The sequence below is a fragment of the Colobus angolensis genome, unplaced genomic scaffold, assembly GCF_000951035.1.
Source record: "Colobus angolensis palliatus isolate OR3802 unplaced genomic scaffold, Cang.pa_1.0 Scaffold119, whole genome shotgun sequence".
Classification (NCBI taxonomy): Eukaryota; Metazoa; Chordata; class Mammalia; order Primates; family Cercopithecidae; genus Colobus; species Colobus angolensis.
The window spans coordinates 1,507,297-1,577,158 of NW_012113030.1; the positions used below are offsets into that span (position 1 = coordinate 1,507,297).

Sequence of the window (69,862 nt, forward strand, 5' to 3'; positions counted from 1 at the left end):
ACAGAAAGGAGCGCCTTTCCTGAAATTCCTGGAAGCTCTAGTTTGTTAATATCTAAAGGTAGATAAAATGACTTACCAGAAAAAGTAAATTAGTTTCTCAAAACTACTAAAACTCTTCAAACCTAGAGATCTACTTAAGTATTTTCTGTGGTTCCCTATTTTTGGTAAAGATGTTAAAATCCTATTAAAAGCCAAATGCCAACTGCTGTAGAATTATGCAGAAAAAAACAGTGAAAAGAAATTAGCAATGGATGTGGTGAAACCGAAAAAGACTGGAGTTCATGACACCCTATACCCAAAGGTACACTCCAGATTTATTACAGCTACACTGCGGTTGTTTCTAAGTTCCAGGATCCCGGACCTTGGTTAGGGTGTGTGGCTCTGCCTGGTGGTCTACCCTATGTCCACATTGTCTCTCTGAACCTGCCTAATCTTCCCTTGCCCCCTTGCTGAACAATGCTCTGCATGTGGCATTGTCTCCAGGACAGATCATATGTCTGCGGGGCAGGAGGTTCACCTTTCTTCCCTGCCACACACTGCTCTTCATTCTTACTTTGGAGGGCTAAGATAGCACTCACTGGGGCTTGAGGGGAGGGAGCTGAAAATGTCCCAAATGAGTGGAAAATTGAAAGTCTGTGTGGCTTTTATTGGTATTGGATCAATTGGTCTAGATCTAACTGGAAAATGTTTTACTGTAGGGTGAATTTTACAAAATTATGAACATTTAGCTTTAAAATAAACGGCATTGATTAGTCCAGTGATTAGAACTATGTGCAAAGATGGTATCAGACTAATACAATCCCCCTATCAGGAAAGACACAGAAACATAGATGGCAATGGCTTTCACATTCTTTGTTTAAATGTAAACAATTAGATTCCCCCAACAAGTGTTTAGCTGCAAGTTGCATTAACCCAAAGCAACAAGGAAGAGTTTCAAGGAGTAAAAACAAAGAACAGTTTTAAGGAGTATTACTAGGAATGTATCTTCCTTCTACAGCAGAAAAACTAGATGTTGCGGGGGGAGTGGGGGGAAGTCCTCCTATAGATTGCTAACGAATGCCTCCCCCAACCACCCAGGAAGGAGTTGATGATGGAAAGAATTAAAAATTGTGACCATTTGAACGGCTCTACTGGTTGGATCTGTCTTTTCCAAAGGGACTGATCTTTCTAGGACTTCTGTCTGCGTGAGAGGTCCCACCCACCCTGCTACCATTTTAAGGGGACCTGTGAAAGGCTCCTTATTTTGCTTCCCTCCCACTCCCCCCATTATGCCACCACTGTGTGCTAGTGCTTGAAATTAATCAAGGGCCCCTTCTGGGAAAGGGATTCCGCTTTGAGAGAAAAGGAACTGAACACTTCTCTGCCTTCCGCGCTCCTCGCCCTGCCAGCCCCTGCTCCCCAAAGCTCCCCAGACAAAGCCCCAGGACTCCCAACTCCCGCGGAAGCTGCAAGGAGCCGCAGACCTGCCCTTGCCAGACAGCTGCTGTTTGAACCCAGTTCTGACCGTAAAATCAAAAGTGGGTCCGAGGGAAGCAGTAAACACTGTGCAATGAGCCTTTTGAAGGCAGCTGATGCCTCATTTGGGGTGACATGTTGTGGCTGATGAGTGTGGATGATGTGGGGTTTTCGATAAGTGCCTCATCAGTATCCTCATCATGCTCGTGTTGCTCCGCCGCGGCGTGTGCCCTGACTTGATTGTAATTGCCCGAATCTGCTCCCGCTGCTCAGGCGCGCACAGTAATATGCAATAAAACAGCAAGAAGTGAATGTTAACCATCTGAGTTCTGACACGGCGGCTCTGCAGTTCAAGATCTCCATTAAGACCGAAAAAAAAAAAAAAAGGAATCAGAAAATTCCCAGGGTCTCCTTTTATGATCCAAGGGAAAGTCCAGAAATTAAGGAGCTGTTTAGTCTTCTTAAGTCCTCACAGGTAGAAACTAACAGGTAGTTTGCTAGTGTTTATTTATTTATTATTATTATTATTTTATTTTTTACATCCCAGGTGTCGCTGCCCTTGCTGCTTAACTCTAATAGCAGGCACCGCTGCAGCCCTTGCCCAGGTGTGGAGGGTGGTGCGGGTCTTCAGGGGAGGCAGAGACCCTCCTCGCCCCAGTCTGCCAATGTCCTCCGTAAGCCTTCGGTTGTTTCAGGTGCTAAGTGTCTAAGATCCAACTTTTCAGCGAACTCAAAGAGGCAGACACCTGAAGCATTGCTTCATCAAATCACTCACTGCTTACTGGCTTGGTTTTCAACTTCGCTAACATGCAGAGTGACCTAAATGGTCTCTTCCGTTCTTTCCACAATGACTACACACCTACGGAGGCCTCCTTCTATACTTTGAAATTAAATCTGCCGGTGTCAGGGACATCGGGAGAACCAACTCCTGGAAAGTGAGCTGGTCCCCAGGACTGTGTATTTAGTCTTCAACTGTAAGAAAAGAAAGCCTGTCTGGGAAAGGAGACCTGAGGTGAGCATAGAGTGAGCACCTTTCCTTTCTCAGGTGAAATATTTTAAATGAAGGCGGAGGGAAGAGAGTGCAGCTTTTTTTTTTTTTAAGTAAGGTAATTTTTTTTAGTAAAGTTAGACTTTGTACGGCCCAGATTTCAGTATAGATCTGATGATAAATATGCACACTTGAAAATCTAATTTCCATATTATAAACCTACTTTTTTTAGCCTTATCCTCTCTTTTTTCCCTAGAATGAGCCATAATTGCTTATCCTTTTGTAGGTAACAGTTACTATCCAACCCACTGTCTACTTAGGAGCATTTCTTAAAGCATCTCAAAGAAAATACCATATTCTTTGCGGTTTCCTGTTAATTGAGTTCTTTGGGAGCCAGTGGCGGTGGTAACTTCAGAATGAGATTTTAATTACATATGGAAACCTTTACCATTGTTTTTCATTTTAAAGAAAATAGGGTTTGCGCAGAAGTATTCTTTTTTTTCTCTCCCCATTTCTAGTAGCAATATCTTTTCAGAACTTTACAAATGCTGTTTGGACTCTGGGTTTTCTTCTTGCTTAAAAGCCTCACATCTAAAACTAATCAATTCAGCCTGCACTCCCACTTGGAAGCTCCTATACAGATGGAGTCTCATTAACTGTTTGAATATCTGTATCAGTAACTGTTCAAGAGAAACAATTCCAGCCCACATGGATAATTCATGGAACCCTTCACAGGAAAAGACCATCTCTTTTTATTTATTTTTTATTTTTTTTAGATGGAGTCTCACTCTATTGCCCAGGCTGGAGTACAATGGTGCGATCTCGGCTCACTGCAACCTTCTCCTGGGTTCAAGCAATTCTCCTGCCTCAGCCTCCCGAGTAGCTGGGATTACAGGCATGAGCCACCACGCCCAGCTAATTTTTGTATTTTTAGTAGAGATGGGGTTTCAACATGTCGGCCAGGCTGGTCTTGACCTCCTGGCCTTAAGAGATCCTCCCACCTCAGCCTCCCAAAGTGCTGGGATTACAGGCCTGAACCACTGCACCCAGCCAAGACTATCTCTTATAGTAACCACCTGGTCTTGCTTAGCAAACCGGTCAGGTTAAGCTTCCTCCTTCCTGGGCTAGTCCTTCCTAAAAGCAGCCAGAAAACTCGTCTTCATATGCAGTGAGTGACTGTACGTAACTGCCTCCCTACTACTGCTGCAGGCCACCAAGTCTTGCCTAAACTCCTGGTAGGTTCAACTTGAATCTTGGGTAGACACAAGAAGAGAATGAAATTACCCTGTTGCTGCTACCCTCAATAATGCCATAGGAGGCAGCCTTTCTCTTCACCCCAAGGACCTGACTCTCTTTGATAACGATGTCCTTATCCATCATGTGTTATAAGGCAAGATTTACTCCTGAGTGTTTGGATCAAATTCCCATGTGGGGTTATCCCATTCCAGCTTTAAAAATTGCCCCTTGCAAATTCAGGTAGAGAAAGCCTTTCCACTAAGCAGGTGTGCAGTGTTAGCAGCACGATGCTTTCACACAGCTGTTGCTTTTTATCCAAGAAGCGGCTGCATTTCAGAGGTGGGTGCTTCCAGAATAGAGTTCTGGCTCTTCTAATTAACTTGACATTATATTGCAGTTTATAGAATATGTTCCCTTAACAGGTGACATACAAGTGAAAGATTTTTAATATCTTAAAGACAGACACATTAAATGAATACAATTTTAAAACAGTTTTTAAAAGGCTCAAACAATAATAATTGTATCAGAGAAGCAAAAATGGATAATTTCAGTGAAAGTGTGAGGACCCTAAATCAGTGTGCTGTAAGTGTGCACTCTGGGAGGAAAGATATTAAACCAGGAAATATTATTAAATGCAGCCAGGACCCTAGCAAATTTCTTCTCAGAAAATGATGTTTGTGTCTTCTTTTTAAAATCAAAAATTGATTTTAAAGAATGTACAAAGGAGTAATAAGTAATTTAAAAAATACATTGGTACACAGTAGATTTTTATGATTCTGTCCTTAACTAATGTCAATCCACTTTATATGCTAGCCTAGAGAATTGATAAATTGAAAAGAAAGGTACACAGAGCTTTTTAGTTACAGGATATGTACTTTTATATTAATTTGGGTATTTGCATGTGCACACACATACAGCGTATGTTCACATAAATTTGAAGTAAAGATTTGCAAAAGTTTGTTCCCAAAAATAGTTTTCTATTGTAATAAGAAAAAATATGAAAGGAGGAAAATTAATTCTGAAATACCAAGTGCTTTCGTTAAAAGGCAAGTTTAATCAGTAAGAGTGCATGTCGGCTTTTATTTTTTTATTTTTATTTTTATTTTTTGCATAAGTCAGCTTTTAGATAGTGCGTCTTAGCAAACCTGATTGAATTCAGGCTTATAAGTTCTGACTGTGAATTCTGCACAAGTTGAAGGATGTGCAAAAACTGCAACATCAACAGTTCATTTCAAAAAGATTCCAGAAAGAAAGAAAGAAAAAAAAACCTCCAAACCAAAAAGCAACCCTGTGGTAACATTTCAGCATTAAAAGCTAGGGTTGCCATGGGCACCAGAGAGAAGCTCAGTATAAGGACTGCTGCCTGAGGTTACTGGTGGGGGATGGGCATGCCTAGGATGCACAATACATGGGGCAGCATCATCAGCTGAATGGTAGTGTCTTCATTCTATGGGGCCCCAACAAATGCCCCATACTATTGTACTATTGCTGGTCAGTGGAAGACAATGAGTCTATACGCTTGTGATCCGGTGAAGTGAGAAATAACCAATGCCCTAGAATTTATAGAGTGATAAACTCAAGTTCCTTGGCCAGGCGATATGAGCAGGGTTGGAGAGTCAGTTGGTGAGCCCATGTAGCTGCACAGGTCCTAGTCCTTTTCCTGTATGCTGTACCTTAGGGAAGTTATTGGCCATACATCCTTTGAGGATGCAGGTTAGCTTGGGTCAGAATGAACTGTAAGATGCAAATACAACCCAAAATTTGGTGAGCTCAATTTGGTAAGCTCAAAACCAGCAAAAGAGTCAGGAAGGACTCCTTCCAGAGTCAAATCTCAAATTTGGGATTATTCAGGTAAAGCTCTAGAGTTGCCTTCATATCGCCAAATAAATCACCCCTCCTGATGGAGGTCCAGCTTTCCCGACAACCTGAACAGACTTTTGGATCAGAAATAATATGTGTCCTCAGTCAGAAACACAACCCCTGGGTTAATAAGAGCAATCCAACTTATGACTTCTTATATCCTTTTTCATGATTAAAGGTTCTATTCCATAATCACTAAAGAGGGAGCTTTAATGATTAATGGTAAATTGAGAGTAAAAAGTCTGCTAGTCTATTAGTGTCACAAGGAGAGTGTCTTAAAGACAATGAAAATGGTGGCTCTTACTGGTACAGCAGAGAAAATGTGCAAATATCCAACTGTCAATGAATAAGACATTCCCATCTTTCCTAAACTTGGGACAAAAGATATGAGCAAAGATCTGAATTTTATTCCTCTCTTTTAGCCAATAAGGAGAATTTTAAAGAAAAAGAAATTCATGGAATAAACTAGAAGCGTGCCTCAAGACAGACAAAGGGAATGCAAAATTAAATTCTTGATGTGAAAGGGAAGGCACAATGAAGCCTTCTGGATGAGATACCTTTGGAGAAAATTTCAATCTCACTGTTTCTTTTCTTTCATGCTTGCTTTATTTTTTTCACAGATATGCTCTGTGGAAAGCCTGAAAGCCTTTTTATTATTTCTTATTTTCTTTTTCTTTTTACTATGTGGTATACATTCATTTTTTTTCACTTTCTTCCCAATGTTGAAGCAGTTCCCATTTTCTAGTTTTGTTTCTGACACCTAGCTGTGACCAACAATACCTTCCATTGAATCCTTTATTTCATCTGCTCAGTTTCTCTTATTTCCTCCATCTCTCCTTTTCCTTCACCTCCTCCTTACCTCTTATTAACCCTCACAGTCCCCAGTATATTGTGATTCTCATAAAGATATATTTCTTTCTTTTCCCAAGCCTAACCTACTTTTCTACATAAACTCAAGTTTATATCCACGATTCTAACTAAATTCATGAACTCAGTCTTTTTAGCAAACAGGAAACTCATATTAATTTGTTATATAGCATATAATTTGGCTTTGTTTTGAGGGCATTTGAAACAAGCTATTTTCTTTTTTTCTTTCTTTTTGGAACAAGCTATTTTCTTTAGGAGAATGAAACATATTTTAGTCTAAGCATAGAACAGCACCACCAACAGCTTTCTAATACATTGACTTGCTAAGTCACTGACTTCTTAGGGTCTCGAACACAAGAATAGGACATGATTTAAATGTTAATGATATTCTTTGTCATTTTTTCATATGGCTTTTCTTGTGGAGGAGTGGTACATATTCCAGTGAGTGGCATTTATGTAAAGAAAACAGATCTTTAGGGAGTTAAGTATATGAGAAATGAACTAAAATTTAAAGTTGCATGATAATTTCAGTATCTTGAGCTTCTAGGCACGTGGCAATGACATTTGAATGCATCCATAATTTTTCACCATAAAAATCCCAAATTTATGAATAAGTTATTTATAATACCCTCCCTATTTCAGAATATTTGCTGTATTTTTCCTCATGGTTGTATTTTGACACTATATTTCTTTGTATTAGGCCCTGAAACACAAGGGAAAAAATGGTCTTCTTGAAAACAAGGAATCATATTTGCCTGTGGATATGGAAGATGTAAGCTTTTCTTTAGATAATACAGTCAAGTGTGCTTATTTATCAGAAAAGAAAGTCTTCCTTTGTATATACCGAGAAAGTAATTTTTTAAAACTCATGCTTTGACTAAACATTCAGAGCTTACACTATACTGGAGTCTCTGTACGTTAAGGAACTTATCAGAAAATTGATGAATGTAGCAAAATATTTTGTATGAATCAACAATAGAATTTTTTACAAACATAATCAGTTTGGAAATTTCTTTATTTTTTTTTTTTGGTGGTCTTTTCCACTTCGGAAATAAGGCTTCGGGAAAGCACTTTTAATTTTCTTCTCTTTAAAGAAACACTTCACTTTTTCTTTATTTTTTTCTGAGACATGGTCTCTGTCACCCAGGCTGGAGTGCAGTGGTGTCATCTCACAGCTCAGTGCAGCCTACGTCCCAGGCTCGGGCAATCGTCCCAGCTTTCAGCATCCCAAGTAGCTGGGACTACAGGTGCATGCCACCACACCTGGCTAATTTTTGTGTTTTTTGTAGGGATATGTTTTTGCCATGTTGCCCAGGGCTTACAATTCACTTTTAATGCAGCAAAATCTTTACTATTTTAAAAATGTATAGAAGTAAGGCGATGAGTGAGTATAAAAAACTTGGGAAAAACTTTTGGATGTTTGTGACAATATAATCATTCATTCCACATAATATACCTTAGGTCATTACATACAGCAAATTTAAAATAAATGAAATTATATTGAGAAAAAGACTATAATCAGGATTAAATTGAAATGTAACATATTTAAGAATCCTTAGAAACTATTTGATGTAATTTTAAAAAATATTTTGAAAGTTATTGTGTTTTCCAAATTCAGAACATGCATTAATTCAACAGGCTCATGTAGTAATAAAAATCATGGAATAGAGAATTGTTGTTCTTCACATTATCCTGAAGTAGCCACAAAACTGAAAATCAAATCAAGCATCCAAAACGTGTTCATGCACTAAAGATGATTTTTGATACGTGTCATTTTCAATGTCAAAATGCATGCTCTTAAAACATTTATTGGATAGTTACAACAAACGATCTTTTTATTTAGAAACAGTTTCTCTTTGGAGTGTTTTTTATTTTCTTAGTTGTCACTCGCAGCATTAACTAGCATTTTCCACCAGTTGGACTTAAACAATAATGTTTTTGTTTACACTGTGTTCTAGGAGAGAATTTTAGCATAAATGAATTACAAAGCCTGTGAATTTGGGACATGGTTTTTCCTTTATTCATGAAAGCCGAGGTATTATACCAGTAAAATATACTTTCAGGATTGCTGAGGATATCACATTCTTTTAATAGACAACAGTAATTTTCTCCAACTACATTATCTGTGTCAGTCTAATAATTACATGCTATCAGTTTTGTGTCATTTCCTCTGGGATTCCCTGTCTGCCATGCACCACTTTTAACTGTTTCACTTTATTCAGCATACTGTCTAATTGCCATATCAAAGGTTTACTTGAACTCATTTTTGAGTATAATGCATTTGACCACAAAATCATGCATTTGCAGTTGAGTATGCATTTCCATCAAACTTATAGCTTTAAATTTCACGTAGGAGAAAAGCCTCATATTTTAATGCAGGTTTTGAATGCAGATTTACTACAAAATAAGTGAATAATAATGCCAGGTTATTTTGGAAAGTGTTCTTTTATGCAATCACTGCATTCAATACAATCACAAAATGGCTGCCCAACAGGTGGTCTTTTCAGAGTGTTAAGCCACAACAATCGGAACAAAAACGACACCAGAATCTAATGTTCTCAGAATTTAAAAAGCTGTGCACTTTCTTTTGTTAATTTTCAGATTTAGCCATGTTCATTATTGTTGAGCCCAAATGCAGGACATTCTTTTTTGACATTTTGCCCTAAATAGACACTGACCGAGGCTGACTCTCCAACTAGCTGTTTTGTCACAGGCAAGCGGAAACTAGTCATGAACAATGAGGGTGCATTCTTGGTTCTTAAATGGCTAAGGAACGAACCAGTTTTGACATGCTGCAAATCTGGCAAAGTCTGGGTTAACAAAAGTATGTTTGACAAAAGATGAAGTTTCTTTTCCTATATTTTCCCCAAAAGTAAGTATTTAATTATGTCCTAACACATTTTCTATTTTTTGCCTAGAGGATTAGATGCCTTAGTGACAAGCTCATTCACTCTCTGAGGTTATCATGGGGCATTATGGACCATACCATTCAAATACCACCTTTGGAAGAAACTATTCTTTAAGCAATAATTATTCGTTTAAGGGGAAAAGGTTTAAAAAATATATAACTTTTTGTAGTGTTACCATTACATTAGAGTACTAGCACTTTATAAGCTAACATTGTTTAAGAAGCTATCAGAAAATTGATGAATGTAGCAATGTATTTTTCTAAGCAAAGATCAGGCTACATTAAGTATAAGAGGAAAAACATTTCAAAGACCTTGAATTTATAAATAGATGAATAAAAGAAGGAAACAAAGAAAGTAACTTTTATGCAGTACTTAAATGTGGGACTTAAAGTATACTTTAGAGTTAGTTGTTAAATGCCGTATCCATCATTGTAAAACCTGTCACCTTTTAAATTGAGGTTTTAAAAATATCAGTATGTACAGACATGGCATCATTTATATTTCTGTAAGTTAAATAGCCCTTTACTTATGGAAAGAGTCCATTAATTGGTCTTTGTGAGAAGGGTGTAAATACAGATTTTATGATAAGAATAATTTGAAGTAATGTATATAAAATAAATTCCTGTTCATCTGCAATAAATATGTAGGCAAGTTAAAATAACTGAAGTGGCTTTGTCTCGATGACATCATAGAAAGAGAGATGCAATAAAAATTTGCATTTAAGGGTTTTATTAAAAATGCAATTTAGGGAATGGCATGGGCTGCTCTAAATTCAGCTGTCACCCGTACCTTCTGCATCAGAAGTGCTCTTCAAAGAACACTGATGTTCAGAATGGTGAATCTGAGGCATTTGGAATTCTGGCTTCACAATAATCAAAAGTAAAATTGCATTATATGTGGTAGAGTTTTTAAAAACCTTTTTATATGACTGTGTCTTAAGCCTTGATACTCAGTAATGTGCGTTTTATAAGTGGAACTTTCAGTTTCCAAGACACATAGTCTTTAAAAAACAGAGTTTATTGTGATGCTCATAGCTTTTATTAGACTGGCCTAGACAACTTTCATTCTTCAAGAATTCTAAACCCTTTTTGTTTAGAGAGTTTCAGCCTAATCACCTAAAATTCTATCTGATTTTTAAAGTAAACCTAAGTTTCCCCATGTAAATTTGGATTGGCCTCAAAGAAAATCTAGTAAGAAAGAACCAGGAGGGTAATGGCTAGGTCAGGAAATAGCGTACACCATGCTATTCACTTCCACGCATATTCCATTGGCCAGAACTCAGTTACATGGTTCCTCTCAAGCTGCAAGGGCATCTGGGAAGTGTAGTCTTCCCTTTTGTCCAGAGGAAAAAAAGTACTGGTGAGACCTTAACAGATTCAACCACAGTGAGGTCAAATATTAGAGGTCATTTGCTTTTCCTCTCACTTAGGCATACCCACTTCCAAGCTGGACTTACCTGGGCACACATCTTAAGTGTCTTTGTGACATCTCTGGTTTGTGTCACAGGCTGAGTTGATCATTAGCACTTGGGGGAAAAAATTAAAATAATTTTCCAGTGCTTCCAAAGCATTTTAACTGATCAGGATTTTAAGGAAACAGCTTTAATTAGCTTCTGGTGACATAAAGAAAATAATGTATCTCTATTTGTCTGTTAAACAATGGCACTTAAATTTGTTTAGATCTATGCAAGTGTCAAATCTAAACACAGAACAAAATATAATTTTGTGTAGTGAATTATAATCACAATCTATTCCTTGAAAAAAAAAAAACAGAATCAATGCTATCAGTGTGCTATTTGAGTAGACAATGGCTCTCTCTGGGTTCTCAAATGTGTATCTATCTATTTACTTATTTTTAGCAGATGATTGTTTTTTTAATCCTCTGGTTCAAAAGTGTGAGGAGAGATATAAGTCTTCAATGTAAATGTTAACATCTAGTAGCATTGGAGATGACTGTCTTTCTAGTATGCTCTTGGAGAGTTTGCATTATGTTGTAAAACCGGAAAATGGTGCCATAATTAATTTGGGTAACTAGTCCAGCCACACAGACAGAAGCAATTCACCTGCACTTATGAAACTGATTGGTAGAGAGTATCTATTTTGCTGCTGAGACCAAATAAATTTTTCATGATATTGTTATGCTAAGTTGAACATCATACCTTTTATATTCTCCCTATTTGGCCTTGAATAAACATTAGTACAATAATAATCTAAATGGTTTGCAAGTGTCATGAGCAGTTACCCATCTGCTTTGGACAGATTTATACAAATCAATTACATGGACATAAAAGCCAAACAAATAGAGGCAAATCAACAGAAATGAAATGGATGAACTCTTAAGTTTTGTTCATCCTATGTAACCCCTTCAGTAACCAAAGATGGATAAATTATACTCATTAACCTGGAAAAATTAGATGATTTGTACATAATACATTTGAAACCTATCTATTCCTACTTATGATGAGTGTTTTGTCCATGATACAGTACAGTTTAATTGAAGATCTACAAAAGGGGTTGTTTTGATATGGTTTCTTTCTTCCCAAAGAGATTATTCCATGAAATTAGCTTGTATTTGTTTTCCACTCTGTAACCCACCGAAAAACTCCAATTGCTCAGTTATGCTTAGGTAAAAGTGAACATTGGCTGTCAGGAAGGAAGTGTATACATATTTAGTTTTAAGATGATTTCTTAGAACTAACTGAACCTGTGGACAGGGGCTTACCCTGAGAGAGACCAAAGGAAACACTGTTTAAGTTTTCCATTGGGCATTTGTCAAGAAAGTCTTATCAAATTATGTATTATTGCCATGAAAAATTTATCAGTGAAGAGATAGTGCATGTTGTGGAAAAGGTAAGCAAAATCAGAAGCATCTAGCTTTGTAGGGGATGTTCTTATTCCATAAAAGTATGACTTAATGGGATTACTGTTTTAACCATGAGACTGTTAGGGAGATCATTGCTGGGAAACCCCAAGGGAGGAGTTCTCTGTTCTCTGTTTTCTCCGGTCCTGGTTTTCTGTTTCTGTTAAGTGGAGATACTTTAGTATCACTATGTGTTGGCTGTCTCCTTCCTTGTTAAGGAAGCCTCTGGTTTACAGGATCTGGGCTGAAAATCCCAGTGGTCACCCTCTCAAGAGTTCCTTTGGAGAAAACAAAACAGAAAAGAAATGCTTTGGAGGAAGCCATTTTTCTGCTCCCAGTTCTCCAAACTGAGATGATGCATGGAGAAACAGTCTTGTATTACAGAAAGACAGTATTATGAGTATTATGAGAGTACATCGATAGCCGTATCTAGGATACCTCATCAGATGTCACCAGCTTGGACAAAAGATTCTTTGAGTCCCGCCTTTTGTGCTATAAATCTACTGTAGAAAATAACCACAGAAAAATTATTTTCTTTTAATTGCTATCTCTTCATCTCTATCTTTTGTCATTGTTTTTCTTTGTTTCATGCTAATTTTTCTTGAGTACTTCCTCTGCTAAGAGCTTTGCTTTTTCACAGTCTTCCTGGCCTTCTTCCTCTAACACTTTCTTCTAAAGTGAGATGTAATGTAAATCTAGCATATTCCAAGCCTTAAATTTTTAGCTGGTTCTGACAGTATGTCCGGGCAATTTTTCTGATTTCCATTTGCCGTATTTGTGTGTGTGTGTGTGTGTGTGTGTGTGTGTGTGTGTGTTTTACCAGCACCTGCACACATCTTGATTTCTTAATCACTCAGGGTTGTTGCTTACTATTGTTATGTTTTCAAAGCTCTTCATGCATCAGGATTAATCCAGAGGATGTAAGCTTGGCACTGGGGGAGTTAAAACACTTGAAGAGTAGTGTAAGTTCTTAATTAATACAGAAAGAAGAATCACTTATAATTTATTAAAAATATCCAATGCTGATCCAAATAATATTTTGGAGTAAATGGGTATGTAGTGAACAGTCTTCCATGGTTCCTCATTCACTGATTCTTCCTGCTGGTGTGAGGGCTGTTCAAAGTAGCACTTCACTTTTTGGTTTATTTATTAAGATCCTGCACTCAACTGTAAAAAATTAGCCTCCTAGAGGTGAATCACTTCCTACACTGCAAAGAAGAAATCTGCTCCTATACAGCAAAGAAGAAAATCCTGCATACATTCCTGAAGCAGACAATAAAGAAAAGATCAAATATGTTTATTGCACAGCCCATTCCAAGTGTGAAATGGGGCAGATGAATGTTTAAGTAATGTGGATTGAGTGTCTGAAAGAGTGATCTTGTTACTACCCATTAGACAAGGGTAATGTCCAAGATGGGGCATGATGGGTTTTTTGGTGAACTTTTAAACTCAAAGCTCTTTAATAATTGAAAATTGGAATAGCTTGAAGAAACATGTTTTCCCTTATGTAGAATATTATGAAACCTAATAGCATAACTGCACTGGAAGAGACATTGAGGGAGCTCGAGTCAAGCCCTGTGTCAGGTATGCTAAAATTGCCCTGCTATGAATCAAAGTCTCTACTTTAATTATCTGCAAAATGCTCTGGCAGAGGGAGTGTTTCTCTCTCCTCCTTCTGTTCTCATCCAGTGTACTGACTGCTGGCTAGTTTATTAAATCAACATTTTCAAAGACTCCCCCTTCCACCTCTAGGTAGCTAATGCCAGTTAGATTTTAAGTCTCTCAGCAAAAATGTATTCTTCAATAAACGTTGCCTCCGGGACAAAGGTGCACACAAGCCTTAGAGGCCAGGAAGGAGCTAAGAGTATTGGTATATTTTTTTCTTGCCTCTCTCCTCCTTCTTCTCTTCCACCTTTGTCTTTGGTACCTTGTTAATAATAAGTAGAGAGGCACAAACATATCCATTCATACTTAGAAGACAAAAGCTCACACACGGCTCATAGCATATCCCATGGGAAGGGCATATATTACCATCACCACCACATTGCTCAACTAAGCAATTTTTTTTTCTGTTCAGATACAGCTAGAGAAAAACTTGTCAAATAAGCAGTAGTTTGGGGACTGACCTCAATCCCTACTTCTCATAATTATATAAGAATTATATAAGAACCTCAACAATTATGTAAGAAACATCGATTGTACACTCTATGTACACAACTGTCTGTGGTACGTTGGATATGCAGCCCTTGTCCTCTTTACTTAAATAGATTCACCTGCTTCCTGCCTAGCTGGCCTTCTTGTTAAGGCTGATTACCCTGGGCCAGCGCCTTCCCCACCACACTCTCCCCATCAGAGCTCAGCAGTTTAGTGCTCCATTCTCTGGAGTTTTTGGTAGTTGAGTGCCCAGTGAATGAAGTGAGTGGGGTAATGACTCAACCACACATATTAATTCAAGATCCCTACTGGGTAGGAGGGAGGCTGCTTTAAAGAAGGAGACAGTTCCCATGCTCTTCACATCTCAATACATGGGTGACTATTGTCTGCCCAACTAACCCTGAATTAGCCTGTGTCTTAGAAAGGGCATGCAGTCAGGGTGACGGTATCTCCCTCCAAAGAGTTTGGGGGCATAAACCTGAGTGAAAGTTTCTTTTGGGGATGGGATACCTTCTGTTCCCTACAGCAAGGAGTGTTATCCTGCCAGGCAGCCATATCTACTAAAGCTAGCTTTCACAAGATATGGTGCTGATCAAGCCTCATGCACAAATGTCAAATACCAGGGCATGTGAGAGGGGTTGTGTAAAATAAGTTAATAAGTAGGCTTCTTTTCTGTAGCAGTTCATCTTTAATATTAGTACCTCAGCAAGAAGACCATCTCTTGAATTCTGTAGTTCAATGGAAATTCTGTTATGGTTGTACTTGTAATGTGCTGAAAAAATCAAAGTTGATCATCCCTGTATCTCTTCATTTGAGAAGCCAGTTGCCTTTTTGCTCTTTTCAAGAGGGTAATTTCTCATACTTTTATTTTGCCGATTAATTTTCCTACCTTTGGCCTATACATTTTCCCTGTTATTCTGTTTTTACTCAAGGTTATCTCAGCCTTTCTCCTACTCATCTGCTGCCTAACTTAGCAGTTCTATAAATGTATCTGCCATTCGTTATAGAGGCAAGAACATGGCCTTTGGAGAGGATGAGGGCAGGCTACCCAGCCCTGTCTCTTACAGAGGACTTCTCACCTTTCTGAGTCTCAAATTCCTGTCTGCAAATAGAGATAATAATACAGTAACCTCTTTGCTTATTGTAAGGATTAAATAAGATAATGCATGAGAAGTCCTCATGCACTACTCAAAATTGTTAGTTCCTGCCAGTTCTTTCTTCCTTTTTCTCCATTTTTGCCTCTTATCTATTAGTAAAAATTCACTGAATTGAATAAAATTGCAGATGTTTGCTATACAGATAATTACCTTAAAAACTACATTTAAACAGACGATAATAAGATATTTAAAAACAGGTCTGTGGCTTATTCAATACCCTTTTCTGAAATTTTTGCTTTGAGACCTAGAGGTTAAGACCCTGTTTACAATAATAACTTGTTAACCAAATGTAATGTACCCGAGCATAGTAATCCATTCTGCACACTGTAGCCAGAAGCCAGAGTGATTTTTCTAACAAGCGACTCTGATCCGGCCATCCACCTGCTCTTTCCACCAACTCCTTAAGCCAGTGTTTTGCAAGGCTTTTCAAATCTGGACCCTTCTTCCCTCTCAAAGGTCCCTCTCACACTCTTCCTGCCCCATCGTATGGCAGTGCTCCATGCATGACAGCTAAACAATGACAATAAGTTCAATGAATAAACGAAGAACAAGGTGGTTACATTTTCTATAGCTTTTACTGAATGACAGAGTTCAACAGATGGCTTTTCTGCTGCAGAAAAAAGTTTATTAATTTTAAATAAAATAATTACCTGTATTTGGCTGCTATGAAAGAAGGGACATAATTGGGCAATTCAATCAAAATGTTTTGGATTTTTTTTAAGGCAACCATTATTTCCCCCCATTGGAATTCTCTCTTTTGTCAACTATGTGTATGGTGTGTTTTTTGGAAGACATACTTCTTTACTACAGTTCACATCACATGGTTAGCTTTGAATGGGAATCAGTTATATTAACCTATGTGCCTATGTATTAGATGTGTACCAATATTAAGAGTGGAAAGATAGAAACACCTGTTTTCCCATGTGCTTTCATAAAAAACTTCCAACTCCAACACAGTGGGAAAAAATACCCTGAAAAATAAAATTATTTAACCACAAATTAAATCTTGCTTTTCTGCTGGAACTGGTTACTTGAAGATGATTTTCCAGAAGAGGGAGACAGACAATACACATGATATTTAAGTAAATTAGGTAGTTTGTTGGAAGAAGCTGAGTGTTACAAGGGAAAAAAAATATACAGCAGGTGAGAGGAGTCTGGAGTTGGGGTGAAGGGGAGGTGGGATGTGCCTGGATCAGGGTAGAAACCGTTGTAAGGCTACCAAATGGAGGAAAAAAGTCAAAAACAACAACAGGACACCCAGTTAAATGTGAATTTCAGATATACAGCCAACACTTTTTCTGTATATGTGTGTCCCATGCTAAATTTGGGAATTTGGGGAATGTGCTAAGATGCTATTCACTGCTTATCTGAAATTCACGTTTAATAGGTGCCCAGTACTTTGTCTGGCAATCCTATCCCATTGAAAGTAAGATTTCCGCTAAGATACAAGGGGATATGGAACAGTAACCCAGGAGAGCATCTAGGCAGTGAGAAGGCCAGTGTGGTGGGGCTCAGGAGTCAAAGGGGACTTGTCAGAGGAGGAAGGGGGGTGGTGCGGGCCAGTCAGATCATGTAGGGCCCTGTAGGCCTTTGGAAGGACTTTGGTGTTTATTCTTCAGTGAACTGAGAATCCATTATAGGATTTTCAGGAAAGAAGTGACGTGAACTGACTTCCGATTGTGAAGGATCATTCTAGCTGTTGTGTTAAAAATAGAGAGCCAAATGGCAAGGTCAGCAGGGGGACCACAGGGGGCTTTTGCAGTGATCCAAGGGATTAGTATGATGGCGGCTCAAGCTGGCATGGTAGCAGCGAAGCAATGAGAGAGGGTTAGATTTTGAATATATATTGAATGTAGAGACCACGGCATTTTCTGACAAAATGTAAGATAGGAGTTAAAGACGGCCTCAAGGTTTTTTGACCCAAGGGCCTGGAAAGAAGGGAATTGCCATGCACTGAGATGGGAAAGACATGACTGGAGCAGGTCAGAGGAAAAGATCAGGAGTTCAGTCTTCAAAGTGCAGAGTTGACATGACTCCAGACGTCCAAGGAGGAGATTTTGAGTGGGCCACTGGATACTGGAGTACGGTCCAAGCAGGAGATGTAAATTTTATGTTCTCTATAATCTCTACTTAAATCATCATTCCCAAAGGGAAAAGACATGTCACAATTCTCCCAAGGAAATGTTTGTTCCTCCCTTCTAGCTTTAGTTAAAAAAAATATATCTTTGAACCTGTTGCTTTGTTTAGCTTCCTATCAACCATCCATCACTGTTGAAAGATAGGGGCTGTTTGATACTTCATCATATTTCTTTGCTTTTCTGCTCCTTGAAATCCAGGAAAGTGGGAGAGTTGTTTTTCCTACACTAGACTCCTTCTAGTGAGATTTTTCTCAAATTTGCCTTTTCCAGCCCAATTTTACGTACTGTTGGTCTTTTTCATTTTGACTTTTGGCTCTTTCCAAATATTTTCAGAACTTTTAAAGTAAGATTTAAAGTCACACAAGTGTCCAGGTGGAGGCTTGCTGAATTCTGAGTTAATATGGAATATGTATCTAAGAGGGAAAAGGGATAGAACCATTTGGAAAAGAAACATTTGAACCTAAAAAATCTAAGGTCCCTAAATTTCAGGGACCTAATAGCTGGGGCTAGATTAGAGAAGGTAAAATCTGAAAGAAGATTTTATATTTGAATTTATTCAGAAGTGAGATTCTGATTATTTTTAGTTTTTAAAATAGCCTTGCATAGCATCACATAATTTTAAATTACACAAGATCTTGCCAAATTGGTCCAAAAACATTGGATTAGGAATAAAGTAATTCAGTTTTAATCCTGATCCTTTAACTACTTAGCCATGAAGCTTGGGTAATCTTTTAACTCTTGACATGTCCCAGTTCTCACATCTAAAAGATGAGGAATCAGCACGGTTACATACTCCTTCCCGGAGTAAGATGAGATGTAACTCAGATTATTGTATGAGAAAGCACTTTGAAAACATAAAATATGCTACAAATTCAGTGGATTATTGCTGTATTGTCAGCAGTATCATTTTATCCAAGAATTTCTTCTACTATAATAATTAACATAAAACATAAAATTCGACTCATTGGCAAAATATAAAACAGGAACATAGTTTTATTTCTTGAGGGAGAAGAGTGTCCTTTTGGTAACGGTGTTTCCTTGATGAAATGAATAAGAGTTTAACTATTGAGTGATGCCTAATTTCTGTTATATTTCCCATTTGAAGTTTCAGATTTGTAATTATTGCTGAGAGCAAGAAAATATCAGGAAGATTTGTGGTTTATGGAAGAATAGGCACCTTCTAAAGTTAATCTTGTCTCCCTATTGCAGGTAACTAGTATCTTCAGCTAGAAATATCAAATGCAAATCTGTTAATCAATTTGTTTAACACAGAGATTTTAATTTCCCATTCATATCAGTGTATGAATACCCCTGAGTTTTACACAGTGCATGTCCTCCTTCAGTTGGTTTGTACAGTATTGTTTTTTCCAGTTACAAATAGAGAACACTGGGCATGTGGGTTATAATTTTTAATTGAGCTAAGTTAAGCAATCATAAAAATGTATTCTTCTTGCCAGTAATTAGTTTAGGAAGAAACATGTGATACAATTCTGGCCAATAAGATATAGAGGTCTATGTCTTCTGTTGTCCTATATTGTTTTATCTAGATGTGGTACCTGGAAGTGTGGCAGCCATCTTGCCACCATGAAGTGGCCTAGAGGCTTCAGATCAGAAACATGAGAACTTAGGTCCTCAGTGACAATGTTATAGAGCTTGTGAATTAACCAACTTGGACTTCTCTTTACATATAATAATAAGCCCTCCCCGAGTTTAAGCCAGTTGAATAGAAGTTTTCTGTAATTTGCATACAAAAGCTGCATAATGAATACAGGTTAAATATCACGAATCCCAAAATTAGAAATCTGAAATGTTCCAAAATCTGAAATTGAACGCCAGCATGGCACCTCAAGTAGAAAATTCCACGTATGACCTCACGTGAGGAATCTCAGTCAAAATGCAAAACTTCATTTTGTGTAAAAAATTACCTTCAGGCTGTGTGTATAATGGGTATATGAAACAGAAATGAATTTCATGTTTAGACTTGGGCCCCATCCCCAAGATACCTTATTATGTATATGCAGATATTCCAAAATCTGAAAAATTCTGAAATAGAAAAGTCTTCTGGTTCCAAGCATTTCAGATAGGAGATACTTAAACTATACACAAACCCTAATAATGTTTACCTCTCCTGCTTGTTTTCATTCATGCCTCCTCTTGATCCTGTTAATTATGCTTCTTGGGTGTTTCTGGAACACCCTAATTTTCTTGAAGCAACTAGGGCTGTTGTCAGTGCTATGGGGAAGAACACATACTAGTTAAAGCTTAGGAGGGCAGAAATTCCATCAGTGTATTCCCAGCCCAGCACAGTCCTTGTTATTCCATATATGTTGAATGAATAAATAGACTTTCTATAATTCCTTTTTTTAATCACAATAACACATTGATTTGATAGTCTCAGCCAAGAGACGAAGGTTAACAGAATGAATGCTCTTTTAATTCCTTTGTTTGGATTTTACCTTATACAGGTAAATAAAGGTCAGAGGCCATGACCCTTCAAGCATCAGTCATATTTTTTTCTCTAGATTTGTTAATTGGCATGAGAGTTCATCTACCCCTTGTCTTTCTGTTGAGGCAGAAAAATGAGATCAGGATTCTGAGAGCAGGAGAAAAAAAAAGGCAGTGAATAGCTGCTATTTAATAGGCTGCCACATGAAGGCTGGAGTTCTTTAGCAATGCAGTGAACTTCAAAGCATAACTCCCAGCCTATTAAAGCCTAGATGTTTAAATTAACTGAGATGATATAGGAAAGAAACAGAATTGCCATAGTTAAAAATCAAAAATACACTTGGTTATACTGCTAGATATTTGTATGGTTTTGTCAGTAATACATAAATAACTTGTTAATTTTCATCCCTCGTTTAAAATTACATTCTAGTAAATCTTTTAGGTAGCTTGTTTTCCATAGTTGGAAGCTATACGCTGGGATAGCTACTCACTCCAGAGGCTAGTACATACAGGTCAGGATCCTGTACAAGAAATACAAGAAGTAGAAACAACTTGGGTATCTCCTGTTTGGGAAATGAATAAATAAACTCTGGTTTATTCATATATTTGAGATATTTAAATAGCAATTAAAATTGGTAAAGTAGAGCTACATCAATCAGTATGGTTAAAACTCAAAACCAATATTTAGTGCAATGTAGCAAGCTTCAAATATGATATAATTAACAGAATATGTTAAAAACAAAACAATACTAAAAATGCCTGAGAATGATGCATATGAACTTCAGGACTGTGATTCTCACTGGAGTGAGAGAGAGAGAGAGAGAGAGAGAGGGAGAGAGAGAGGTATGTTTGAGAGGAAGAGAGAAAGAGAAAGGGATAGATTTTATCTATGTCTGCACTTGGCCTAGTTCTTTAAAACTAAAAACTTGAAGCAAATATTAACATCTATTAAGTCTAGGTAGCAGGACACAGTTGTTTGATATATGATTTTTTGTACTTTTCTGTGTGTTTGAAAAGTTTATAGTTTTTTAATGCACTCCTAATTTCACAATTCTAGAATGGCAAAAAAAAATCTATTAACTTGATAATCTAAAATTATATACATAATTCAAACTTTAATTTTTAAGATAACTTGGAAGAAAATTCTATTCCTTAGTGATTGAAAGCAGTGTAGACAAAGACCATCCTACAAAGGCCATTTAAAGACAAGAAAATAGTACTTGTAATAAACTGGATTTCTCAGATAGTGCTGTGGTTACCAAAAACTACAAGTCACAAGGATAAGGATAAGAACATTTGAAGCATTCTGTCATGTAAGGATGGGTTATTTTTGAAAGTGTCCCTACATAAAAGGACTTTATTTTTTAGAGAGGTTTTAGGTTCACAGCAAAAATGAGAAGGTACAGAGATTTCCCATATACCCCCTTCCCCCACATAGGCACGGACTCCCCCATTATCAACATCCCTCATCAGAGTGGTACATAAGTTATAACTGATCGACTTATACTGACATGTCATTTTCACACAAAGTCCACACTTCACATTGATTCACTCTTGGTGTTGTACATTCTATGGGTCTAAGCAAATGTATAATGGCATGCACCTATTATTATAGTATCAGGGAGTATTTTCACTGCCTCTAAAGGTTTCTGTGCTATGCCTATTCATCTCTATCCCTCACCTTCCCCCACCCAATCCTTAGTAACTGTTGATCTTTTTACAGTCTTCATAGTTTTGCCTTTTTCAAAATATGGTATAGTTGGAATCATTTAATATGTAGCCTTTGCAACTTGGTTTCTATCACTTAGTAATATGCATTTACATTTCTTCCATGTCTCTTCATCATTTGATGTTACATATATATATTTTGAGATTTGAGACAGAATCTCACTCTGTTGTCCAGGCTGGAGTGTAGTGGTGCCATCTTGGCTCACTGCAGCCTCAAACTCCTGGGCTTAAGCAATCCTCCTGCCTCAGCCTCCCAAATAAATGGCTGGGACTGCACGCTTGAGCCACCATGCTTGGCTCAAAGGTTTTTTGTTTTTTTTTGTTTTAAATTTAAGTTCTAGGGTACACGTGCACAACATGCAGGTTTGTTACATATGTATACATGTGCCATGTTGGTGTGCTGCACCCATTAACTCATCATTTACATTAGGTATATCTCCTAGTGCTATCCCTCCCCCCTCCCCCACCCCACAACAGGCCCCAGTGTGTGATGCTCCCCTTCCTGTGTCCAAGTGATCTCATTGTTCAGTTCCCACCTATGAGTGAGAACATGCAGTGTTTGGTTTTTTGTTCTTGCGATAGGTTGCTGAGAATGATGGTTTCCAGCTGCATTCATGTCCCTACAAAGGACATGAACTCATCCTTTTTTATGGCTGCATAGTATTCCATGGTGTAAATGTGCCACATTTTCTTAATCCAGTCTGTCATTGATGGACATTTGAGTTGGTTCCAAGTCTTTGCTATTGTGAATAGTGCTGCAGTAAACATACATGTGCATGTGTCTTGATAGCAGCATGATTTATAATCCTTTGGGTATATCCCCAGTAATGAGATGGCTGGGTCATATGGTATTTCTAGTTCTAGATCCTTGAGGAATCACCACACTGTTTTCCACAATGGTTGAACTGGTTTACAGTCCCACCAACAGTGTAAAAGTGTTCCTATTTCTCCCCATCCTCTCCAGCACCTGTTGTTTCCTGACTTTTTAATGATTGCCATTCTAACTGGTGTGAGATGGTATCTCATTGTGGTTTTGTTGGCTCAAAGTTTTAAGAGGTATTGCATTTTGGCAATGCAAGCACAAGAAGAAATGGAAGTAATAAGGAACTGGGACCTAAAAGAAATATATCTGAGATATGGAATCATTATTTACAAGGTGGATATCCTCCAGGTTCATTCACGGCACATATTGAGCAGTTACTTACATTCAACCAACATTGCCCATTTTCACCTTCAACACTAAGAATATATAAAATAAAAATTGTGTTTACTGTGTTTAAATTCTTACTAAAATCTCTAATAAAGTTGATTTTTTAAACTAGCTCTTTATAATTCAGTATATTATTCATAAAATGACTTAAAATATATTTTCTTTATTTTTTGAGACAGAGTTTCACTCTTGTTGCCCAGGCTGGAGTGCAGTGTTGTGATCTCGGCTTACTGCAACCTTTGCCTTTCGGTTTCAAGTGATTCTTCTGCCTCAGCCTCCCGAGTAGCTGGGATTACAGGCACCTGCCACCAAGCCTGGCTAATTTTTTGTATTTTTAGTAGAGACGAAGTTTCACCATGTTGGTCAGGCTGGTCTCAAACTCCTGACCTTGTGATCCGACCACCTTGGCCTCCCAAAGTGCTGGGATTAGAGGCGTGAGCCATCGCGCATGTCCTTAAAATATATATTTTTTAAAGTTTTAAGATTCATTGGAACTAGATGGTAAATGGTGATTACTATTTTTCCTGGCATGAGTTAAGATATATTTTTTAAATCTGAAGATCTTGGTAAAGTCCAAATGCCTAACATTAAATTTTTTAAATAGTATCAAAATTTTTTTAAAAATCTATATTTAGGCAACATAAAATCCCTTTCAAAGGATTATTTTTTTAAAGTAGCTCCAAAAAATTTGAATACATGTGAGATTGCTTTTCTCCTTCCCCCTGATACTTCCTCCAGGAAACCTTAGCCACAAAGAATGTATAAAAGTGTTAGAAAATGTGAGGATTGTGAAATGTTCACATGCCTCTGCTTTTTTTTTTTGTATTTTTTTTTTTCTTCCTTTTTGTGGAGAATGGGGTCTCGCTGTATTACCCAGGTAGGTCTCGAACTCCTGGGCTCAAGCTATCCTCCCGCCTCTGCCTCCCTGAGAGCTGGGATTACAGGCGTGAGCCACCGCACCCGGCGCCTCTGCTTTTTAGAAAAGTCAACATGCAAGGCTGGCAAACTGCTTTCCCTGTGTAAAAAGTAGAGACAGTGATTCAGTGCTCAGAAGAAATGAACTATCAGGTTAGGTGCAATGGTTCATGCCTGTAACCCAAGCAGTTTGGGAGGCCGAGGCTGATGGATCACCTGAGGTTGGGAGTTCGAGACCAGCCTGGCTAACATGGTGAAACCTCGTCTCTACTAAAAATGCAAAAATTGGCCTGGATGACAGAGTGAGACCCCATCTCTAAAAAAAAAAAAAATTAAAAATAAAGTCTAAAGCTTTAATGACATAATTTTATTGAATGATGGCAATTATTGTAAAGCATTTTCATTTGTAGATTTATAAGCACCATTTACAATGATTTTTTTTCATTTCTAAATATTTTGATTTTTTAAATCACCTTTGTGCACATAGCTATCTTTAGCATTTTTCAACTTAGGAACTATGTCAAGTAAACTTTGGTGGATAAGCATCATAAAAGATCAAACACTGTTACAGCATTTAGCAAAATTAAATGGTCCAGGTTCTTGTCACAAAATATTGCATGATTAAGCTCTTCTCATTCAGTATCTGGCTGGAAATACTATTTCCTTGTTGTCCTTGGAAATATATGGTTCGCCTCTTCATCTTTGAGTATGAGAAAACTCATCTAGAACGTGCATTTTAGACTCATGGTCTGAGATTTTGCTTACATGATCAATTTCACCGTCATCTAGGGTCTAGAGTACTCCTGTTTCTTGAAAACAGCAAATCTCTAAAACAGAAACTAGTGCCAGGAATAGGATTGCTCAAGCAACAGATCCTCAGTGAAAATGCAAAACTAACCGTGGAGTTAAAGCCAAGAGGAGGGATAAGGGTTGGGGGTGGACTGAGAGGATACCCTGTTCTATGGAAAACTGGTGCTTTGAAGGTAAGTGATAACAAAAGAGCTGAACAATGGCCTGTTATCTCTTGGGACCCAAATCACGTGCAGGTTGTCTGACTAAAAGCAGATAAGAGAAAGGCAGGGAAAATGACCTATGTTTCAAAAGGGAAATCTGTTGAGATTGCTGGAGACCAGGTCCAGATATTATTCATGAGTTTGAAAAAGCTCAAGGTGCCAGCAATTGAAAGGAGAATATCTAACAGTACCCAGACTAGTGTGGGAATCCTAAGCCTTTCCCACAGGATAAACATGTTGATGCCCAGTCCCAGCCCCACTAACCCCTTGTAAAACACTTTTATAGACTGGAATGTAACCTGTGGAAGAGAGAGATCTATAGGGCAGAGTAGGGAAGAGGCGCTTTCCAGTCCTTGCAAACAAGCCTCTTTCCAATCACTTGTGCTCCTTTATTCTCTTGAGGACAAGGCTGTTAGAAAGAAACAATGGGGACAGAAAGCTGAATAAGGAAAGTCCTGAAGGAAAAAAGGTCATCAGGCAGCCTTGTGATGAAGGGAGCAAATTTATCCCACAGAAATTCCTGGCATCATGTTTCAGTCAAAGATGTACTCAGGACAATGATTAAGAGCCCACTAATGTTCTGGGGTAGTTATCACCAGAAGAACCTTAGTCTTGGACAAGTACCTATCCCAACTCCTATCAAGATGGTGTTGAATCTTTTTTTTTTTTTTTTTTTGAGACGAAGTCTCGCTCTGTTGCCCAGGCTGGAGTGCAGTGGCCGGATCTCAGCTCACTGCAAGCTCCGCCTCCCGGGTTCACGCCATTCTCCTGCCTCAGCCTCCCAAGTAGCTGGGACCACAGGCACCCGCCACCTCGCCCGGCTAGTTTTTTGTGTTTTTAGTAGAGACGGGGTTTCACCATGTTAGCCAGGATGGTCTCGATCTCCTGACCTTGTGATCCGCCCATCTCGGCCTCCCAAAGTGCTGGGATTACAGGCTTGAGCCACCGCGCCCGGCCAATGGTGTTGAATCTTGAGCCTCTTCTGCAGGCTCCAGACTCAAGTAGAAAAGGCTGCTCGCACCAGACAATAATTACTCAAATGGAGAGAAGACTCCTTTCTTAGGTCCCTAAGAAGGGTAGGCCTGAGGACAATGGAAAGAGGGAATCCTAGTGAGATCCTAGGACTCCCAAAGCATGACTTAGGAAGTTATTCTATTACCCAGGCAAGAAACAGACTCATGGCATTTATTGGTCTGGACTAGTGATCAGTGTATGATCCTGTTTTCTAAGTTCCTTCCCTACCACCAAGTCAACCTCCTTTTCTAACTGATAATTTTTTATTTTCATTTTCCCTACCGAATGGCTGGTGTGCTGATAGTAAAATGTGTCACTAAATGTGGAGGATGTCATTCTGACAGGATGATGATCACATGGACCAGATGCAAAGTGAGGAATAGGTATTTGTAGCTGTACTTGTAATACGGGATCATGTTAGAAGAGAACATCTTGAGGGATAAGTTTGCTCTGCAGAAATGAAATACAGTGGTAAGTCACTGGTGGAATCCACCTAGCCCACATCTTCTTGGGAATGATTCCAAAGCCTACATTTTCTATGAGGTGACCACAATTTCAAGGCTGCCACAAATGGTTGTACAAGGTTGTATGTAAACTGCAAACTTCTACAAAAAGGTTCGGCCCCATCTGGCTACAGTTGACTGAGATGCCTGGTCACACTGAGTCTGATTTAATCTCTGGAGAATATGAGCTAAGAAACACGAAACATGAGGTAAGCAGCAGTCACTGGAGTTGTGAAGTTCTAGAGCTGAGTTCAGAGTTTGCACCATAGCAGCTCAAACACATTAACAAGCTGAGGCTCTGAAGACAGGACTAACATGTCACCCCATGTGGGGAAGCAGAGATAAAAAGGTCTTCGGAGAAACCAGTCCACAGAAAGATAATACAGTAGGTACATAGACGATTATGTTTAAGATTAAAAAAACAAAGGCAGAGTGACAGAGACAAAGGCAGAGGGAGAGCAGAAAACAAGGTGAGTAGAGGACAGAGACAAACAGAGTAAGGGGCAGTCAGAGACACAGAAAGAGTTTAATTGCTGGTGACTTTCTAGATCCTACAATGTTTCACTGTACTTCCTGCAATGAAGTTCCAGATTTCTGCTCCTTTTTAACAACTCCTCTTTTCCAAACTATTGGTAGGTTTCTGACTCTTGTAACCAAACCTTTTTTGTTTGTTTTTTAAAACAGGGTCTCACTCTGTCACCTAGGCTGGAATGCAGTGGGTCACTGCAGCCTCTACCTTCTGGGCTCGAGCAATCCTCCTACCTCAGCCTCCCAAAGTGCTGAGATTATAGGAGTGAACAACCAAACAATTCTTGACCTCAACAACTGCTCCATGAAAGAATTTCCACATACCAGTAGCTGCATCTTTCAAATGTTTAATTTGTAACCGTGGTAATGAGAGGTGACAATGTGCTAGCAGCCCTCACTCTCAGTGCCTCCTCCGCCTCGGTGTCCACTCTGGCGGCGCTTGAGGAGCTCTTAAGCCCGCCACCGCACTGTGGGAGCCCCTCTCTGGACTGGCTCAGGCCAGAGCCTCCTCCCTGGCTTGCAGGGAGGTGTGGAGGGAGAGGCGGCGGGAACCAGGGCTGCGTGGGCGCTCGCAGGCCAGTGTGAGTTCGGCAGGCGCAGGCAAGGGCTCAGCAGGCCGGACACGCACGGAATGGCCGGCTGGCGCTGCTGGCCCAGGGCGGTGAGGGGCTTAGCATGTGGGCCAGCAGCTGCGGAGGTTGTGCCTGGTCCCCCAGCAGTGCTGGCCCGCCAGGGCTGCACTCAAATTCTCACCGAGTTTAGCTGCCTTTCCCCTGGGTGGGGCTCTGGACCTGCAGCCCGCCATGTCTGAGCCCCGCCACTGCAGTGGGGTCCTGTGTGGCCTGAGCCTCCCCTATGGGCTCCGCCCTCTGCTCCATGGCGCCCGGTCCCATCCACCGCCCAAGGGTTGAGGAGTGCAGGCGTGGGTCGGGACTGGCAGGCAGCTCTGCCTGCAGCCCAAGTGCAGGATCCACTAGGTGAAGCCAGCTGGGCTCCTCAGCGGGATGGGGACTTGGAGAACTTTTAGTCTAGCTAGAGGATCGTAAATACACCAATCAGCACTCTGTATCTAGCTAACCTAGTAGGGACTTGGAGAACTTTTTTGTCTAGCACTCTGTGTCTAGCTCAAGGATTGTAAACGCACCAATCAGCTCTCTGTAAAATAGACCAATCAGCTCTCTGTAAAGTGGGCCAAGCAGCAGGATGTGGGTGGGGTCAGATAAGGGAATAAAAACACCCAGCCAGCAGTGGCAACCCGCTCCGGTCCCCTTCCATACTGTGGCAGCTTTGTTCTTTCGCTCTTTGCAATAAATCTTGCTGCTGCTCACTCTGGGTCCACCCTATAACACCAGGAAGGTCTGCAGCTTCACTCCTGAAGCTGAGACCACAAACCCACTGGGAAGAATGAACAACTTCAGACGCGCTGCCTTTAAGAGCTGTAACACTCACCACGAAGGTCTGCAGCTTTACTCCTGACAGCGAGACCACGAACCCACCAGAAGGAAGAAGCTCCAGACACAGCTGAACGTCTGAAGGAACAAACTCCGGACACACCATCTTTAAGAACTGCAACACTGACTGCGAGGGTCTGCGGCTTCATTCTTGAAGTCACTGAGACCAAGAACCCACCAATTCTGGACACAATAATGTATGTACTGCCTAATAACTGGGGTATTGTAAAGGTGAGGCTCTCAAAAGAGAGGTACTATAATTTCTTTGTAACATCCGAATTGCTGTCCAAAACCAGACCTGGTTTTATAATATTAGCTAACATTTACTCAGCAATTCCCTTGGGACAGACAGTTTCAAACATGCATGATCTCATCTCTTCTTCCAAACAATAAGGTCGTTTCTATTACTGTCATTCCCATTTCACAGACTGGGAAATGAGGACAAAGATTAAGTAAGTTGTTCAAAGTCACACAGTCAATAAAGGGATAAAGCTGGATCTATTGTTTATTTACATGAATACTGACATCTTAGAAATTAAGAAAAACAAGTTCATACATCCATTTAAAATTCATTTCAGTCAATAAATTTTTGTTGAATGCCTATTATATGCAAAGTAAAATTTAAACTAATAAACTGGTTAACACCAATGTTACAAATATAAAGTCCTTTTAAAGTATCAATATCAAAATAAATTTTCCTTTCTGTGGTCCACAAAAGAAAAAAGATGTACCAGCACTTTTAAATTAAATTTTTCAATTTCCAAAATACCTCCTTTAAAACAGAAGGGAATAAATTCCAACAATGCTATTTTCAACACATTCATTATTTCAAAACTTACTGGAATATCTGAAGATTACTTGCTGCAAGCTGGACTCGTGAAAATAAACCTTGACTTCACAGAGAAGTCTACATTGATAAATATATATCCGTTGAATTAATAACAGTGTAAGTTACACATATGTATATAAAAAAGTAAAATGACAAGGATGGAGAGGAGTTTTTCATGGAAGGTGGTGGGTTGCCATGGATTCTGCTTCTCTTGATTTTCTGAGGAGGGCTTGTTTGAGGGCATTAATTTTCTCATCAAGTTCAGCCAGTGAATAGTTCTGCTGTAAACAATAACGACACAAATTGCTGAATAAGATTCTGAAGTATCTTAATGCAGATAAAGTGCCAAATGAACTATAAATATTTAAAATATTCAAAAGCATGACCAAATGGTTTTTTTCCCTCATGATAATAATCTTAAAACGGCGCAACTATATATGTTGACTAGATCATAAATTTAAAGGCATAAAATAATAAGGCTTAAATATTTCTTTTTCTCTTTTCTAATGATTAAACTCTCCTGAACCTTTTATACTTTGAAAGAATAAGTTTACCAAAAAAAAAAAAAGCCTGATTATTAGACACTGGAGCCTATTTGAAGATGGGAGGAGGGAGAGGACTGAAATACTGCCTATCGGGTATTATGCTGATTACCTGAGTGACAAAATTATCTGTACACCAAACCTCCGTGACATGCAATTTACCCATGTAACCTGAAAACCCCTTGAGCTTAAGTAAAAGTTGGAAAGAAGAAGAAAAATACTAATTATATTACTACCAGGAGAAAAAAATCATTTGAGATACCGGCTATCCCTTTTAATAGAAAACTTTCTATGTTGATTACTAAAGTTAACCTGAAGTGGAAAACAGTGAAGAAAACACTCCTTTTGCTTTCCAATAAAAACTGGATTTGTTCAAGTCTATCTATGTGAACACCCTCACTTACATTAATATTTCTAATTTAGACACAAGTATTATGTGGTGACTATTAGGGGGTGTAAAGAGAAAGGGAAATTGGGACTAAGTGCTAATAGGTACAGGGTTGGGGCGGTGATGGAAATGTTCTAGACTTAGTGGTGATGGTTGCACAACATAGTGAACATACTAACAGCCACTTTAAAATTATGAATTTTATGTTATGTGAATTGTATTTTTAAAGCAGCAACAAAGTGTTACAGTTTACTATATAAGAGAGTAACTTTTAAAAACCTGATTATTCTCATAATCAATAGTAAAAAAAGTTAACTTTAAAAATAACTGCTTAAAATACCTAGAAATTCTCTCTTGAGGGATCAACTACAATAATTTACTTCTGGAAAAAATAATTGCTATCAAAAAATTTACTCAGAATTTTGTAAGAAAAAAAATGCTACTCTTAAAAATTAGAAAGTCTTCTCCAACTTTAAATTCACATTACCACTATTAAAGTCTAGCAAAGCCTTACTATTTAAGGTTCAACTAATTAGTAAAGTGGCACTTTAGACAGGGCCGGCTGAAGTCAAACTCTGCCAAACACCCTTTTTGATGTAGGTGCTGCTAATCAGAAGTGTTCACAAAAGGAAGGGATGGGGGGAGACTGAAATTACTTGAGCACTTACTATTTTTAAGCACTTTATGAATGACACATCCCTGTACTACTAAAAGCAGGACAAAGGTTTTATTTATTTAACCTGAGTCATTCCATGCCCTTAAAAGAATTTTTCTATTCAATCAAGTATATTAGTTGATACTGCCCTTTTCTTCAGTCATAAATTGTACCAGGGTATGACCTAAAAGCAACCATAGTAGAAACTTTTTCTAATAAGAAAGGTATAAAACTAATCCAACTATTTCAGAAACCAAAATGAAAATGCAGTAACTTACTTGAGGTGGTTGAACTTTTCTTCTTTTTCCAGAAAAGCTCTAGATTTAAAAAAAAAGTAACCAATGTTTAAAAAAATCTAAGCATCATTTTTTTCTTTATAAAATACTGTACAAATTATGTACAGCCTTGGGAACTCTGAGAGAAAAAAAGCCAACCAATTTACTAATACCAATTATTGTCTGTTACCAACATCCACCTTATATTCTGCAAGTTACTCTCTAAAGAGGATGACATTAACAATATATAATAGCAATACTGCAGCAACATGCTTATCCTTGGCAATATATATTTTCCCCTCAATTACCAGCTTCTAATGAGCCTGGGTGATTGTGGAAAGAGATGCTCTGGGGATTTTCTGATTAGTTTTTTTTCATAACCTTTCCATCCCAGGGTATTGAACAAGCGAAGTGACAATCGACAAAGGAAAAATGGAAACTGGTATATGAGGCCAAGAGGTGAAAACACACACACACACCCTGGACTGACTATAATGGACACTGTGGTTGTTTAAGCAAGGAGCTACCTATCCACTGCTTCTCTGTGTGGCCCAAGCCAATGGGTTCCCCGTCTTGTCAGTGACTGAAATGGGCATGGGTCCAATTCTGGCCAATGAGCAAAGGAGAAGACTGCTGGAGATTAAGAGGAGAACTTCTGGAAAAAGCTTCCTCACGTCTTTTGAGAGAAAACCCTCAAAGAAGGCAGTTCCTCAGGATACTGCCGTATCTGGGTAAGACACCTGAAAGTGCTATAGCCATCTTGCCATCTGCCTGGGAAAGAAGGTAACACCAAGCAGAGTTAAAAGGGGAAAGAAACCTATTTTCTTACAATTATGATTTAGTCACTGAATCAATTAAATCTGAAGCTTGTGCTACCATGGACTTCCTATTTTATAGTTTACATAATGTTTAAGCCAGTTTTGAGTTCAAATTTCTTACAGCTGAAGCTGACAACATTCTCACTGATCCACTAATGAGCCTTTTAAACCTTGGTCTAATGATATTCTTTCTAGACTTTTTCTTAGTTTCACACAAGCACTAGCTTTTGAATGGCAAATTAGTAAATTAGTATATTTGACAAACTGAATCTCAGAGACAAAATGTTCTCATGAGCATTTCTGACTATTGAGATTTTGAAGACAGCATTAAAACTCACATTTTCCTTTGTGTCAAAAGTTGATTCAAAGAACATCTAGGTATGCTTCTTATCAAGTTACAGTAAGTTGGAAATCATTAAGTATTAGAATTAGTAATTACGAAATAATAGAGTTCAGATAATTATGCTCCTTCCTTTGCCAAACCAAGCTGCATACCTGTGGTAGGGCCTATGGGCAAATAAGGAATCAATGTTTAATTTGGCAATTGATCAGTCTCCTGACTTCCTAAGAGGTGGCTTTTTATACACTTGATGCAAATATAATTCCCCTTGGCCAGGCGTGGTGGCTCACGCCTGTAATCCCAGCACTTTGGGAGGCCAAGGTGGGTGGATCACACGGTCAGGAGATCAAAGGCCATCCTGGCTAACATGGTGAAACCCCATCTCTACTAAAAACACAAAAAATTAGCCAGGCATGGTGGCAGATGCCTGTAGTCCCAGCTACCTGGGAGGCTGAGGCAGGAGAATGGTGTGAACCCGGGAGGCGGAGGTTGCAGTGAGCCGAGATCGCACCACTGTACTCCAGCCTGGGTGACAGAGTGAAACTCCGTCTAAAACAAAACAAAACAAAACAAATTCCCCTTGTTCTCCTAGTCGTTTAACCTGTAATATATCGATAGTTTCTATGCTATTAAACAGTCGGATTACTACTGTATCATAGAACCAAAGCAAGAAATACCAGAATGAGGAAAGTAAGGTCATCAGTGGTTCAGTGACTTAAAAACAGTAAAATGTGGCCTTTTGGGCTTGTTTTACATCTGAGCAGAATATTTTGATAAGACGAACACTTAGAAATACCATATCTACTATGGATACACTAGATTAATTTTACTATTTGTTTTAGGTGTAAGGAAATCTCAGTACAGTTCCTGACTTATGATGGCTAGATAAGGCTTTTCAAATTTACAATGCTGTGAAAGTGACACACATTCAGTAGAAACTGTACTTCAGATGCTGAATTTTGATCTTTTTCTGGGCTAGTGACATGTGATATGATGCTCTCTTGTGATGTCGGGCAGTGGCAGTGAGCGAAGCTCCCAGTCAGCCATGTGGTTATGAGGGTAAACACCCGATACTCTACAGTGTACTGTGCTGCCAAGTGACTTTCCTCAATTGTAGGTCAGGGTACACATTCTGAACATGTTTAAGGTAGGCTATGCTAAGCTATGATGTTTGGTGGGTTAGAGGTATTGAATGCATTTTAGACTTGATAATATTTTCAGTTCTTGATGAGTTTATTGGGACATAACCCCATCTGTATAGAAGTATAAATAAAAGGTAGACATTTTAACAGGTGTTGGTACCTGAGAGAAAATACTTTAAAGCACAGCACACTAAAGAAAGAGCTAGAGAAAGGTAATGCAAAATTCTCTCTCCTCACCCATTATTTTACCTTAGTAGGTTCTGAGTCATGCATCGCTTAATGATGGGGATATATTGAGAAATGTGTTAATTTTGTCATTGTGTGAACATCATAGAGTATACTCATAGAAACCTAGATGGTACACACCTAGGCTATATGGTATAATCTATTGCTCCTAGCATACAAACCTGTACAGCATGTTTCTGTACTGAATATTGTAGGCAACTATAACACAATGGTATTTGTGTATCTAAACACATCTCAACATAGAAAAGATACAGTAAAAATACCACACTATAATTTTACAAGACCACTGTAACATATGCAGTTGACTATTGACTGAAACATCCTTATGCAGAGCATGACTGACATACACACATTCACACACATACACACACACACACGCAAATCCAGGGAACCAGTGCTCTAAGGAACCTCAAGGGTAAGGAGGCCTCTTCCATGACTGGCTGCTTTCTTTCTTTCAGTTGTAAAAGGCAACTGATTCTACACGTGCAGTATCTGAAATGTTTTTCTTCCCTTCTAGTCCCAGAGCCCTGATTCAGACCTTCATTTCTCTCTGGCTTGGATAATGACATGTTTCCTAAACTAGTTTCCTTGACTCCAATTTCTCTCCAACTCAGAATTTATAATGCCACCAGACAGGGACCTAAATTACAGGTTTCTCTCTTTCTCTAAAACTTAATTGTGCTCCAATGATAACTAGAAGTGCAAACTGGCTAGTGTGACCTTCAAGGCTCCCTGAAATATGTTTACAATCTAATTTTCTAGCTGAATCCAGTTGTTCACTCATGCTTCAGATCCAGCACATGTTCACACGCACACGGCCTGTGTACATGATGTTGACCTGGTTTTCAGCACTCCCCTCCCCCGATGCTTCCTTAAGAACCAGGAGTTACTGTTACGGACTAAGAATTACACCCAGTCAGTGTTTTGAACAAAGTTAACCCACCTTCAAAGTCCAGTAATGAGCTATCATTCAAGTCCTATCCATTCATTTGCACATCTACTTGATATCTACTACATTCTGTGTCTCAAAGATGAACAAGACACAGTTCCTGCCCTTGAGAGTTTCAAAATATAAAGTGAAAAACATGTATAAACATATAAGTGATAAATGCTATAAAATGAACAAAATACTTGTAAAAGCATGTTGGTACTTACTGTTTTCAAGTATCATTATTTAAAATCAGTAAGTCTTTGGAAATACTCAAAGATCATATATTTTAAATGAACTGTTAAGGCCATGCCCTTAAACTTTTGAAAACATTACATTTAAAGCTTTCCACAGCTAATGCAAAGAATAAAGACCTTTAGAACTCTTACATCAAAATGTCCAACAAGTATTATTCACTTTTGCCATAAATCCTGTTCTATACACATTATAACATATTTTGGAGTTTTATGTCTGGCTCATAAAATGAGAACTTTATATAATCTGATTACGTTTTATAAAACAAATATAAATGACATCTTTTTTCCTGATAAATATTTGTTTTTCTATGCTACCCTTCAATGTTACCCACGATAATCAATCTCTATCCAACTGTAAGAAGCTCCCCCATGTTTAGAATTCATCTACATGTGAATCTAAATAAATACATTTCAATGAAAATCTTTTCAGATTTTAGGAGTTCCAACAAAAGTTCAATCCTTAATAAATTTAATGGGCTCAACTTTTCTATTTTTAGAAGCTATAGGACTGTGCTACATATGTAGTTTCTTCTGTATACTTTTGAGGGATAAATATGTAAAATTATGCAATTACCATACATGTACTCCCAGCATGATGGTGAGGGTGATGAATAATGTACTATGTCCTCTGTAAGGTATGTGTTCAACTCCTCCTGTTTGCAAGGACACTCTTAGAGCTAGCTGTATTGCAAGTGAGGTTCCTAAAGATGGCTCATTCATCCTATTATAGAAGGGTGAGTACAAAATCTTCTTTCCCCATAGGGCTTGTGTCATGTATGTTCACAGGCCTAAAGGACAGAATGAGTCTGAATATTTAAACCTTTCCAGTGTTTTGTTCTTCCTTGTAGCTCACTACTAATTTGATATGTCACTTCCAACACTAATCCAGAAGCAGTTCTTCTAAAAGATATATAGATTTTTTTTTAACATATTTGGAAATACTTTTAAAAAGCACCGGTTTTATCACAGGTTGCCACCATCCATCCTTTTCTGAACGCTTAATACATATATGCCAATCCTCTGTTTACATTTACAAATGCTTCCTGCCCCTGAAATTAGGCAGTCACCAAGATTCAGACTTCAGGCCTCAGACAATCTCAGTGTTCCTATCCATTGATGGACTCTCACCACTACACAGACTCTCCCAATTGTCCCAAGTGTAAGTGCTGTATCTCAAAAAGCTTACCTGACATTTTTACCTTCATAACCTCCTCTGCCTTCAAATTCACATTTCCCACAAAAGTATCTCTCTCTCTAGATTTTCTTATTTCTATCAATGGTATCATTTTTCCAACCAGAAACTGGACTCTATCCTTGTTCTCTATTCCCACATCCAATCATCAATATTTGTCCTTTTTTTTCCCAACCTGCATTAATCTTTTCCGTTCTCACTCATGTCCCTATTTTAGGATCTAACTTCACATCTAAGCTAGCATAACACTATCTCCTTGTCCTTAGTTTCTCTCTTTTGTCTCCCACAACTGTATTAGATAAATCTTTCTAAATATCATGTTCACAAATCACTTCTCTGCTCAAATGCTTTCAGTAGATTCCCCCTGCTCCCTGCCTAGAAAACAGATTTTAAACTTCTGAGCACAGCACTTAAGGTCCTAAACAATCTGGCTACTTTACCTCTTTACCCACTCTATCCTATGCGTAACAGATCAAAACAAAACAAAAAGATTATGATGTGGAAGGCTTGTTCTTTTGTTAAACAAATCTATTAATTTTTTTTTTTTTTTTTGAGACAGAGTTTTGCTTTTGTTGCCCAGGCTGGAGTGCAATAGCGCAATCTTGGCTCACCGCAACCTCAGCCTCCTGGGTTCAAATGATCCTCCTGCCTCAGCCTCCTGAGTAGCTGGGATTACAGCCATGTGCTACCACGCCTGGCTTATTTTTATTTTTATTTTTTGTATATTCAGTAGAGATGGGGTTTCTCCATGTTGGTCTGGCTGGTCTTGAACTCCCGACCACTGGTGATCTGCCCACCTTGGCTAACCAAAGTGCTGGGATTACAGGCATGAGCCACTGTGCCTGGCCTATGTTAAATTTTTATAAATCAGAATCAGAGAAAAGAGATGAATGATACTGCAGCAAGTTCTCACTGGAGGCATCTGATACTACCATACTCTAATGAAAGATCAGTTCTATTGTTAGTAAGAATTATATTAACAAGGTATGAAATTGAACTAGAAAAATAACTTTCCTAGGTTACTAGAATGGGAAAAACTTATGGTAGACTACTGTAGGAAAAATCATTAAAAATCTTTATGAAGTTTCCTAGGAAGACATTCAAAGAATAATCCTAAAAGTGAAAAGACCTTTGTAATTATGTAGTACAACCAACACATTTTCTAAAATTAGACATCTTGAAGGCCAGAGGAATCGAGTGACTTTTCCAGGTTTATACAGCTACTTCATAGTTCTGAAACTAAATAAATGCCAATGAGGTTTTTACCATGTGGTAAGCAGTATGCTAAGTGTTTGATTGGCATTATCTCATTTGATCTTTGCTTCAGCCCTTAGTATTTTTATAAACATCATTTTACCTTTGAAAGCAATAAATCACTAAAACTCTTCTCTGAAATTTTGTCATTTAAGACTTGCTGCTCCCTTTTGTTACGTGACCTGCCTTCTTCCTCTGGAAATACTTCTTTTCTGTAACTCATCTAATACTCCATCTATAACTTTGGAAGATTGCTGTCATACCTAAAATAAATTTTAAATATATTTTCACCACTAACTTGTATGATCCATGCTAAAATGGGCTATCTCACATAATTTTTCAGAAATAGGAGTTTTGGTATAATCTCACTTTGATATTATTTTAGTCCCAATAAGGTACTGCTTTAAAAAAAAACTTAGAGAAGGCAGGTATAGAAGACTGAGGAAAACACAATGAGCTCAGGATCATTTTTCTGAAAAATGCTGATGTGCCAAAGATACTAACTTACTAGCACAACACTGTTTCTTAATATTCTTGGAAAAAGGGGTAAGAATGAATGAATGCTAGAGTTAAGGAATTACAAAAACATAGAAAGTCTGGTGGTTAAGGTAAAGAGTAAGAATGGCAGCTTGAGGTGTGCGTTTGTTTAGTATTAACTGCATGTGAGCTGAGGGAAGGAGCCTGTTGGGGAAGAGAGATTAAAGAGGCAGAGGGATCACTGACAGAGCAAGGTTCCAGAGGAAGCCTCTGTTTTACAAGGTAGCAAGTTCAGAGTAACAGGCCCAACCACCACCCAGTCTGACTTACTATGCCATGAAAATGGCCTAAGTTTGAGAATGTGGGTAATATATAATAGAAGTATCCCTTTTTAAAAATTCTAAATTTTAAAAATATTCAGAACCAGAGTTTTTAAGGAACTAAACATATCCCCTACACAGGACTGTGCTCATTCATCTTTGAATTATTAAAATAGTTTTGCTTATAGATCAATGAGTGACTGTAAAACCACAAAGAATCCAGAATAACATTTTAATTTATTTTTAAAAGACACTTATACTCACTACAGACTGAAAATATTCAGGAGAGATGCCTTCCAATTCAAGGATTTTATCCTCAAGCTTTTTAATTCTCTGATAAATGTCTCTTGGCACTGGACCACCTAAATACATTAAAAAAGATTCTGAGATACTGTTGAATAATTCTTTCTTCTTACAATTTTTATTCTTAAAATACCATGCAAAGACACTTATGCAAAGGAATGGAAACTACTTAAGAAAATAAAAAGCAAAATAAAACAGAATGAAGTCTTTAGGTCATATTTTCATATTATACACTATTGGACATATTGTACTACACTTCCTCTCTGCAAACCCCATTTATGCTTCCTATATTCTAGGAGTTTCACGTTAAATTCATTTTACAAGATACTGAATAGCTTCTATACAGAACAATTTATATTTCTGATATGCTTTGATAGTTACATGGGAGGACAAAAATGCATAGTGACAAATGATGATAATTCAATGCAGTGGTTGCAATGTCATATTAGTTTCTTCAATTAATATTTCTTCCTACATGCCATATTTTTTCCTTTGACCTAAAAGAATGTAAAAAAGGGGCTTTACTATAATTTTAAACTAACAAACTTTCTGAGGAGGGGGACAGTAAATTATGGCCACTCAAATTTTAAATTTATGATTATATCAAGAATCCTTCTACTTCTCACCCCCTCCACACTGTGGCCTTTCTGGTCCAGACCACTTCCACCTCTCCCTGGATTATCACAACCCCCAAACTGGTCTCCCTGTTTCTGCCATGCTTCCATAGAGTGTATTCTCAACACAGGAGCCAGTGATCCTCTAAAAATGTAAGTTAGATCACGTCATTTCTCTGCTTCCAATACCTGATCATTTCACTCAGATTAAATACCTTCCAATACCTGATCATTTCACTCAGATTAAATACCAAAGCCCTCACAATGGCCTACAAGGCCATATACAATTTGGACATTCTCCCTATGCCCACATGGTTCCAGCCACTTGATTACTTTTTTCTGTTATTCAGCGAGGCCAAGCACACTGTAAGCTTTAGCTAGTTCCCTCCACCTCCATAATCCCAAGTCAATTTCAAGTCTTGGCTCAAAAGTTACCTTACCAGTAATGCCTTCTCTCACTATCCTGTTAAAAACACCAGTACTACGACTCCCCTACCCAGCACTCCCTTATCCTCCTTACTTTAATTTTCTCCATTCCATTACTAGCACCCAACATTCAGTATATTTTCTTTCTGTATTGTTTGTTTCCCCATTCTAATGTAAGCTCCAAGAGGACAGAGTTTTATCTGTTTTGTTCATTAGGTAGGGCTGTGCAGCTTGTGCACTGCACAAACCGAGGAAGCATTAGTTTGTAAGACTACAGTGCCTGGCAAAGAGCTGGTACTTAATATTTACTGACTAAATGAATACATGATTAGCCAATCATTATGCAATTAAAGAATACAGGTACATTTTTATATCAAAATTGTCAACTTGTTATGTATAAAAATTCTAGAAAATTTTTTTGAGGATTTAAAAAAATCTTAGGACCCTGGTTGTTCTTGTTCTTGAATAAAGTAACTTGTTCATTTGACTTTGCTCTTGCTGCTCCCTTTACCTAAAATGTCCTCTGCCTTACTTCTGTATCTTTCAAGAGCCAGTTCAAGCTTCACTGGGTGACGCAGGCACTGCCTAAACCTCTTCATTCGCATAAAGGCTCCTTGTGCCTCCCCGCATTCTTCAGTGCTCCTGAGTTTTTTGGGATGGATTCTCACTATATTGTCCAGGCTGGTCTCCAACTCCTGGACTTGAGCTCTGTTCCCACCTCAGCCTCCCAAGGAGCTGGAATTATAGGCACACACCACTACACCCAGCCTTTCATTACTCCTTTAAAACTCTACTTCACTATTAATCTTTCTCTCATCAGATTATAAAGTCCTTGAAGCTGGGGACTATGATTATGTCATCTCAGCATCCCTTGTGCCTAAAATAGTGCTTGGAGCATAGTAAGCATTCAACAGATGTTTTTCCAAAAAATAAACTATTTCATATTATTGAGACTTAACCAGTCAATCCTTTTATACAGTGGCATTTTAAACCCATCCACTTCTGAGGGAGGAGATTAATTCTTAATGCCAATGTCTTATTACTCTCAAAGATTTACTCATTCTGTTTTCTTCTTCTACCTTCATCTGGTTAGCATAGCTTCAGATAGTTAGCATACTCCAGCTATACTGGATTCAGTTATCTCCTGAACCATATTTTGTGTTTTTGTCCATTTTAAAAATGCTGTTTCCTCTTTGTGGAATGCTTTGCTTCTGCTGTTCCCTCTTTTGGGAATGCTTTGCTCTGGGAAAATTCCTAGTAATCCTTCAAGGCCTCAAGTGTCACTTCACAGGGATGCCATCATCCCTTGACCTACCCTGAGAGAGTCAAACACTAACTTTCTGTCCCTCCTACATATATTTGCAAAGGTAAAACAAGCAACTGTTCATTCAATAAACATTTGAACACTTTGTGCCAGGCACTGTAACAGGTACAAAGTAATGAATATGACAGGCATAGTTGCACTCTCACGGACTATCTAGCAGGAGACAGACATTAAACAGAACCATGATAACTACTTTAAAGGGGAGCAGGGAATATCAAGTGCTATATAAGATTATACAAAAGGTAAATCTGCACTGGCCTAGGATTAGGAAGAAAAAGCATGGACAGAAGGGCATGAGTATAAAGATCCTAAAGCAGCAAAACGAGTGGGAGATGGGAAGCCCAGAGGTGTAGCTGCAACTACAGATGTGGACAATACTATTTAAAATTACAACCCCCTCCAATCCCAATCTCCAGATTTTTAGCTGGGAAGAAACAAGATCAAATTTGAGTTTTAGAAAAAGCAATCTGGCTACAGCATAGAGAATGATCTAGAGGAAGTCTAGTGGCAAAGAATCCAGTAAATATCCTTCCATCAGTCCAAGCCAGAGATCACAGTGGCTTCAACTCTAATAGCAGCAGTAGAGATAAGACAGAAGTGGGCAGATTTGAGAGATATTTATTCAGAAAACAGAATCAACAGACATGGTGACTAAATGGAGAGGGAGACTCAGGCTCTGCACCTAGTGAAGATTTGGGTTTGAGCAGGGTGCAGTGGCACATGATTGTAGTCCCACCGACACAGGACGCTGAGGCAGGAGCATCACTTGAGCCTAGGAGTTCAAGTCCAGCCTAGGCAAGACTGGACTATCTCTTTTCTTTTCTTTTCTTTCTTTCTTTTTTTTTTTAAAAGAGTTGTCACTATCTGAGGCGTGTTGCTTGGCCTCTTTAAACTTCAATTTATTTATCTGTACGATGATAACAGCACCAACACCTGAAAAGGGTACTATGACCTTTTAAGTGAACTGACATATACATAACACTTTCTGAATGACTGGCACTTATTGTTCAAGAAATGTTAGGAGCTAAAGGAAAATTTGGTGACTAAATGAACTGCAATTTTTTAACCATTTGCAAAGTTTCATTATGAGGTCCACTTAGCACTCTGCTTACCTGTCTGTAACCGCAAGTGGGCCTCAATATTTTGCAGTCGTTCTTCTACAGCCTGATTACCACAATCTCGAAGCATGCTGTTAGGTTTATGACCTGACCCTGGAATTCCTTCAGGTCTAGTCTGTGGTCCGTATGTATTCACAACTCTAGAAACTAAATTAACAAACTTTTGAGCCTATATACATTTATATTTCAAAAATCAGAAATTCTTATTCCCTAACAGCACTTTGTATTTTTTTCATAAAGACCATCTAACCACAAGTATGAAGGACGGCAAGATGTTTTTGTTTTAAAATAAAATTTAGATGGGAAAGTTATTTCTATTCCATTTTGCTAATAATCTAGACTTCTGTCAGTGACTCAGATGTCATGTGGTGGTTACTTACCTTTTACGTGACTTTTAAATCCGGGGTAAGGGGTAAAAATCGCATCAGTTCTTGCACAACTGTTTTCTAAGGAGAATTTAGATAAATATAAGTTTAAATATATTCTTCCCTTCAAATGGATAAGATTTTAATAAACTTCCAATAATTCATATTAACATTTTACTCATAATAATTTTAATAAATAATAGTAACAATAAATTACGATCACACACAGGATAGAATTTAGTGACCTTTACCTGTCAAAATTTATCATAATATCTAATATTCTTACCTAATATTCAGATTTATATACAGAGAAGCCATCAACATTAAGTGGCACAAACTGATACAATTTTGAAAACCAATGTCACTATTCGGGCCACTGGATAAAATAATCTACTATAGAGTATTTAAATTCTACTTCATCGTAGAACTAGAACTCATCATTTTTACTAGAATTCTTTTAATTCAGCATGTTTTATTTTAATGCTAAATTAGTGAACACCCAACAAAAAGAATTATGTATTTAACACATTTTTATTTCAGAACTCCACATAAAGATGACCTCAAAACCTCAAGTACACACACATTTCCACTCTACCTAGATTTCCAGTGCTCATTTTAGAAATCCCTCGCCACAAAAGTCATCTACTGCTTCTCATCCTACCACTTTCAAAAAAGTTTAATTTTAGGAAAGGTCTGTTGTGAAAATTTGTTCCTATTTTTTTCCAAGCTGAAAAGTATAGTTTCTTTCAAATTAGATATCAATGCATAAATTACAAAGAGGGAAAATTGGAAAGATGTTAACATATAATACAACTAATATATTAACATAATTGTTATATATTAACATATAATATTACATAGTAATAATATATACTTGTGTTTGAAATAATGTTTAAAAGCCACACATTGGCAGTAAATCTCCTGTAAAATTCCCTTGAATATTTTGTAAAAAATGGCTGGTAAATGAGATTCTTAAAAAAAAAAATTCCTCCCCCACCATGAAATTTGATTTTTAAAAATTCCACTGCTTATAGTTAGATTTGTACTTATTAAAAGGAACACACTAACATATTAAAATACATTTATATTTTTTTCAGTTGAACTTTCCTTAGTAGTTCTGTTGATAAATCAAATAGTATGCATAAAATTCCAAATCCACTTAGCTTTTATATCCAGAGACTAAACAGTCATCTTTCCTTTTTTTTTTTTTTTTTTTTGGAGGACCTCAAAATATGCTTAAAAGGCCATCCTTTCTCCATTCTCTTCCTACCATTTCATGGGGCTAAGGGTTAAAAAAAGAAGCTATCATCCATTCCAGAACTATATTCCAAACATATAGATTAACTGACCCATCAGTGAGAAATTCAGCATGGTGTGAGTATATGAGTGCTAGTCACTCTCCACAGCAATTCTTTCTAGCACTGTTTTGAGCCAGCAAGGAATTGAATGGGCCAAGGAATCCTGCTGAGCATTTCAATTCTTGTCAATTTCTATCCCCTGGTGGTTTATAATAATAGAGTTAGCAGGGAGAACAGAGGAATAACATTAGTGACACATGTGCTTGCTCTCTCAACAAACCCTTTCTCATAGTCGCTTATAGCTGGTTGTAGTACCTGAGATTTTGCCATTGTTGCACCTGTTCTGAAAAGCTAATAGGAAAATATACCAAATTTAGAGATGCACATGTGTAATGTTAATAGTAGCACACAGCTAAATTCACAACCCAATACCAGCCTATATTATTTCATTATTAAGTACCAATGTGATATGAGTCAGTTCTAGGTTCATCTGACAATTCTATGTTCATAATAATTAGTCATGATATATTAGAGGCAACAAGAAACATGTTCATCCCAATTATGAACTCTTCTCCATAATTTTGCCTAAGAACTAGTTGTTCTGATTATTACTATGGTGTCTGAGTATGATCTATGGCACTGCTTTGCAATATTTTGTATTCTGCAGCATAATCGCAGATTTGTAAATGTACTATAGCATCGAGTAGAGAGGTAAAGGAGAATCTGATGAAAAACAGCAAATGTATGCACTATAGCAGAAAGGAAAAAGGCAAGACACCATAGTCTTCATGATAAATTGGTTGTATTGTGACATAAGACATTTCAAACAGCTCAGGAGTAGTGAGAAAACTGCTCCCTCTGGAGGAATATTAACTTTACTAAGTTCACTTGTGTATTAACATCATGATTTCACAGTACATGTATAGGTTTGAAATTCATAGAGCTCAGTTCCTTTTACTAGTGGGATTGATCAACCTTGTCACTCATACCTCACATTCATTTCCTAAAGGAACTTTAAAATAATCTTCGCCAGTGATAAACACTTTTAATGTTAGCATTTACTTTGTGTAACCAAAATGAAAACCAGTTTGCAATATAGTCTATTATTAAGCAGAAGGAAACTCTACTGTCTTAGTTACTAACTAAACCCGTGAAATAACTTGAATTGTGTTCTTAAAGCTATTCATTTAAAAAATAAATAAAAGATTAGAGCAACTATAAAAATTGTGCTTAAAACCCTAAGAAAATTAATTTCTAGGTAGTTACCTTGATTACAATCAATAACATTGCAAAATTCCCTGACGTTGTTTTCATTGATTTCAGCTTGCTTTCTTTCAATAAATGCAGATATTCGTCTGTCAATCTACAAACAACAAGTTTTAACAGTGTAAACATACGATTTTTAAAAATAATACCCTCTCACCCCCGCCAAAAAAACTTACTTCTGCTTTTCCAGCCTTTATCTGAACTACTTCTGGATCAAAATGGATCTGTGTCTTTTTCACATCTCCTAAATCACTTTCTTTGTGTTTTTCTTCCTCTTGTAGGTCGCCAATGGAAAATTTGTCATTTGCTTCATTTTTGTTCCCTATTTCTGTTTTTCCTATCTCTTCAACAGCAGTTGTATTCTCCTCTTTAATTGGAGACTGAAGTTTTGCTAAAAAAGGCTGAGAACACCACAATTCCATCTGCTGAGGTTCAAACTGACCAAAATTAATTATACATTTAATATATTTACATAAATTTCTGCTAAGTAAATGAAATACTTAATATCAGTTAATAAATATAAAAAGTTGGTATACCAAGACACATAGATCTGACCACATGTAAGTATTTACTATTCTCTGCTATTGTAACCATTATCATTTGCTATAAATTAGTTTTAAAAAAGGAGAGAGGAAAAAAGAAAAGAAAAAAGAAAAGAAAACCTAAGGAAATTTAAAATTTTCTTTGAGAGAATCATTCTGTCACTCATCTTTTATTTTGTGCCAAATCAAAGCCTTCAGCCTCTGGCACCAATGCCACTTAATTAACATGTCATTCAAATGCCTCCTCAGAACACTAAGGCTTAGTATTTTTCCTCCTTAACACGAGAGCCAGTGCTCTCACTCAGCAAAGCCCTGCATTATCACTATATCACTGGAGATTCTCCACTTGAAACTGCAGTTGGCCAATGTGAATGAGGAAGATAGACATGAAATATATAGGTGTTAGGTTGAGTGAACACTCAGACCTATTTCCTGACATGGCAAGATCTCTTCTTGGGTCATAAAATTAAATTTTAAAAAAGAAAATGAACAAGAAAAAAAAAAAGATCTATAGCTGAAAAGAGGCAGAGGCCTATCACTATACTACAGGGGAAAACCCCTGTTGTAGAATATAAGCTATATTACCCATTTACTGTTCTCCTCCCCCGCTCCCCACAATTAGGCCTCATTTGAGTTCTACAGCTCACTGCTCTGCCCTTTAAAACAGGGTTAACTATTACTTTTAACATGGAACAGTTAAAATTTCCCACAAAGTCAGTGAATGGAGGGCTGAAAATTAATGCCTATTCCATTAGTCAAAACACACTAACACTGATAACGTTCCAATTATTTTTTTCATACCCACAATTTTGCTTCCAATGTTTGCTATACTACTCTTTTGAAACCTTATAACACCTTAATCACAGTAAACTGACCAATCCAAACAGTTCTTCCACTTGTCTTTTTGACACTTCACATTTTACACTTTGATTAGAGATAAACTGCAAACTTACATATATAATTGCAAAGATGTTCAATTAGAAACCAGCAAGGTCATAATACTGTTCAGTTATTAACATGAAATATTTAAAAATATAACAACACTATTATAAATACAGATTCAATATTAACTTCTAATATAAAGAATGAATTATTTCAAACTGTTAAGGAAAAGAAATGATAAAATAGTGACTGGCTACTTACAAAGATGAGACATTAATGTCACAGAAATTACTTTCTTTTTAAAAACTATGCTGAAACTGTTTAATTGCAATAGACACTCCAGGATGTGTCATGCTGGGATAATGCCCCTTCTTGAACCACTGAAAGCACTCCATGAGCCTCCAAACTCACCCAAGGCATGGAATCATTATCATAGCATGACACACACCTGCCGTGTCTTATTGCTTAATTATAACCCACCATAGATGGAACTGTATTGAATTTTCAGTGCAGGTCTAGAATTGAATAGAATTGCATTCATTCACTCTCATACTCACATTGGTCTTTTGGGCTATATTCCCTTAACTGTCCTGATCACTACTGAAATTAACAGATTTAGATTAAATCTGGATGTAAATAACCTTTTGTTAGCAACACTATTAATATAGTGTTTAGAACTGTCAAATACTCCAACTAATTTAACCACAATTAATGTCTATTTTCAATATCAGGTTATCATTTTAGCAAGAAATTTACCTGTAAATATAAAATGTGTTGTTCAAGTGCACTAAAGAGCAATGCAGGCTGGAATGCTGAGAGGCTCTGGAGCTTGTTCCAATCGATTGTAATTTTCACCACATCATCTCTGAGGTTAAGCTTCAAAGGGGCAAACCAGCAACATCACAAAAATTACACGATTAAGCTGTACATATGAATTGTCACAAAAATAAGATTTCTAGAGTAACGGGTCTATTTTGCTCTAAGTTATCAAGTTTTTAATAATACACTGAAATGCTCTACACAGTTACCATTTTTAAGATGCCAAGAAAGCTACAGATTTTCATAAAAAACAAAAACAAAATGACATGTCATTCAAATTCTATTCTTGGTCTGTGTAATGGGACCATTTTAGAGGTAAAAACCATTCACGAAAGATGAAAAGATGAAGGCTCTTTTGATACTTCAATATCTACAAACCTTTGGATGGAATCCAATATAGGCCTGCCCTATTCAAAATCCTACTACTTCTAGCTCAGAGCCTTAAACAGAGGAAGTACAACTGTTTTGTGAAAGTTTTAACATGCATCTTTCTCTTTAAGTATGTACACAAATACATATCAGAAATATATCATTATTCTGATGTCCTCCAAATCACATTTTTAGTTTTTTAACTTTTAACCAATTTTTAAACTAATTTAAAAGTCAAGATTATTCATCCCTATAAAGTGTAGGGATAAATGGCAACATGTTTATTTCAAATGAAAAACTATTATTGAGCTATGGAAGTCTGAAGCTGAAAAACAAAGACTTCTCCACCATGGTGAAATAAGTTGCCAGACTGGATGAAATGTCCAGACCTTTGCTAAATGCTAAGATATGAGTGCTCATTATATGGAAATTTCTATCAGTTGGTGATCTAATAGAATAAAATCATACCCAGAAAACTACCAAGAACCTGAATATAAGATTATCATCAAAATGAGTGAAAAGTTTACAATGAGAGCGACCATCTGCAGTCTTTTGAGTAAATAAAAGTGAACCATCACAAACTTTTCTAGGGACATGTGTTTATAGCATAGTATAAGAATACACTTCATAGTGGAATCAAGTTAACATAATTTTTTCAAAATGAGTCATCTTTTCTACAAAATAAAGGTGTTACATGAGTTCAGATACAGATTTTATGAGTCATAATTATAATAAAAAGATGAATCACTGTACAAAGATCAAAAAGATGTAAGGTTACCAATAAAAAGATAATATATTGAATACTTTGTGACAGAAACGTACTCCCTTTGAAGATGAGAACAGAAGCATTTAGAAGTCCATATTAGACAAGTGTAAAGATATATGAAATTTCATGTAGGCTGCACTGGCAAAGATTAGAATATGTTAAGATTTTACGTTAAAGTGAATGAACTAATTTACATTACTTTAATTCCTACAAAGATTGTGTTAGACAACAACCTGTATTATGTATGGAAGTAACCTATTATTGTACTTTCATAGTCTTCAAAGAGATCTACAGTTGATCATAGAAAACTTAAGAATACAGCTGGGGGATAAAGCAGGCAAATCCTCAACCAAAGCAAAGTATCACATTTTCTATAGAAAATAACTTATAGAAAAATAAGCCTTAATGTTTGGTCATAGTCTCATTTCAATTCAGCAGAATTACATAAGCTTCAAGTGCAATTAAGAATAACTGGTCGTTTAAGAAAATCAAATAATGTCACAAATTAATTTTAAAACTATTCTAATACATCTAACTATTCATTCAACAAATTCATTATTAGTAATATGAATTCTATGCATTTTGCCCTACAGAACTTGGAACAGTAAACCATTCAATCGAAAATCTCTATCAGTCTGCTATTGATATAGACTATTTAAATAAATATTTTCAGTAAACACTTTACTAAATTAATACAAAAATCCAAGCTAAAAATAAATAAGTGTTTAGCTTGGTAAGATGGACCATCCAGAGGCAAGCAAAAAGGTTAAAATTAGTAAATTTTGTGATCTTAAGTAAAAAATTCTTTTTAACATTCAGTTTTATGTTTCCTACTGAGATCTAACAATACAATGATACTTAGGGATGACACAGGATGAAGTTAGGCATGTTACAACATACATTCTAGAAATCTTTTAAAGTGGTTGCAAAAGAAAATACTGATTTCTCTGGGGGCAATTTTGATAAGTTTGGAACTCTGGCTTTCACTCTTAATACTTCTCAAAATATAGAGTATTATGAAAACAGTTTGCATTTAACTGATGAAACAATCATATTTTTGACACCTGTATAGGAGGTCCCTTCACTGTGTCATGGTAAAGTAACCAAATATTTACTGTCAACATTTTTGACAGGTGACACAAGTAAATTGTAATCGCTTCTTTACTTGTAGAGTACTTGAATGTTTAAAATTTTCTAATGAGTTTGAAAAATTCAGTATGCAAAATGTTTCAAAAGAAACGTTTAAATCATTGCTCAGTATTTTTTAAAAATATTCCATCTTCTGTTAATAGGTGAGCATAAACTTTTTTCATCTTGACATTAGAAAATAAATAAACTTAAGTTCCAACGTCGCCATAAAAAGTTCTCTAACTTTTAAACCATTTAAAAGGTCTTGGATCTTAAGACTGGAATATATAACAAAACACCCCAAGCCTTTAAAAAACGATTTCGGTAAGTACTTGGCAAACAACTGAATTTAAAAGTTATATCTTTAAGTAGACTCCATTAATAATTGCGTCATTACATAAAACCGTTTAGCTTACAGTAATGTTCTTTGTAAGACACAACACACTACGATTTTTTAAAATAGTAACTTTTTAAAAAGCTGATTCTCCATCTACTCAAGGCTTTAAAAATAATTTTCACAAATCAGACAAATGTTCTATTTTCATAAGAATTTACCATTATCTTTGACACAAATGCCTGCCATGTCCACATGCGCTAGTACCAGCCCCAAAACAAACTTTTACGGCTAGAAAATGGTCTATGTAAGATAGAAAATATTTCCTTTTAAAAGGCAGGTAAACAAGCGTACTTTTAAATTGTTTCTCATTTAAAACTTGCTTTGAATTTTACACCATGAAACGAAACAGTGACTTGATCGAAGAAGCCCACTAAATTCAAAACCAGTTTTACTATGACATTTCTGCAAAAGCGATTTATCAGCCAGTTAAACTAGTTAATAGTTAAATAACGACAGTTCTAACGCAAACAGCATCAACGATGGATAACTCATCCAACTTTACGCTAGAAGTATTTTAAACGAATTCCTTTTACTTTCCTCCCCATTTGAAAGGGTTATAGATGCCCAAAACAGCCCGAAGGAAAAAAGAAATAAACAAAACCAAGTAACTCATAAGAACAAATCACTCCTTCCTCCCCCGGCCAAGAAAAAGCTAATAAACGCGCGCTTTTCTATAAATCTCAGGCCTACTGACCAACCAATTCCCATAAAGAGTAAGTTGGAGGAAAAAGGACCCTGAGCGCTAGGCGCCTCCTAAACTTGCAGTGAAGCTTTTCCACATTCATTCTTTCCAAGCCTGCCTCTTTAGGAGCCGGGTTTTCACTTAGACCAACCTCACCTACTCTTGGGGAGGACAGCTGCAAGGTAAACTACTCCGCAACCGGTACCGCCGTCTTCCTCACTCCGAGCGAGGCGGCTGGGCCCGCGCTCCTCCCCGACCTCGGCTTCAGGGACCGCATCCCACATCTCAGCAGGCCTAGCTGCCCCCGGCCCCTGCTAGAAGAAAAGAATGGAGGGATGGGCCGGATGGCTTCCATATTCCCAGTCCCTCAGGCCACCTCTCACCTGTCCAACCAGGGTGTGTAGGGAGCGAAAGATTTCGTATAGCACCTCTCGGGAGAGGTTGGGGCTGCATCTTCGCTCCAGGTTCCTGTCACCGCTGTTCGGGCGACTAAGCTCTGTGGCAGCAGCCATGATGCCGTCTCAGGCCGCCCCACCACCACCACCAACGTTTGCTCACAACCCGACTCCCTCCCTTCCAGCTTTAGTCGCTTGGCGATGACGTACTACACGGCGTCTCGTTTAGAGCAGGCTTTGAGGCCCCACCCTCTCTATGTGACTGACAAGCACGTTACACCAATCAGTTGCAACTGTGACATTACACCAAGGCTCTGAAGTGGGTAATTGCAGACCAAAGCTAGGGCAGAATGCTGTATTTGAGGTGGTCATTAGAGTTGTGGTCTGTTTAGCGTTATGAAGCCTACCTTGACTCCTAGATGTTCACTGTGAATCTTGGTAAGAGGAGACATCGTTAAATTTTGTAGTTTGAGTCCCCAAATTAAAAGTTGACATTTTAACATGGCGGTGTGGAGTGTGTCTGGAGGAAGCTTGCTGGTCAGGGATGGAGTGGTGCCCACACGTGTTTCTAAACACTGGAAAACTCACACGGAATTGTCATGATTAGATAGAACATTTTCATCCCTTCAAGTTTTAAGTTGTTGTTTTGGAGGCAGAGTCTCACTCTGTCGCCCAGACTGGAGTGCAGTTGCGCCACCTCGGCTCACTGCAACCTCCGCCTCCCAGTTTCAAGCGGTTCTCCTGCCTCAAGCTCCTGAGTAACTGGGACTACAGTTGATATTCTCCCTTATAACTGTAGAGACGCTTAACCCTAAAATTGTTTCAAAGAAATGAAACACTGTCAATATAATCCAACAGGAATTTAACCTGGCTAAATAATATGCAACCACAATCTTTGAAATTAGGAGGACGTAAAACCGAATTGAATTGTTACAAAGTATTATTTATCATAATAGCTTTATTATAAAGATGTTCGTGGGGTTTTTGTAATCTTTTAGTCAGACTCCAATATTTTTAAAAAGTGTTATCCAATTTAAAAAAGTATTCCAAGAATTTTTAGTGTGAAACTTTATTCAAAAACACTTTAAGAAATAAACATCCGCTTAGAGATAAGGAAGGTGGCATTTAAAACTCTTCATTCTGTTAATAGTCTAATGCATTTACAGTAGAGAAAACAAAGGTGGAAACTTGCACAATGTGTATTCTTTAGTTTTAGGGTAGACTACATTAAAGGGAAGGACTAACGCATCGAGGAACTAGGATAAGGAAGACGGAGATAAAAGAACGCCTTTGACCTGTCCCTAGGGAGTCTCTTAATTAGGCTTTCATTTCCAAAGACAAGTGGGATCACCAGGCTTGACAGAATCTTGGAAAATCTTTTTCTGTTCCCTTGTTGGCAGCAAGATATACAACTGATATTCCAGCCTATGTCTACAGCCGGAAAGATACTTCACAATGTCCAATCTCAAATTGAGCAACATTCTTAGTCAAGCCACTCATCCCCATATCTAGCTTAAATTCATGATTCTTTGGCATGTTAGCATGTTTTGTTTGCTTCTGGTTCTCTTGTTAATAGAGAATAATTGTAATGGGGTAACTGTAAGTTTTTGTTCTGTACCAAATTAGCAATCAGTTTCAGATCACTTGTTTGCATTGAGGTGTTTCATATTTTTTCAAATATGGAGAACACTGATATGCAACACATTTGGGAATATGCTTTGTACATTAAAAAAAAAGTTGTCTTTAACAAAGTGCTGCTCATTCCTTTCTTTGCCATCACTGATTTTGAATTTTCAAGTTTTACTTGTTCTTTTGAGCCTCTAACATACAATTAACTGATGGCCATTTGATTTGTGTATTGCTTCTCCATGTAATTCTGTGATTTGATATCCAGACCTACACTTGTATCTTAGTATTCTTTACTTAGGTACAGGTTGAGCATTCCTAATCTGAAAATTCAAAATCCAAAATGATCCAAAATTTGAAACTTTTTGAGCACCAATACCTCAAGTGGAAAATTTCACACCTGATCTGACATAACAGGTCATAGTCAAAATGTAGTCAAAACTTTGTTTCATGCACAGAATTATTTAAAACATTATGTTAAATTACCTTCAAGTTGTGTGTATAAAGTATACATGAAACATAAATGAATTTTGTGTTTAGATTTGGGTCCCATCCCCAAGATAGCTTATTATATGTATGCAAATATTCCAAAATCTAAAAAAAAGCCTGAGATCTGAGACACTTCTGGTCCCCAGTAGTTCAGATAAGGGATGGATATTCAACCAGTAGTACTTAGAATTTGTTAACTCTTTTGTGCATTCTTTCTTCTTTCTAAGGACCTTTCTTATTCCTTCTTGATGCCTATTACCTTCATTTTGGAAATTTTTCTCTTTTTCTTGTTTTATAATAGAAAATTCTATTTTAAATAGAAGAGTTTGTAGCCTGAAAGATTTGGATTCCTCTGGGCTAACTCAAAATAGAAATGTGTGGATATTGTATGTGTGTATGTGTGTATAACAAAAGTATAATACAAACTATGAAATTTAGAAAGGGAATAAAGGGAATAATTTTCTCTTTATGGAAAACTAATTACAGTTTATAAAGTGGGTTGCTGAAAAATCTGCTGCCTGGCAGAAATGATTCAAAGTGTTGGTGTTGGCGTTAGCAACAGAGTTAGAAATACTGTCCTGCAGGCTTATGCCAAGAATCAATTGGGAGGATAGAGACTATAAATGAAATCTAGGCTATTTACCTTATCAACAAAAATGTCTTTTATAATGAGCTTTAATGGCACAACTCTATTAAATAACCCAGTTCCCAGCAAAATACCTGAGGTATTATAAGGGCTCAACTGATGTTTGTTGCATGTATGATAATACAGATTTTATTTCAATGCAGAAGAGTAAAAATAAATGGTATTTGTCATCCCTGTCTCCCCATCACCTGCTGCATAAGTCCAAGTTTTTTAGAGTGACATTAAGGCTCTTATGATCTGGCCTTTGCCTAAATTTCCAGCCTTATTTTCTGCTGCAAACCATCTGGTGCTTAATGCTTCTGAAACTGCTTTTATGTCTTCACACTTTACTATTTCTTGCCTCCATGCTTTGATTTTTACCCTGTGCCTGTTGTCTGCTTCAGAAACTCCTTTTACATTTTCAAACTCCAGTTAGAAAATCTTTGGGAAATCCCTCCTCATAAAGAGCTTATTTTCTCCTCTGCTAAACTACTCCTACAACTTGTATATACTTCTATTATTGTAGTTATCACAGTGACACTTGAATTTATTTGACTATATCTGTCTCCCTATTGAACTGTAAGCATTTATATGTTGGTGTACATAAGGCTTAGCATAGTTTCTGGCACAGAGTTAGTTGCTCAGTATATGCCTGTTGAACTGAATTTATTTGCCTTCATAAGTGAACAGATTTATAAAATGGAAAAAAGTAGACAAGTGCCTGTTGTTGGAGGAAAACTGTAAGATATAGGCTGCTATAAACAATTTATTTTAAATAATGAAGCATGTCTGTTTATTCTCTTTTGTGGCAGCAAATTCAAAGTGTTCTAAGTTTTCTTAAGGGAGTAAATATAGCTAGCCTTCATAACCATTCTCAAGAATTTTACCCATACAAATTAATTGTACCCACTATATACCAGGCACTCTAATTGACATTGACCTGCAAAGATGAATCAGACAAGGACTGTTCCTTAAAGAGCTCCAGTTCTAGTGGGATAGGTAAATATATAAACAAACAACTATTCATATAATGTGACAATGGCCATATTAAAGGTATGCATAAAGTAATACAGCCAATACAGCCAATTAGTTCCTTTGGGGTGGGGGTTGGGTTCAGAATCAGGAAAAGCTATAAAAAAAAGCTATAAAAAAGCTATAAAAAAAGTAAAATATGAATTGATGTTGATAAAAATATGAATTTGATATCAAAATATGAATTGATAAATAAGAATTCTCAAGGAATTTATAGAAAACATGAACAGCAACTTGAACATGCTTAATATGTTTAGGGAAGATACATTAAATAGAGAAGTATAGCTACGCAAGCATTTCCTAAAGTGTATTTTATGGAATGCTAGTCTATAAGGTGCTAATTTTAACAAAGTAGTTCATGATCAAGTAAATTGGGATAATAATTGGCAAATGGTATTGCCATTTCATGCAATAGATCACAACATTCTACTTCCTGTCAGCAAGGAGTTTAGCAGTGCAGTCAAGCCCAAGGACATAACTAAACCAATCTCAAACTCCGATTTTTGAAGGTTTACTTACTGGGATAAATAAATCTCATACCAATTTCTGTATCAGTTGAGGTTTAATCAGGAAACAGAAACAGAAGCCATACATGTTATCTGAACAGAGAAAGTTTACTATAAACACTGTTAATTATGGTAAGTGGTTAATTAACTGAAAAGCCAATAAGAAAACAAAGTATCACAGAGGTAGTACATTCAGGAAGCATTTAATCTCTAGGGCAGGGAGAAACAAAAGAAAGAGGAATTATTAAAATTGTGAAACTTAGAAGAACAGCCCTGTGGAGTCCCTCAGAGAAGAGGGTGTTGCTCTGCTACAGATGGTTGGGCACCATAAGAAATGATTTGGGAAGTACTGAACACTGCAAATAGAGCATCTAAGCACTGACAGACATTATTCAGCCTGAGGTACATGTAACTGAAATCCTAAAAGGAGACTAGAGAGAGAAAATAGGGCAAATAAATATTTCAAGAGATGATGACAGGAGTTTCCAAAAATAGCGAAGGACATCAAACCACAGATCCAAGAAGTTTGGAGAACCTCAATATTAGATATGTACTACTAAACAACAAATCACCTCAAAATTTAGTGGCTTAAAACAACATTTCTTATCTCGTAGTTTCTGTGGGTCAGAAATTCAGGAGTGGCTTTGCTTGGTGTATTATCACCCACTCTGAAAAAAAAACTAGCAAGACATAAGCCATACCTGTTAGGATCTAGTCTTTCAAGTCACACATTGTTGGATTTTATTTGTTGGAAGCAAGTAATTGTGTCTGGCTGACACTCAGAGGAAGGGAAATTAGACTTCACATCTCCATTTCGGAAATGAAAGATAAATAAAGATTTTAAAAAAAATAAAACTAATATAATTTATTACCAATAGAACTGCCCTATAAGAAATGTTAAAGGAAGTTCTTCAGGCAAAAGGGGTATGATACGAGAAAGACACCTGTATCTATGTGATGAAACAAAAATCTTAAGAAATGGTTATGATAAAGTGACACATGAGATATTTATTTTTATTTTTATTTGCCGTCAAGATAACTGACTGTCTAAAGCAATATAGTGACAAATTAGTGTGGATTTATAGCATATATAAAGAAATGTGTTACACCATAGCACACAAATTGGAGGGAGGAATTGTAAGTACACAGTTGTAAGGTTTCTACAATATAGCAATATAATATTAATTGAAGGTAGTCTAATAAAGATATATAGTAAGACCTAGAGTAACTAAAAATATTTTTAAGAGATATAAATTATAAATTAATAATGAAGAATCGTGACAATAGTTTATTCAAAAAGTCATGAAAAGAAATCCCAGAAACAGAAGAAGAGATGGGACAAATAGAAAAGGAAGTAGATTTTAATCCAGCCATATCAGTAGTTATATTAAATGTAAATGATCTAAACAGAGATTGCACTTTGCATTAAAATTAAGATTATGCTGACTAAAGGAAACTCACTTTAACTATAAAGACAGAGGTTAGTTAGAGTATTATAAAAAGATGGAAAAAGATATACTATGCAAGCATCAGTAAAAATAAAGCTGTAAACGTTTCAATATTAGACAATGTAGTTGCCAGAAGAGCATGATGTAATGTTAGAGAGTTAATTCCCTAAAGGACACTTAATACTAGATGTGCATCAACAACAGATCTTCAAAATACTTGAAACAAAAACTGATAGAACTGAAAGAGGAGAAATATACAAATCCACATATATACTTGGAGACTTTAACACGCCTCTCTCAGTAATTGGTAGAAAGAGTAGAAAGACAGTGTGTGAATTACTACTTTTAGTGGACTAAACCAACTGAAAGAAAATAAATTCAAGGGGAAAAGGCACTTCTAAAATTTCTTTTCTCATTATAGTTATTATATATAGTTATTATATAGAAATACTTCTATAGGAGTTCCATTTGAGGCCGGGCACGGTGGCTCACGCCTGTAACCTAGCACTTTGGGAGACCGAGGTGGGCGGATCACAAGGTTAGGAGATTGAGACCATCCTGGGTAATAACACGGTGAAACCCCGTCTCTACTAAAAATACAAAAAAATTAGCCAGGCGTGGTGGCGGTCACCTGTAGTCCCAGCTACTCAGGAGGCTGAGGCAGGAGAATGGTGTGAACCGGGAGGTGGAGGTTGCAGTGAGTGGAGATCCCGCCACTGCACTCCAGCCTGGGCAACAGAGAGAGACTCCGTCTCAAAAGAAAAAATAGTTCCATTTGAATCTTAATTGTGTCTTCCATTTCTCTCCTCATTATTATCATGTTTTCTCATATTTTCTTGAACATTTGGAGCATATTTATATTCGGTATTTTAATATTTTTCTTTGTTAGTTACATTATCTCTTTTTTCTGGGTCTGTGTCTATTGGATGTTTTTCTTATACCTTCACACATGCTTAGCCTTCCCCATATAATGATATTCCCCCACCAAAATGGTAAACTTGTTACAACTGATCAACCTACATTGATATATCATGATCACCCAAAGCCCATTTTTACATTAGGGTTCACTCTTGGCATTGTACATTCTATGAATTTGGACAAATGTATAATGATATTCATCTACCATTATACTATCATAAAGACAATTTTCACCACCCTGAAAATCCTCTGTGCTCTGCCTATTCATTTCTCCCTTTTTCCCATGTGGAGCTTTAAGAAAAAAACAAAAAAGTTTTGCTGTCAGGAGTACATGTGCAGGTTTGTTATATAGGTAAACCTGTTTCATGGGGGTTTATTGTACAGATTATTTCATCACCAAGGTATTAAGCCTAATACCCATTATTTTTCCTGATCCTCTCCCTCCTCTCACCCTCCTCCCTCCTCTCACCCTCCTCCCTCCAGTAGACCCTGGTGTCTGTTGTTTCCCTCTATGTGTCCATGTTTTCTCATCGTTTAGTTCCTGCTTGTGAGAATACGTGGTATTTGATTTTCTGTTCCTGCATTAGTTTGCTAGGGATAATGCCCTCCAGCTCCATCCATGTTCCTGCAAAGGACATGATCTTGTTCTTTTTATGGCTGTGTAGTACTCCATTGTGTATATGTGGCACATTTTCTTTATCGAGTCTACCATTTGTGGGTATTTAGGTTGATTCCACAACTTTGCTATTGTGAATAGTGCTGCAGTGAACATAAGCGTGCATGTGTCTTTATGACAGGACAATATATATTCCCTTGGGTATATACCCAGTAATGAGATTGCTAGGTAGAACAGCAGTTCTGTTTTTAGGTCTTCAAGGAATTGCCACACCATTTTCCACAATGGTTGAACTAATTTACTCTCCCAGCAACAGTGTATAAGCATTCCTTTTCCTCTACAATCTCACCAGCACCTGTTATTTTTTGACGTTTTAGTAATAGCCATTCTGACTTGTGTGAGATGGTATCTCATTATGATTTTGATTTACATTTCTCTAATCAGTGATGTTGAATTTTTATTCATATGCTTGTTAGCCACATGTATGACTTTTTTTGAAAAGTGTCTGTTCATGTCCTTTGCCCACTTTTTAATGGGGTTGTTTTCTTGTAAATTTGTTTAAGTTCCTTATAGATGCTGGATATTAGACCTTTGCCAGATGCATGGTTTTAAAAATTTTTCTTCCATTCTGTAAACTGTCTGTACACTCTGTTCATAGTTTCCTTTGCTGTGCAGAAGCCTAGTTTAAACAGATCCCATTTGCTGATTTTTGCATTTGCTGCAATCGCTTTTGGCATTTTTGTCATGAAATTCTTGCACGTTTCTATGTCTAGAGTGGTATTGCCTAGGTTTTCTTCCAGGGTTTTTATAGTTTTTGGGTATTACATTTAAGTCTTTAATCCATCTTGAGTTGATTCTTGTACCATGTGGAGCTTTTTAAAATTAAATTTGCTCAGCATGAGATAAACTTTTAAAATATGAAGATGAAATCTTTTTTAAAAATTTATGGGAAATTGTTAGTTGTTCTTGCTTAAGATATGCCTTCTGATCATTCTCTCTATTCTTTCTTTCTGAAAAGATTTATCCTAAATGTCTTAGAATATTTCTTTTATATTTCATATCTTTTTATATGTTGGTGCTGGGAGCTTTCCTTAGTTCCATCTTCTGGCTTACTAATTTGCTTTTCATTTGTATTTAGTTTTCTATTTAGCCCATCTTTTGAGTTTTTTTAAATTTCAAATAGAGTTTTCTTTGTAGAATGTCTAATTGGTTATTTTTCTTATCATTCCTGTTTCATTATATTCTATTTTTGCCTGCTTGTCGATTTCCTCCTTTTTCTCTTTCTGAAGATATTAAAATTATTCATTTAAAAATTCTTTTCACTCTGTTACCTTTAGCCTGGAGTAAATTCTTCTATTTACTAAATGTATTTGTTTTTTCGTTTTTTGATATTAGTCTTCTATTTTTTTAACTGGACTTTTTGTGTGTTTGATTGCTGATATACTTTGACTTTACTGGGTTATTTATTTATTTTTAGAGACAGGGTCTTGCTCTACAACCCAGGCCAGATTTCAGTGATGCATCCATAGCTCATTGTAACCTCAAACTCCTGAGTTTAAGTGATCCTCCTGCCTCAGACTCTAAGCACCTGGGACTACAGGCATGTGCCACCATGCCAGGCTAATTTTTTTTTTTTTTTTTGTAGAGACTGTGTCTTTCCTATGTTGCCCAGGCTGCTCTTGAACTCTGGCCTCTGAAAGTACTCGGATTACAGGCATGATCCACAGGACCCAGCCCTAGGTTTTCTATTTTTGATTGTGAAATAACCTCTGATTATGAAGACACCTGCTTTAAGAGCTTTTTTCCCCAAAAGAATTGTAAAAACCCAGTTGTCTCTCAGGGGATTTAGCCTCATCTTGCATGAGAAAAAGGTGGAGGTATATCGTCAGACTTTGGACATGTGGACTTCTTCCAGTGTTGGACATTTAGTTTCAGCTTCTCTTACAGTTAGATGCTGGTGTTTTAACCAATGAAATGTGGGCAGAAGTGATGTGCGTCTTTTCCAGACTTGGCTCCTAAAACCTGCTGCATGGTTCTCTGTATTCTGTCTCTTGTCTGTCTGCTGACAAGACGTAGAGAATCCAGGACACGCCTTTGGGGTGTAAGGAATGCTACAGCCACCAGTTTAGGAGTTTTCATTCCAGGATCCACAGACCCCCTAAACAATTTACGGAGAGAAATCAGGGAGTCCCTAAACTTGATTATGGAAAAAAAATCACATATTTATTTTCACTGTCTTTTATCTGAAATTTAGCATTATCTTCAGTCATGACTGAAAGCAAAAAATTCCTACCAAATTAGTACCTGTAACTTTGAGATCAACAGAATTCACAGGTTTTTTTTAAATCACAGGATGGTTGTAGATCATTTGCATTCAATACTTCTTTGAAATTATCATAATTACTAGATTCATTTCTGGATTTTATTTCAATACTTTAATAAAGAAACATCTATTGCTATTTTATTATTTTGATAACTGTATTTCAGTATAATTATTTTCATTTGTAATTCTAAGTGTTTTGTTTATTATAATCTTATTTATTGTCTGCATTTTACTTATACTTAAGAAAAAAATTATCCTGAGAACAAGTCCAAAGCATTCACCAGACTCTCAAGGGGCCCATAGCACCCAGGTTGACCTGTGATGTGAACAAAAAATAAATCTCTGTTGGTTGAGCATCTGAGATATTAGGGTTGTTTGTTACAGCAGCTGATGGTGAATAAAACAGTCTAACTGTAGTGGATTGAATTATGGCCCCTAAAAGAGATGTGTACCCAGAACCTCATAATGTGACCTTAATTCAAATAAGGATCTTTGTAGATCTAATTGAGGTAAAGATCTCAAGATGAGATCATTCTAGATTAGGGCAAGTCTTAAATCCAATGACAAGTATTTTTATAAGGAACAGAAAAGAAGGAGACAGTGAGAGAGAAGGTCCTGTGAATGTGGGAGCAGAGATTGAAGATATGTAGTGACAAACCAAAGAATGACAAGGATTGACAATGGCTTAGGAAAAAGGCAGGGAATGGTTTCTGTTTCATAATCTGCAGAAGGAACCAACCCTGCTGACAACTTGACTTTGCACTTCTTCCCTCCAGAACTGTGAGATAATAAATGTATGCTGTTTTAAGCTACCAGTTTGTGATAACTTGTTACAACAGACCTAGGAAACTAATACAGTAACCATTTTTTTAAAACTTAGCATCTCAGTATCATTCTTCTATATGTAAGTATCTACCTTTGGTTTATCTGTTATATTTATTTTTTCTGTCTCTTCTTTTGCTAATTCTAACACTTAATAGCAGTATGGTTTTAAGTAAGTTAGATCAGGGCTCCCCAACCCCTGGGTTGTGAACCAGTACTGGTCTGTTAGGAACCGGGCCACACAGCAGAAGGTGAACAGTGAGTGAGTGAGCATTGCCCCCAGAGCTTCACCTCCTGTCAGATCAGCAGCATTCACTACTCATAGGAGTGTGAATCCTATTGTGAACCATGCATGTGAGGGATCTAGGTTGCGCCCTCCTTATGAGAATTTAATGCTTGATGATCCAAGGTGGAACAGTTTCATCCTGAAACCGTCCCCTACTTCCCTCATCCCCTGACAATCCCAGGCCATGGAAAAACTGTCTTCCATAAAATTGGTCCCTGGTGCCAAAAAGGTTGGGGACTGCTGAGTTAGATAACCTCTCTGTGCCTATTTCCTTACCTGTAAAATGGGAATAACTATAGTCTGACCTTATATGGTTGTGCAAGGAGTAAATTTGTTTGTTTTCTGTCTTTTTTTTTTTTTTTTTTTTGAGGCGGAGTCTTGCTCTGTCACCCAGGCTGGAGTGCAGTGGGGCAATCTCGGCTCACTGCAAGCTTCACACCCCTGGTTCGCGCCATTCCCCTTCCTCAGCCTCCCGAGTAGCTGGGACTACAGGCACCCGCCACCACACCTGGCTGATTTTTTGTATTTTTAGTGGAGACGGAATTTCACTGTGTTAGCCAGGATGGTCTCGATCTCCTGACCTAGTGAAACGCCTGCCTCAGCCTCCCAAAGTGCTGGGATTACAGGCGTGAGCGACTGTGCCCAGCCAATTTTTTTTTTTTTAATACTTGTGAAGTGCTTAGAAATCACCGCACTTAGTAAGCACTCAATGTTAGTTACCGTTACTTTTAAAATTTTATTTATTTTTTATATATTTTTATTTTTTATTTTATTTTACGTTTCGGGATACATGTGCAGAATGTGCAGGTTTGTTACATAGGTATACATGTGTCATGGTGGCTTACTGCACCTATCAACCCATCATCTAGGTTTTAAGCCCTGCATGCATTAGGTATTTGTCCTAATGCTCTCCACCTTGCTCTCCACCCTGTGTTCTTTCCCTCCCCGTGTCCATGTGTTCTCATTGTTCAACTCCCACTTATGAGTGAGAACATGCTATGTTTGATTTTCTGTTCCTGGGTTACATTGTTGAGAATGATGGCTTCCACCTTCATCCATTCATTCATGTCCCTGCAAAGGACGTGATCTCATTCTTTTTTATGGCTGCATAGTATTTTATGGTGTATATGTGCCACATTTTCTTTATCCAATTGTTACTTTTAAATTATGGTGTTTTCCAGCATACAACATTAAACGCTTTGCACAAAAATCACCAATAAAAGCTATGACATTTTATTTCCTTTTTGGAGAACTTAAGATATATGTGACTAATCATAATTAAGATTGGGGAAAGAATTTTCTGTTAGAAGAGTAAAATATGTTGGTAATTAGACCAGCAATCACAAGTTCATGTGGCAGGGAGTAGCAATTGAAGTCATATCTGATGAGGGTTGCTTTATGGGATTAGTAATCTTTCTAGGTAAATAAAGAAAGGAGTTGTACAGGTTAAGCATGGTATGTATTTTCAGAGCAAAACATACATGGAATCAAGCAAAATAGCAGCAGAAACTGATAATGAATTAATCACAGAGTTCACTAGGTAGAATGTGTTGAATGATGTTCAGCCTTCAAGGCAAAGGCCATCCTGAGAAAATCTTGCCTGGAATATTAAGAATGGTGGAGCATATGTAAAGGGAGTGTGCTCATTATGGGATGTGGTTAGTGTGACAGTGGTAAGGCTGGGGTGAGGGTAGGCTTGCTATATCAGCAAAAGAACATAGGGCAAAGTCACCCCCTTAAATTTTGGAGCTACAACTTGTTTCTGTGATCATGCTAGTCCTAGTGATGAACAAAAGTCACCTGACAGGTCCTTCAAATGCATAGGTCCAAATCACTGTGGTAATCCTGGGGAATAATAGCAATAAAGTAACATTTATTAAGCACTAACCATGTGCCTAGTTTATTCAGCCCTAACCCTGTCTGTGCATGATCTAACACGTGTAAATGACCATGTGGAGGAGAGGTCCTGCTTTCAGGTAGTAAAAGTGATATTTTCTCTGCCCTGCCACTTTCTCTCCTGAAGCCATTGCCCAAGGATTTAGATATGACAGAGAATATACAGAAGGCATTTGAGTGCCCATGAATGCTTTGATATGAGAACTCTCTGTTGCCAATGTGGTATTTTACCCTTGTCTAGTTGTTACTATAGAAGTTACCCCCTTTACCTACATTCAGGAACAGGCTCAGTTTCAGACCTGGTAGTTCTCTTCCTATTGATTTTTCCTAGCCAGTAACTTTCTGCTACAGGTAAATGTCACCTTAATACAGTCTCCATTTGCCACAAATCTTACTATAAAACAACACAGTACATAATGGGTATCTTTCCTCCTACTAGGTACATTTTCATGTCATTTTTCTTCTCCTAAATATAGCCTCGAAAGTCAACATGCTTTATCTTTCACCCGCCAGACCCCTGATTTTCTCTCATTCCTGCAACTCCTAATGGTGCATATCAGTGAGAGCAGAGCACTGGCACCAAGGGACTGACTAGCAGTTCAATTAAGAGGGTAGATTGATTTTCTTCTAAATATGTAGGTTATCTTTGATTTACCTTTGCATATTTGAATCTGCAGATTACTTAAGTATGTACATTTTAATTTTCACATTCTTATGCACATCCTTTTTATGGTATAAAAATAAATTCATGTTTTATAGGAAGAATTTCAGAAAATCTTATGTGGATATGACATTCAATTTTTAAAAATACTTATTTTCCGGTTCACTGGCTTAAATTCTATGATTTTTTTTGTCTCAGTCCATCTTTTGCTAGTAAAATACATTAGCTTCTATCTACTGGTAATGCCATTAATAAACTATGGATGTCATACATTTACTTTCTCAGCTTAGCCCAGACAAGCATAGCCTGTGGTATTTTTGAAATAACTGTTGGTGCCATTCCAACCTGATCTTCAAGCACCCTCCTATACACTCATTATCTCAAAATATATTTGCAAGTGTAGCTTGACTGAACTACTTGTGCCTGCCTGCTTGCTTTCTCTCTTTCTTTTTTTTTTAGCAATAAGATACCAAATTTTATTTATTTATTTATTTTTATGCTCAGATTTCATTTTATTTATTAATATACTTTATGTTCTAGGGTATATGGGCACAACGTGCATGTTTGTTACATATGTATACATGTGCCATGTTGGTGTGCTGCACCCATTAACTCGTCTTTTACATTAGGTATATCTCCTAATGCTATCCCTCCTCCCTCCCCCCACCCCACAACAGACCCTGGTGTGTAATGTTCCACTTCCTGTGTCCAAGTGTTTTCTCATTGTTCAATTCCCACCTGTGAGTGAGAACATGCGGTGTTTGGTTTTCTGTTCTTGCCATAGTTTGCTGAGAATGATGGTTTCCAGCTTCTCTCTCTCTTTCTGTCTCTCTGTGTCACTCTCTCTCTTTCTTTCATTTTTACTGTCTTTGGGGCTTGCTTTCTGCTGTGCCCTGAAGTCTTGAATGCTCTACTTTTTGCCAGTCCAAGACTTGCGGTCCTTTTAAAGGTTATCTCAAGGTCTGTATATAACAAGAAACTAATTCTTACAGGCCTTTGCAATGTACCAAATAACTTATTATTTATATTGTCTGTTTTGTCATGTCAGATTGCTATATCTATAATATAGCAATCATATAGATTATACAGCAATTATATAGAACAAGACAGAATATAAATGAATATAATGCATTTCATGCTCTACTTTATGTTTGACTTGTTTCCTTTCTAAATACTTCACATTTGAAAGTCTTCTAAAAGACAGTGGTGTTTAAGGACTTTAGAATTAGAGTCCTGGATCCTGCATTAACTTCCCATGTGACTTTAGGAAGTTTACCTAGCCTCTTTAAGGGGCAGTTACCCCATTATTTGGGTTGGAGCAATAAGACCTGCCTCACAGGGATATTTTAAGGATTCAATGAGATGTGTGTATAATGGCAGGCAATTAAGTAAATAAATAATTGTTATTATTATTTCTCTAAAAGACTGTAGGCTTATAAGATCAGGGATCATGTCGTTTTTTTCAGTTGTTCTTTTTCCATGGTGACTAGCCCAGTGTTACAGAAAAAAAAAATAAACAACAAAAAAAATACTTGTATAATAGACAGGTATTGAGTAAGGACAAACAATTTTCATGGCTTTCTATATTTTATTCAGTTTTTAAAGACAGATTTATTTCTGATTGCTTATCTTTTTAGGGCTACCCTTGTCTCAATTGTTTATTTTTAATAAAAATTTTATATATCCATTTATCTCACTTTTGCCCAGCCATCTTTTCCCCTTCCCAACCCAGACTTCTGTACCCCGTAATGCATTTGCTGGTCAGTTTCTTCCCTGGTTTGTGTGGGAATAATTTTACTTACTTCATAGCATTGTGAATATGAAAATTAGATAACATAAAAAACTTCTCAGCATAGTGATTGGCACATATAATAAGCCTACTATTTTATCACTTTTTTCAAGACGTTTGATTATTTTCCTTTCTTTGATCCACATTTATTTATTTATTTATTTGAGAAAGAGTCTTGCCCTGTTGCCCAGGCTGCAGTGCAGTGGCATAATATCAGCTCACTGCAACCTCTGCCTCCCAGGTTCAAGAGATTCTCCTGCCTCAGCCTCCCGAGTAGCTGGGATTATAGGTGCCCGCCACCATGCCCAACTAATTTTTGTATTTTTAGTAGAGATGGGTTTTCACCATGTTGGCCAGGCTGGTCTCGAACTCCTGACCTCAAGTGATCCACCCGCCTCAACCTCCCAAAGAGCTGGGATTGCAGGCATGAGCCACCACGCCCAGCTGTTTTTAATTTTTATTTTTCGAGCTAGAGTCTTGCTGTGTCGCCAGGCTGGAGTGCAGTAGCATGATCTCCGCTCACTACAATTTCCGCCTCCCAGCTTCAAGCATTTCTGGAGCCTCAGCCTCCTGAGTAGCTGGGTTTACAGGTACACGATCCTATGCCTGGCTAATTTTTATAATTTTAGTAGAGACGGGGTTTCACCATGTTGGCAAGGCTGGTCTCGAACTCCTGAGCTCAAGTGATCTGCTCGCCTCAGTCTCACTAAGTGCTGGGATTACAGGTGTGAGCCACTGTGCCTGGCCATGATCCTCATTTATATTCCCATTCTTACTCTTCTTTTTTCAGCCATCTATTATTTTAGAAAGAAAGAAAAAGTGTACTCAATAAGTCATGCTCCTTCTGCCAATTGTTTTCCCCTTTCATTTTTAGTAGTCTCTAAGGATAGATTCTACAACAACCCTCAAGATCAGGAAGTGTCTTTTTGTGTACCTCTTGCAGGAATGAGAGACAATCAGGGGTCTGGTGGGTGAAGGATAAAGATAAACTGAAATAGGTAAATTCTTGTTATTATCAATAACTGAAGGGTAATACAATTTATATTTTGAGCTTTTGTAATGAGAGCTCTCTTTTCAGTCAATGTCATCTCATTTATTTTTGTCAATACAAATGGGTTTCCAAAATGCTTGGAAAACCTCCCTGAAGAAAATAAACTGTATTATCTCCTTTGTTATTGTTTTTAAACCCTTTCAGCTGGCTTTACCTCCTATCCTTACACCCAAACAGCAGCATCATCTCCCTCACAAAGAAAAAAGGAAAAACTCTTGAGATTAAAGTATAGTTTTACAGCAACTTTCTTAAAAGGTAAGTTAGTTAAATCATGGGCAAAAAAAATACTAAAATTTATACGAACAAATGCATGCCTATTAAGCAACACATTAACTGCAAGCAATTTCATATGTAAATTACCTATAATTTGAATGCAATTTTCTAAATTTTTTTAATGTGAGTAGTTCCAAAAGTTCTTTGGTGTTTTATAACATGTGCTATTATTAAGACAGTTGTTAAAGTGCAGATGTTTTGTTCAGTGCCTGACCCTTTCAGTATACTGACTAAGAAAATGTTATTTAGAACTGAAGCTAACTGTCTTGGGTCTTTAGGCTTTCTTTCTCCTCAACATTAATTATATGTCTGATGCTTTGGTAGGCAATGGAGACTCAACTGTGAACAAGTCAGATACAGCCCTACTCGGGTTGTACAGAGTCTAGTCACACAAATATTCAAGTGTCTGGTGTGAGTCTGGCCCTGTCCTGGGAATTTTAAAGGAAAAGATACTCCATGTGCTTGAAGAGCTTCTGAGTTCTTATCCTCTTGAGTGGTATTTTCCTGAGAACTTCACAGCAACTTACATTGACCCATCCACCTAGTTTTCTAAGAGAGGGAAATTGAGAACACTGTCAGTCAGCTTCTTTTCATTTAAAACTAGGAATCCATTTAAACTGAGGAAAATCTAGGTGTCAGAAGATTGGTTAAAATAAAAGATACTAACTCTGCCATAAACAGTTTTAAAATTGTGCTAGATTCAATCTTACCATTTTTGAATAAGCTAATGCCATATTGCCATATGTTCTTACAGTCATTTCAAATATGCAGACACATGGAATATGTAAATTCTAGGTAGATAATGAACAGCATAAATAAAAATCGTAGTAGCTAAATCAGTGGAGGCTGTTCTTTAATTTTTATAGATTTAATGTCCTCTAAAATGGTCTCATTTATTCAAAAAGGGAATTTATAGGGTTTGTTGTATGGAATTTCCAAAATCTCACAATGGAAGAAGTAAATATTATTTATTACTTTAATATTAATTTTTATAATATCTTGCATTTAACATTTATATACTTTTACAAAAGTTCAGGGTAGGAGTTTGTCATGAAAAGACACTTCTGTGGACATCCTGATAAAAATAAAGAATTCTGCAGCAGGTTTAGTAATGTTACTGCTATTTCAGAAATCATGTTGAAATGCAATTTAGAATAGAACAGTTTAGAAGACAGTAATTCATTTTTTTATGGGTTAATAATATGGGGGAAATATCATGTAACATCAGGTTATTTAGGGGAGAGAGGGCTTGCCTTTAGCAAAATGTAAAACTCCACTTTCCTTTTATTAAATCCCTATCTTTTCTCCAGGCCAGTTCTCACCTTCCACCACCACCCTACCTATGTGTTTCCCCTGATCTTTTTCCTGTACGATAGAGAATTTTGTTAAAACAGTATTCTTGGAGAAAGTCATACCACCATATGTACCCTGGCCTACTACAAAAATCAATCTCTCCTATTCCAACTGGGTTCTCATTGCTGCTAGGTTATCTTGATATTGATCTCCCATTTATTCCCCAGCACACTTCCCTTAGCCGATGCTTCAAGTCTCTCATTGCTCACACATCTAATTCACTACTTACCCTTTCCATTCTCAACAGATAATAACCATCCTACTTTACTGAGAAATTCACAGATAACTAGTGTGTGCTTTCTCATTTCTGTTATCTCTACCTTAAAGCAGCAAATGTTTATTGAGTATCAACCATATCCTAGGCAATGGTATGCCAATAGTGATGTAGCTGATAGTCTTCGTACCCATCATACCCAGAACAGTTCCTGGTACATAGTAGGTGTTCAATAAATATTAAAATGAAGGTACCTATGAATGAAAAAATAGATCTAGTGGCTGAGATGCTTTAGCTAGAGGAGAGGGCAAGTAAGGAAGCACGCAATAGGTGTTGTGACCTCCTCAGATGTTCTTTCATGGTAAAGTAGGATTGTTGCTCTGTCAAAGGAAGAAGTGTTTTTTATTTCCAAGACTAAACTCATACCATCCCTTCATGCTTCCTCTGTGAACTTGATTTGTCTCTCCCAAAGGAGGACATCTTCACTATACCTGAACACATATACTCATATGCTCACACACCATACACCACCAGCTTCAACAACTAAACCTCTACCATGCCTTGTTGACTGGAAACATCCTGTTTTCATAGTTCTATTTTGCATAAGTCGTTTGCAGTTTCTACAGTATACTCATTTCCTTGCCATCCATGTTGTCTCCCTGCATTTTTACTTCTGTTTTATTACTCATATTTAAAATAGGTAAAATCTCACCTATTTTTTTCTAAGACTCAGCTTGAGACTCACCCTTTCCACCAGGCTTTCTCTGGCCCCCTCATAACTGGAAGCTTCCTTGAGAGAGCCAACATTGTCTGTGCTATTCTTATGACATGTATCATTACCTGCTATCCTACTTGTTTTGTGTTGCTATAACAGAATACCACAGATTGGGTACTTTATAAAGAAAATTTTATCTGGCTTATGGTTCTGGAGGCTGGCACTGGCATCTGCTCAGCATCTGGTGAGGGGTTGCCATGTCATCCCATAGTGGAATGTAGAAGGGCACAGAGTGTGAGAGCAAGAGCAAGCAGGAAGGGGACCAAACTCATCTGTTTTATTAATATAAGGAATCCACTCCTGTGATAACTAACCCACTCCTATGATAACTAACCCACTCCACCCACTCCTGTGATAACTAACCCACTCCTG

General features: G+C 37.3%; 1 protein-coding gene across 4 annotated transcripts; it reads right to left on the reverse strand.

Annotated features, from left to right (window-relative positions):
* Positions 1 to 28,911: 28,911 nt before the first annotated feature.
* Positions 28,912 to 50,989, reverse strand: MBIP (MAP3K12 binding inhibitory protein 1). Of its 4 annotated transcripts, none has more exons than XM_011926010.1 (9): positions 50,776 to 50,989; positions 46,988 to 47,107; positions 44,984 to 45,208; positions 44,808 to 44,904; positions 42,259 to 42,324; positions 41,873 to 42,025; positions 38,358 to 38,455; positions 31,123 to 31,161; positions 28,912 to 29,537 (listed from the first exon to the last, which is right to left on the reverse strand). In XM_011926010.1, the coding sequence occupies exons 1-9, from the start codon at positions 50,902 to 50,904 to the stop codon at positions 29,433 to 29,435; spliced, it is 1,032 nt and encodes a 343-aa protein (XP_011781400.1). In that variant the 5' UTR covers positions 50,905 to 50,989; the 3' UTR covers positions 28,912 to 29,432. The 4 variants fall into 4 exon arrangements, with proteins under 4 accessions (XP_011781400.1, XP_011781392.1, XP_011781409.1 ...); XM_011926002.1 differs by having other exon boundaries at positions 28,912 to 29,540; XM_011926019.1 differs by having other exon boundaries at positions 28,912 to 29,540; positions 38,354 to 38,455.
* Positions 50,990 to 69,862: the final 18,873 nt, after the last annotated feature.

Coding starts and splice junctions, on each gene's coding strand:
- MBIP (XM_011926002.1), bottom strand. CDS start 50,904: ATGGCTGCTGCCACAGAGCTTAGTCGCCCGAACAGCGGTGACAGGAAC. Junction 45,209..46,987: donor AACACATTTTATATTTACAG/GTAAATTTCTTG, acceptor TGGTGTTCTCAG/CCTTTTTTAGCAAAACTTCA. Junction 44,905..44,983: donor TAAAGGCTGGAAAAGCAGAA/GTAAGTTTTTTT, acceptor TGTTGTTTGTAG/ATTGACAGACGAATATCTGC.